At 35.1% G+C, this 72,089-nt stretch overlaps 1 protein-coding gene across 1 annotated transcript; it reads right to left on the bottom strand.

The window, feature by feature from the left end:
* Positions 1–27,941: 27,941 nt before the first annotated feature.
* Positions 27,942–49,978, bottom strand: LOC140152370 (uncharacterized). Its single transcript, XM_072174675.1, is given in 28 exon segments — positions 27,942–28,325; positions 28,327–28,634; positions 28,910–29,008; positions 29,160–29,258; positions 29,410–29,508; positions 29,660–29,758; positions 30,034–30,132; positions 30,284–30,382; positions 30,534–30,632; positions 30,784–30,882; positions 31,034–31,132; positions 31,284–31,382; positions 31,534–31,632; positions 31,784–31,882; positions 32,034–32,132; positions 32,284–32,382; positions 33,276–33,355; positions 34,116–34,260; positions 37,499–37,638; positions 38,445–38,609; positions 39,026–39,239; positions 39,241–39,274; positions 40,515–40,628; positions 42,352–42,415; positions 42,418–42,508; positions 43,067–43,476; positions 44,658–45,265; positions 49,877–49,978. Coding segments are annotated over 27 exon segments (3,879 nt in total). The 5' UTR covers positions 45,235–45,265; positions 49,877–49,978; the 3' UTR covers positions 27,942–28,174.
* Between the last annotated feature and the right edge of the window lie 22,111 nt (positions 49,979–72,089).

Consider the following 72,089-nt stretch of genomic DNA (forward strand, 5'->3'; position numbering starts at 1 on the left):
GGCACGCGAAGAAGAAAAAGTTGGGATTTTGTTTGCAAAACTGATTAAAGCCCAGTAGGCCTTCACGATATCTTTGCAAAACGAATTAATCTGCAAGAAATATTTTGTACATAAACATTATGTAGCCAGAGGTTTCCAGTGATATAAAAATCTCAACTTTTTTTGAGAAAAGTGGGGATGAGGCTGTGGATCACGAAATGCCCCTTTAATACGATTTCGGTCAAATTTTAATTTGGTTATCCTTTGGCAAAATATTATTAGTAACGAGCTCCTTTACCCACATCCAAAGACCCGTCCTTCTTTTTTTCACGCAAAAGGCAAATTTTTGCTCCCAAGACCATTTTGTGGGAAAAGTCCTATATGTTCAGATCTGCAGGCAGCCAAAAGATTTAATGGTGTCTTGCAGTGCATGCAGCATGCGTTTGAACGTACATACATTATTATATATCATCATGCATGGTACTGTATACTTTTAATGTAGGAGTGGGATTTTTGACGCTCTAGGCATATAACGTTTAACAATTAACACCCCTCCACCAGTGGCGTAACCAGTGGAAGGAGGGGCAAGCTGCCCCCGGACACAAAAAACCTGGAAGAAGAGTCAAAAATTGGGAAGGGGAAAAGGGGGAAGGAGAGAAAAGAGGGAAGAAAAAAGGGAAGGAGAAGAGAAAAAGGGGAAAAAGAGGGAAGAAGAGAAAGGGAAAGAAGAAAAGAAAAGAGAGGAAGAAAAAGGGAAGGAGAAGAGAAAGGGGAAGGAGAAGAGAAAGGGAAAGAAAGAGGAAGAAGATATATATACTACTTTCATTGTGAAATTTTGTACTCTGAACACTGGATTTTTGGCTTCTAATATGCCAAAAACCATGAGCTTCAGGGGCTCCGCCCCTTGACCCCCCGCCGGGGCTTTGCCCTGGACCCCACCTGTTTATCGCTTCGCGGCAAGCCGCTCGCGATGCGCACATAAATAATACAACTTTTGGTCAAAAATTGGGAAATTTTTCAATCTTGCCCCCCCGGAAGGTCAGGTCTGGTTACGCCCCTGCCCTCCACACCCTGCCCCGCCCACATGCCCCCCCCCCACACATACTCAAGCTCACCTTCATTCAGCAGTATAAACACACTGAAATTCTAGAAGAATTGAGCGCGGAAATGAAAAATGTCACTTTTGCGCACATAAATCTGAATTCTTTCTCCAATAATTCAAAATGGAAAATCTTTCCCAAATAATTTTGTTTCTTTGCTTGGTTAGCTATTCTCTATACAACCACACCCGGTAAACCCCCCCACACACACCCCCCCCCACCCCCCCACACACCCCACACACACAACACACATCGTCATGATCGGTCACCCATACTCAAACTTGAAATTTGGCGCAGAAATGGAAAATCACTTTGACACTTTGACAAATGTTATTGAAATCTAAAACCAAAGAAAACAACAAGATATTTATTTTAATTTAAGACCAGAGGAAAAAGCTGAACTTCTGGTATGGAAGAATGGAGTTTCCAATATTAGGCCTACTCATGATATTAAATGGTGTCTTCCATGCATGCAGCATGTATTATAGACATTATTATATCTTCATGCATGGTAATGTATCCGGTAATGTATAGGCTACTTTTCATGCAAGAATGGGATTTCTGACGTTGCAGGCATACTAAACCTTTTAAAAACAACTATTTTTATACACCCCTCCACCCCAAGTTACACAACGCACACCTTCATGAACAGTATTGAACAAAATAAAAGAATTGAGCGCGGAATTGGAAAATGTTACTTTTGCGCGCATAAATCCGAATGTGTTTTCTTTCCGCTATAATTCGAAATGGAAAATATTTCCCATTTAATTCTTTTACAACATAATATAGGCTAAAGCCACGATTTCTCCATGTTACGAAATTAAAATTCCGTGTTACAAATTGGACGATTTCCGTGATTTTCCGTTTTCCAATAATTATAAAGCACTGAAAATTGAAAACAAACATGTTTTATAAGTGTATTTTGTATTACCCTTTACTGTAGTAGGCCTAGAATTAATGCTAAAATGGGTTGTTTAATGGTTGATTACTGCCAAATAATCACTTTTCTTTGTTTTATTTTGCAAATCAACACAACAGTTAGACATTTTACACAGTTTTTACAATTTTGTGGCATTTTCAAATTTCCGTGGGCAAACCCCGATTTCCGTGAATTTTTCCGTTTTTCCGTATCACGGAGAAATCGTGGCTTTAATATAGGCCTAATACAATATTTCACACAAGAGATATTCAATTTATTTATTCTCTGAGAACAAACTTTTTCTTCTTCAATTTTGTTTTTACTTTAAAAATGTAAAAAAGGGCGATAGCCTATTTAATGTTTAAAATGTCAAAGCTTACATTGAACTCTGCCAAATTAATTATGTTTTTAAGATATTGGAGCTACCATGGGTAAAAAATCCAATTAATGGAACAATTTTGTGTAACGTGTTTAGGTGCTGTGCAATAATTATGAGCCTGCCCCCCTCTCGGCTCGCCAAAATTCTTTACCCTCCCCCTTGAACATGTCAAATTTTGGGATCCCAAATTGCAAACCTGAAATGGTCTAGATGTATGTTGTGAGCCCAGCGAGCAGGACAATTTGCATTTTTAAGCGTTTCCGTACTGTTTTCCTAAGCCTTTTAGAGCGTTTTATTAAAAAGGCGCCCCATGAATTCGTGCCAAAAATTGCTTGCCCCCCCCCTCTCAGCTTGCCAAAAATTGTGGTCATTGGTATTTCGGGGGCAAAATTGTGATATAAAATTGGATCGATTGAGCCCATTGGTCGAGCATGGTACCAAGATTTTCAAACGCCGCGGCGTTTACTCAGAACAGCAATTTTGCGTATTCGGCACTCTGTCGTGTTCATAACGATATAATCATGATATTCCGGGAATAATTATGCCAGCTTATGTATTAGCGTATGATATAAATCAATAAAATAAGGCCGACATTTGTATTAACATCATCGAGTTAAAACATCCCGCCTTAAAATTGTTGGCATATTGAGAGGATTAGGACACATCGTACAATGTAAGATGTCCCGTGGTGTTTAAATCAATCATAATTAGTCTGTGATTGACAGGCAAGTTGCAGAAATTAAGAACAAAATGAATCATGATAACTAGCTATAACTGTCAATTACAATGTACAATATATCTGAAACATTATAAAATTATGATTATATAATTAAAATAATAGCATTTCAATTAAAGATATATATAATAATAAGTTATTGTAAAGAGTTGTAACGCGCATATCAAGCTATATGAGGATGAATATATAATTATCTGAGACTAATATTTAAAAATTGTTATATCTTTGATTATTTTAGAACATCACAGTTTAGAATGACCAGAAAACTTTCCTGACAGTTGTTACTATAATAATATTTGGCAAAGAATAACCAAATTAAAATTTGACAGAAATCGTATTAATACTGGACTTTAACCAGTTTTGCAAACAAAATCATTGCATTTTTCTTCTTTGTGGCACTACCTCCGGGTCTTATTCAAATTGAGAGCATACTAGGTAGGCTTCGAGAAAAAACGCAATTTTTGATCAAAAATGCGAGATGGCAACTTCAAAATGCGAGAAAAAAGCGAGATTTATGCCCAAAAATTGGCGAAAATCAAAAAAAGGTAAAAAAATTGACTGAGGGCAGTATTCCATTGACTCCATACCCCTGAGTGATACCAAAACAAAGCATGGAAATTGCCGACCGGACTATCAAAAATACACAAATTTTGTCCTCATAAATCAGCTTAAAAGGTCAATATACTGCAAGGTTTGAGTAGTAAATAAAGAATATTACTTGTGTTGTTGCATGAATGTGCCAGAAAATGGACCATTTTTGTACATTCAGGCTGGAAAATCAGGTCAAACTTCAGCTTTTTTAGTTGCAATGGTTGTCGAATTCTGCAACCTTTCGCCACAGAAATAGATTTTCGTGGTAGAAATTAATCTTTTAAAAGCGAGAAAAGCACTAAAAAGCGAGATTCACGGCGAGAAAAGCGATATTGCGTTTTCTCTCTAAGCCTAATACTAGGCCTACTTGTCAAGCAATCGATCGTACATCAGTGTGTAAGGCACACGGCCGCGGGCCCGGGGACTTGTCAAGCAAGGTACGCCGTCGGTGTGTTCTGGCACTTTTGCGTGCTTTGGTCACGGTACCATTGATTGAACCAGGATTGAACACATATCACACCCGGCGTTTTCGCGGAAGTGGCAGCAAATATCCGCCGCTTACACGCGGTGCAAAAAGCGGGCAAAAGTCAGTGCACAGCCCGGGTGCACAGCACGGAACCCACAAAACATCTCAAAGCTGCTGCTGGCGTTTGTTTTGCTAGTTGTACGCAAAATTGCCAAATATATTTTTTTTCAGTCCTTTTAATAGTTTCATTATGTCAAAGAAGATCTTCTCTGATTTAATATGTTTATAGGACTGCAAGTTTTGAAAGTTTTGAACATCTCAAACTTATTTTAACTGAGTTTGAGTCGGTAAAATAAAAATACACAAAACTCGCAAGAGTAAGAGTTTTTTGTTGTTTTTATTTTCTTTTATATAATGTTTTGTTTTGCCATATATTATATAAATTATTACACTGGCGATTTATAAGTAATTTACATCATGTTTAACACTACTAGTACTATGCACGCTACGGCAACGTTATACACGGTGAGTCAATTGGGGCGAACTGGTCGTGGTATGTACGTGTATTGGGGCGAACTGGTCGTGGTATGTAATGTGTATTGGGTGAACTTTTTTGGGGCGAATAGGTTTCGGGGTGAGACGTCTCGCATTCAAATGAGCGCAACGGGTGGTCCCACGATTACCCAAAGTAATTTGGTGGCTTCTGTATTGATATCATTATTATAGTGGTCAGCGCCCATAATGATTTGGCTGGCAAGATGGCGATTTACATTGATGAATATATTTTGTCTAAAGCACCCACATTTTAAGGACGTTGTTGATAAATTACTACACTGTTGTTGTGCCGATATACCAGAACCATCGCACATTTTGCAAAGTATATCGTCAAAGAAGTGCAGTGATTGAACCTTCAGGATCGATTTTTTTTTTAAATTAATTTTTGTTTGCATTAAAACTAATAGTAATTGTAGAGTTTACACTCCCTGGTTTATCGTGCATTAAAAACTATTAGAAATGTAGACTTTCTGCTCCCTAGCTTTGCTTGTTTTAAACCTAATGGTAATGCAGACTTTCCACTCCCCGGATTTACTTGCATCAAAACTATTATAGTAGGCCTATATGAAGAGCTTTGTTTCAAAACCCCTTACATCCACTTTTGGCTGAAATTGAGTTATGGACATGACATTATAGTGTGGGTACAAATACACATTTTGGTGGTTATTTGACCTTCATACCACTTTCCCTTCCGGAGATATGGTATATTTCCCGTTTGGGAAATCTTAGGGAATTTCCGGAAATCTGAACATAAAATGAATATAGAATTGTTTTGTTTTAATTTTTTGATGGATACTAGTAGCATGGAATGTTCTCTACCTATTAAAACCAAAGGGAACTGTTTTTGGGTCACTATTTTTGAAAAAATCATTTTAATTAACAAATGGTGTAGCTTCGGAAATACTCAAAAAATGCCATTTTCCCGAATTTAATTAAAAATTGATAATTAAAAAAGTAAATGAGATATTCCAATTTTTCATTTAGATTTTGAAAGCATTAGTCAAGTTACATAAAGTAGTGTAAACAAATGGGCTCAAATATGATTGCAAAGGTGGTTTCTAGAAAAGGGTAAATTTGTTTTGTTGCAAAAGCCCTTACATCCACAAAAGGCGCGATATAAAAGATATAATAAAATAAATAGGAAGGATTCAAAATTGTACCAAACCTATTCTTTTAGTTTCTATTGATCAACACTTTATCCAAACCCAAATTGAATCAAATCGAACCAGTAATACTTGCACAATTAAAAAAAGCTGTTTTTCTCAAAAAGTCAAAATTGGATGTAAGGGGTTTTGCAACAAAGCTCTTCATATGTAGACGTTTCACTCTCCGGATATACTTGCATTTATCCTAATGATATTGATTGTAGACGTTCCACTCACTGGTTTTACTTGTATTAAACCTAATTATAATGTAGCCTTTCTATTCCATATAATGAAGACTTTCCACTCCCTGAATTTACTTGCATTAAAACTAATATAGTAATGTAGACTTTCCACTCCCTGAATTTACTTGCATTACAACTAATATAGTAATGTAGACTTTCCGATCCCTGGTTTTACTTGCATCAAAACTATTAGTAATGTAGACTTTCCACTCCTTAATTTTACTAGCATTAAAACTAATAGTAATGTAGAGTTTCCAATCCCTGGATTTACTTGCATTAAAACTAAAATAGTAATGTAGACTTTCCAATCCCTGGATTTACTTGCATTAAAACTAATAGTAATGTAGACTTTCCAATCCCTGGTTTTACTTGCATTAAAACTAATAGTAATGTAGACTTTCCAATCCCTGGTTTTACTTGCATTAAAACTAATAGTAATGTAGACTTTCCAATCCCTGGTTTTGCTTGCATTAACACTAATAGTAATGTAGACGTTCCAATCACTGGTTTCACTTACATTAAAACTAATAGTAATGTAGACGTTCCAATCACTGGTTTCACTTACATTAAAACTAATAGTAATGTAGACGTTCCAATCACTGGTTTCACTTACATTAAAACTAATAGTAATGTAGACGTTCCAATCACTGGTTTCACTTACATTAAAACTAATAGTAATGTAGACGTTCCAATCACTGGTTTCACTTACATTAAAACTAATAGTAATGTAGACTTTCCAATTCCTGGTTTTACTTGAATTAAAACTAACAGTAATGTAGACTTTCCAATCACTGGTTTCACTTACATTAAAACTAATAGTAATAGACTTTCCAATCCCTGGTTTCACTTACATTAAAACTAATAGTAATGTAGACTTTCCAATCCCTGGTTTTATTTGCATTAAAACTAATAGTAATGTAGACTTTCCAATCACTGGTTTCACTTACATTAAAACTAATAGTAATGTAGACGTTCCAATCACTGGTTTCACTTACATTAAAACTAACAGTAATGTAGACGTTCCAATCACTGGTTTCACTTACATTAAAACTAACAGTAATGTAGACGTTCCAATCACTGGTTTCACTTACATTAAAACTAACAGTAATGTAGACTTTCCAATCACTGGTTTCACTTACATTAAAACTAATAGTAATAGACTTTCCAATCCCTGGTTTCACTTACATTAAAACTAATAGTAATGTAGACTTTCCAATCCCTGGTTTTATTTGCATTAAAACTAATAGTAATGTAGACGTTCCAATCACTGGTTTCACTTACATTAAAACTAATAGTAATGTAGACTTTCCAATCCCTGGTTTCACTTACATTAAAACTAATAGTAATGTAGACTTTCCAATCACTGGTTTTACTTGCATTAAAACTAATAGTAATGTAGACTTTCCAATCCCTGGTTTCACTTACATTAAAACTAATAGTAATGTAGACTTTCCAATCACTGGTTTTACTTGAATTAAAACTAATAGTAATGTAGACTTTCCATTCCCTGGTTTCACTTACATTAAAACTAATAGTAATGTAGACTTTCCATTCCCTGGTTTCACTTACATTAAAACTAATAGTAATGTAGACTTTCCAATCCCTGGTTTTACTTGAATTAAAACTAATAGTAATGTAGACTTTCCAATCACTGGTTTTACTTGAATTAAAACTAATAGTAATGTAGACTTTCCAATCACTGGTTTTACTTGCATTAAAACTAATAGTAATGTAGACTTTCCAATCACTGGTTTCACTTACATTAAAACTAATAGTAATATAGACTTTCCAATCACTGGTTTTACTTGCATTAAAACTAATAGTAATGTAGACTTTCCAATCCCTGGTTTTGCTTGCATTAAAACTAACAGTAATGTAGACTTTCCAATCCCTGGTTTTGCTTGCATTAAACCTAATGGTAATATAGACTTTCCAATCCCTGGTTTTACTTGCATTAAAACTAACAGTAATGCAGACTTTCCAGTCCCTGATTTTACTTGCATTAAAACTAATAGTAATGTAGACTTTCCAATCCCTGGTTTTACTTGCATTAAAACTAACAGTAATGTAGACTTTCCATTCCCTGGTTTTACTTGCATTAAAACTAACAGTAATGTAGACTTTCCAATCCCTGGTTTTACTTGCATTAAAACTAATAGTAATGTAGACTTTCCAATCCCTGGTTTTGCTTGCATTAAAACTAATAGTAATGTAGACTTTCCAATCCCTGGTTTTGCTTGCATTAACACTAATTAGTAATGTAGACTTTCCAATCCCTGGTTTTACTTGCATTAACACTAATTAGTAATGTAGACTTTCCAATCCCTGGTTTTACTTGCATTAACACTAATTAGTAATGTAGACTTTCCAATCCCTGGTTTTGCTTGCATTAACACTAATTAGTAATGTAGACTTTCCAATCCCTGGTTTTACTTGCATTAAAACTAATAGTAATGTAGACTTTCCAATCACTGGTTTTACTTGCATTAAAACTAATAGTAATGTAGACTTTCCAATCCCTGGTTTGCTTGCATTAACACTAATAGTAATGTAGACTTTCCAATCACTGGTTTTACTTGCATTAACACTAATAGTAATGTAGACGTTCCAAACCCTGGTTTTACTTGCATTAACACTAATAGTATTGTAGACGTTCCAAACCCTGGTTTTACTTGCATTAAAACTAATAGTAATGTAGACTTTCCAATCACTGGTTTTACTTGCATTAAAACTAATAGTAATGTAGACTTTCCAAACCCTGGTTTTACTTGCATTAAAACTAATAGTAATGTAGACTTTCCAATCCCTGGTTTTACTTGCATTAAAACTAATAGTAATGTAGACTTTCCAATCCCTGGTTTTACTTGCATTAAAACTAATAGTAATGTAGACTTTCCAATCACTGGTTTTACTTGCATTAACACTAATAGTAATGTAGACTTTCCAAACCCTGGTTTTACTTGCATTAAAACTAATAGTAATGTAGACTTTCCAATCCCTGGTTTTACTTGCATTAACACTAATAGTAATGTAGACTTTCCAATCACTGGTTTTACTTGCATTAAAACTAATAGTAATGTAGACTTTCCAATCACTGGTTTTACTTGAATTAAAACTAATAGTAATGTAGACTTTCCAATCACTGGTTTTACTTGAATTAAAACTAATAGTAATGTAGACTTTCCAATCACTGGTTTTACTTGCATTAACACTAATAGTAATGTAGACTTTCCAATCACTGGTTTTACTTACATTAAAACTAATAGTAATGTAGACTTTCCAATCACTGGTTTTACTTGCATTAACACTAATAGTAATGTAGACTTTCCAATCCCTAGTTTTACTTGCATTAAAACTAATAGTAATGTAGACTTTCCAATCACTGGTTTTACTTGCATTAAAACTAATAGTAATGTAGACTTTCCAATCACTGGTTTTACTTGCATTAACACTAATAGTAATGTAGACTTTCCAATCACTGGTTTTACTTACATTAAAACTAATAGTAATGTAGACTTTCCAATCACTGGTTTTACTTGCATTAACACTAATAGTAATGTAGACTTTCCAATCACTGGTTTTACTTACATTAAAACTAATAGTAATGTAGACTTTCCAATCACTGGTTTTACTTGCATTAACACTAATAGTAATGTAGACTTTCCAATCCCTAGTTTTACTTGCATTAAAACTAATAGTAATGTAGACTTTCCAATCACTGGTTTTACTTGCATTAAAACTAATAGTAATGTAGACTTTCCAATCACTGTTTTTACTTACATTAAAACTAATAGTAATGTAGACTTTCCAATCCCTGGTTTGCTTGCATTAACACTAATAGTAATGTAGACTTTCCAATCACTGGTTTTACTTACATTAAAACTAATAGTAATGTAGACTTTCCAATCACTGGTTTTACTTGCATTAACACTAATAGTAATGTAGACTTTCCAATCACTGGTTTTACTTACATTAAAACTAATAGTAATGTAGACTTTCCAATCACTGGTTTTACTTGCATTAAAACTAACAGTAATGTAGACTTTCCAGTCCCTGGTTTTGCTTGCATTAAAACTAATAGTAATGTAGACTTTCCAATCCCTGGTTTTGCTTGCATTAACACTAATAGTAATGTAGACTTTCCAATCCCTGGTTTTGCTTGCATTAAAACTAATAGTAATGTAGACTTTCCAATCCCTAGTTTTACTTGCATTAAAACTAATAGTAATGTAGACTTTCCAATCACTGGTTTTACTTGCATTAAAACTAATAGTAATGTAGACTTTCCAATCACTGTTTTTACTTACATTAAAACTAATAGTAATGTAGACTTTCCAATCCCTGGTTTGCTTGCATTAACACTAATAGTAATGTAGACTTTCCAAACCCTGGTTTTACTTGCATTAACACTAATAGTAATGTAGACTTTCCAATCACTGGTTTTACTTGCATTAAAACTAATAGTAATGTAGACTTTCAAATACCTGGTTTTACTTGCATTAAAACTAATAGTAATGTAGACTTTCCAATCACTGGTTTTACTTGCATTAAAACTAATAGTAATGTAGACTTTCCAATCACTGGTTTTACTTGCATTAAAACTAATAGTAATGTAGACTTTCCAAACCCTGGTTTGCTTGCATTAACACTAATAGTAATGTAGACTTTCCAATCCCTGGTTTGCTTGCATTAACACTAATAGTAATGTAGACTTTCCAATCACTGGTTTTACTTGCATTAACACTAATAGTAATGTAGACTTTCCAATCCCTAGTTTTACTTGCATTAAAACTAATAGTAATGTAGACTTTCCAATCACTGGTTTTACTTGCATTAAAACTAATAGTAATGTAGACTTTCCAATCACTGGTTTTACTTGCATTAAAACTAATAGTAATGTAGACTTTCCAATCCCTAGTTTTACTTGCATTAACACTAATAGTAATGTAGACTTTCCAATCACTGGTTTTACTTGCATTAAAACTAATAGTAATGTAGACTTTCCAATCACTGGTTTTACTTACATTAAAACTAATAGTAATGTAGACTTTCCAATCCCTGGTTTGCTTGCATTAACACTAATAGTAATGTAGACTTTCCAATCACTGGTTTTACTTGCATTAAAACTAATAGTAATATAGACTTTCCAATCACTGGTTTTACTTGCATTAAAACTAATAGTAATGTAGACTTTCCAATCACTGGTTTTACTTGTAATTGCATTAAAACTAATAGGAATGTAGACTTTCCAATCCCTGGTTTGCTTGCATTAACACTAATAGTAATGTAGACTTTCCAAATCCCTGGTTTTACTTGCATTAAAACTAATAGTAATGTAGACTTTCCAATCCCTGGTTTTACTTGAATTAAAACTAATAGTAATGTAGACTTTCCAATCACTGGTTTTACTTGCATTAAAACTAATAGTAATGTAGACTTTCCAGTCCCTGATTTTACTTGCATTAAAACTAATAGTAATGTAGACTTTCCAGTCCCTGATTTTACTTGCATTAACACTAATAGTAATGTAGACTTTCAAATACCTGGTTTTGCTTGCATTATAACTAATAGTAATGTAGACTTTCCAATTACTGGTTTTACTTGCATTAAAACTAATAGTAATGTAGACTTTCCAGTCCCTGATTTTACTTGCATTAACACTAATAGTAATGTAGACTTTCCAATCACTGGTTTTACTTGAATTAAAACTAATAGTAATGTAGACTTTCCAATCACTGGTTTTACTTGCATTAAAACTAATAGTAATGTAGACTTTCCAGTCCCTGATTCTACTTGCATTAAAACTAATAGTAATGTAGAGTTTCCAGTCCCTGATTTTACTTGCATTAACACTAATAGTAATGTAGACTTTCAAATACCTGGTTTTGCTTGCATTATAACTAATAGTAATGTAGACTTTCCAATTCCTGGTTTTACTTGCATTAAAACTAATAGTAATGTAGACTTTCCAGTCCCTGATTTTACTTGCATTAACACTAATAGTAATGTAGACTTTCAAATACCTGGTTTTGCTTGCATTATAACTAATAGTAATGTAGACTTTCCAATTCCTGGTTTTACTTGCATTAAAACTAATAGTAATGTAGACTTTCCAGTCCCTGATTTTACTTGCATTAACACTAATAGTAATGTAGACTTTCCAATCCCTGGTGAACTTGCATTAAATCTAATAGTAATGTAGACTTTCCAATCCCTGGATTTACTTGCATTAAAACTAATAGTAATGTAGACTTTCCAATCCCTAGTTTTACTTGCATTAACACTAATAGTAATGTAGACTTTCCAATAACTGGTTTTACTTGCATTAAAACTAATAGTAATGTAGACTTTCCAATCACTGGTTTTACTTGCATTAAAACTAATAGTAATGTAGACTTTCCAATCACTGGTTTTACTTGCATTAACACTAATAGTAATGTAGACTTTCCAATCACTGGTTTTACTTACATTAAAACTAATAGTAATGTAGACTTTCCAATCACTGGTTTTACTTGCATTAACACTAATAGTAATGTAGACTTTCCAATCACTGGTTTTACTTACATTAAAACTAATAGTAATGTAGACTTTCCAATCACTGGTTTTACTTGCATTAACACTAATAGTAATGTAGACTTTCCAATCCCTAGTTTTACTTGCATTAAAACTAATAGTAATGTAGACTTTCCAATCACTGGTTTTACTTGCATTAAAACTAATAGTAATGTAGACTTTCCAATCACTGTTTTTACTTACATTAAAACTAATAGTAATGTAGACTTTCCAATCCCTGGTTTGCTTGCATTAACACTAATAGTAATGTAGACTTTCCAATCACTGGTTTTACTTACATTAAAACTAATAGTAATGTAGACTTTCCAATCACTGGTTTTACTTGCATTAACACTAATAGTAATGTAGACTTTCCAATCACTGGTTTTACTTACATTAAAACTAATAGTAATGTAGACTTTCCAATCACTGGTTTTACTTGCATTAAAACTAACAGTAATGTAGACTTTCCAGTCCCTGGTTTTGCTTGCATTAAAACTAATAGTAATGTAGACTTTCCAATCCCTGGTTTTGCTTGCATTAACACTAATAGTAATGTAGACTTTCCAATCCCTGGTTTTGCTTGCATTAAAACTAATAGTAATGTAGACTTTCCAATCCCTAGTTTTACTTGCATTAAAACTAATAGTAATGTAGACTTTCCAATCACTGGTTTTACTTGCATTAAAACTAATAGTAATGTAGACTTTCCAATCACTGTTTTTACTTACATTAAAACTAATAGTAATGTAGACTTTCCAATCCCTGGTTTGCTTGCATTAACACTAATAGTAATGTAGACTTTCCAAACCCTGGTTTTACTTGCATTAACACTAATAGTAATGTAGACTTTCCAATCACTGGTTTTACTTGCATTAAAACTAATAGTAATGTAGACTTTCAAATACCTGGTTTTACTTGCATTAAAACTAATAGTAATGTAGACTTTCCAATCACTGGTTTTACTTGCATTAAAACTAATAGTAATGTAGACTTTCCAATCACTGGTTTTACTTGCATTAAAACTAATAGTAATGTAGACTTTCCAAACCCTGGTTTGCTTGCATTAACACTAATAGTAATGTAGACTTTCCAATCCCTGGTTTGCTTGCATTAACACTAATAGTAATGTAGACTTTCCAATCACTGGTTTTACTTGCATTAACACTAATAGTAATGTAGACTTTCCAATCCCTAGTTTTACTTGCATTAAAACTAATAGTAATGTAGACTTTCCAATCACTGGTTTTACTTGCATTAAAACTAATAGTAATGTAGACTTTCCAATCACTGGTTTTACTTGCATTAAAACTAATAGTAATGTAGACTTTCCAATCCCTAGTTTTACTTGCATTAACACTAATAGTAATGTAGACTTTCCAATCACTGGTTTTACTTGCATTAAAACTAATAGTAATGTAGACTTTCCAATCACTGGTTTTACTTACATTAAAACTAATAGTAATGTAGACTTTCCAATCCCTGGTTTGCTTGCATTAACACTAATAGTAATGTAGACTTTCCAATCACTGGTTTTACTTGCATTAAAACTAATAGTAATATAGACTTTCCAATCACTGGTTTTACTTGCATTAAAACTAATAGTAATGTAGACTTTCCAATCACTGGTTTTACTTGTAATTGCATTAAAACTAATAGGAATGTAGACTTTCCAATCCCTGGTTTGCTTGCATTAACACTAATAGTAATGTAGACTTTCCAAATCCCTGGTTTTACTTGCATTAAAACTAATAGTAATGTAGACTTTCCAATCCCTGGTTTTACTTGAATTAAAACTAATAGTAATGTAGACTTTCCAATCACTGGTTTTACTTGCATTAAAACTAATAGTAATGTAGACTTTCCAGTCCCTGATTTTACTTGCATTAAAACTAATAGTAATGTAGACTTTCCAGTCCCTGATTTTACTTGCATTAACACTAATAGTAATGTAGACTTTCAAATACCTGGTTTTGCTTGCATTATAACTAATAGTAATGTAGACTTTCCAATTACTGGTTTTACTTGCATTAAAACTAATAGTAATGTAGACTTTCCAGTCCCTGATTTTACTTGCATTAACACTAATAGTAATGTAGACTTTCCAATCACTGGTTTTACTTGAATTAAAACTAATAGTAATGTAGACTTTCCAATCACTGGTTTTACTTGCATTAAAACTAATAGTAATGTAGACTTTCCAGTCCCTGATTCTACTTGCATTAAAACTAATAGTAATGTAGAGTTTCCAGTCCCTGATTTTACTTGCATTAACACTAATAGTAATGTAGACTTTCAAATACCTGGTTTTGCTTGCATTATAACTAATAGTAATGTAGACTTTCCAATTCCTGGTTTTACTTGCATTAAAACTAATAGTAATGTAGACTTTCCAGTCCCTGATTTTACTTGCATTAACACTAATAGTAATGTAGACTTTCAAATACCTGGTTTTGCTTGCATTATAACTAATAGTAATGTAGACTTTCCAATTCCTGGTTTTACTTGCATTAAAACTAATAGTAATGTAGACTTTCCAGTCCCTGATTTTACTTGCATTAACACTAATAGTAATGTAGACTTTCCAATCCCTGGTGAACTTGCATTAAATCTAATAGTAATGTAGACTTTCCAATCCCTGGATTTACTTGCATTAAAACTAATAGTAATGTAGACTTTCCAATCCCTAGTTTTACTTGCATTAACACTAATAGTAATGTAGACTTTCCAATAACTGGTTTTACTTGCATTAAAACTAATAGTAATGTAGACTTTCAAATACCTGGTTTTACTTGCATTAAAACTAATAGTAATGTAGACTTTCCAATCCCTAGTTTTACTTGCATTAACACTAATAGTAATGTAGACTTTCCAATAACTGGTTTTACTTGCATTAAAACTAATAGTAATGTAGACTTTCAAATACCTGGTTTTACTTGCATTAAAACTAATAGTAATATAGACTTTCCAATCCCTAGTTTTACTTGCATTAAAACTAATAGTAATGTAGACTTTCCAATCACTGGTTTTACTTGCATTAAAACTAATAGTAATGTAGACTTTCCAATCCCTAGTTTTACTTGCATTAACACTAATAGTAATGTAGACTTTCCAATAACTGGTTTTACTTGCATTAAAACTAATAGTAATGTAGACTTTCAAATACCTGGTTTTACTTGCATTAAAACTAATAGTAATATAGACTTTCCAATCCCTAGTTTTACTTGCATTAAAACTAATAGTAATGTAGACTGTCCAATCACTGGTTTTACTTGCATTAAAACTAATAGTAATGTAGACTTTCCAATCCCTAGTTTTACTTGCATTAACACTAATAGTAATGTAGACTTTCCAATCACTGGTTTTACTTGCATTAAAACTAATAGTAATGTAGACTTTCCAATCACTGGTTTTACTTGCATTAAAACTAATAGTAATGTAGACTTTCCAATCACTGGTTTGCTTGCATTAACACTAATAGTAATGTAGACTTTCCAATCACTGGTTTTACTTGCATTATAACTAATAGTAATGTAGACTTTCCAAACCCTGGTTTTACTTGCATTAACACTAATAGTAATGTAGACTTTCCAATCACTGGTTTTACTTGCATTAAAACTAATAGTAATGTAGACTTTCCAATTCCTGGTTTTACTTGCATTAAAACTAATAGTAATGTAGACTTTCCAGTCCCTGATTTTACTTGCATTAAAACTAATAGTAATGTAGACTTTCCAATCACTGGTTTTACTTGCATTAAAACTAACAGTAATGTAGACTTTCCAGTCCCTGGTTTGCTGGCATTAACACTAATAGTAATGTAGACTTTCCAATCACTGGTTTTACTTGCATTAACACTAATAGTAATGTAGACTTTCCAGTCCCTGATTTTACTTGCATTAACACTAATAGTAATGTAGACTTTCCAATCCCTAGTTTTACTTGCATTAAACTAATAGTAATGTAGACTTTCCAATCACTGGTTTTACTTGCATTAACAATAATAGTAATGTAGACTTTCCAATCCCTAGTTTTACTTGCATTAAAACTAATAGTAATGTAGACTTTCCAATTACTGGTTTTACTTGCATTAAAACTAACAGTAATGCAGACTTTCCAATCCCTGGTTTTGCTTGCATTAAAACTAATAGTAATGTAGACTTTCCAATCCCTGGTTTTGCTTGCATTAAAACTAATAGTAATGTAGACTTTCCAATCCCTGGTTTTTCTTGCATTAACACTAATAGTAATGTAGACTTTCCAATCCCTGGTTTTACTTGCATTATAACTAATAGTAATGTAGACTTGCATTAAAACTAATAGTAATGTAGACTTTCAAATACACGGTTTTACTTGCATTAAAACTAATAGTAATATAGACTTTCCCATCCCTAGTTTTACTTGCATTAAAACTAATAGTAATGTAGACTTTCCAATCACTGGTTTTACTTGCATTAAAACTAATAGTAATGTAGACTTTCCAATCCCTAGTTTTACTTGCATTAACACTAATAGTAATGTAGACTTTCCAATCACTGGTTTTACTTGCATTAAAACTAATAGTAATGTAGACTTTCCAATCACTGGTTTTACTTGCATTAAAACTAATAGTAATGTAGACTTTCCAATCACTGGTTTGCTTGCATTAACACTAATAGTAATGTAGACTTTCCAATCACTGGTTTTACTTGCATTATAACTAATAGTAATGTAGACTTTCCAAACCCTGGTTTTACTTGCATTAACACTAATAGTAATGTAGACTTTCCAATCACTGGTTTTACTTGCATTAAAACTAATAGTAATGTAGACTTTCCAATCACTGGTTTAACTTGCATTAAAACTAACAGTTATGTAGACTTTCCAGTCCCTGGTTTTGCTTGCATTAAAACTAATAGTAATGTAGACTTTCCAATCCCTGGTTTTGCTTGCATTAAAACTAATAGTAATGTAGACTTTCCAATCCCTGGTTTTGCTTGCATTAAAACTAATAGTAATGTAGACTTTCCCATTCCTGGTTTTACTTGCATTAAAACTAATAGTAATGTAGACTTTCCAGTCCCTGATTTTACTTGCATTAAAACTAATAGTAATGTAGACTTTCCAATCACTGGTTTTACTTGCATTAAAACTAACAGTAATGTAGACTTTCCAGTCCCTGGTTTGCTGGCATTAACACTAATAGTAATGTAGACTTTCCAATCACTGGTTTTACTTGCATTAACACTAATAGTAATGTAGACTTTCCAATTACTGGTTTTACTTGCATTAACACTAATAGTAATGTAGACTTTCCAATCCCTAGTTTTACTTGCATTAAAACTAATAGTAATGTAGACTTTCCAATCACTGGTTTTACTTGCATTAACACTAATAGTAATGTAGACATTAACTTGCATTAAAACTAATAGTAATGTAGACTTTCCAATTACTGGTTTTACTTGCATTAAAACTAACAGTAATGTAGACTTTCCAATCCCTGGTTTTGCTTGCATTAAAACTAATAGTAATGTAGACTTTCCAATCCCTGGTTTTGCTTGCATTAAAACTAATAGTAATGTAGACTTTCCAATCCCTGGTTTTGCTTGCATTAACACTAATAGTAATGTAGACTTTCAAATACCCGGTTTTACTTGCATTAAAACTAATAGTAATATAGACTTTCCAATCCCTAGTTTTACTTGCATTAAAACTAATAGTAATGTAGACTTTCCAATCCCTAGTTTTACTTGCATTAACACTAATAGTAATGTAGACTTTCCAATCACTGGTTTTACTTGCATTAAAACTAATAGTAATGTAGACTTTCCAATCACTGGTTTTACTTGCATTAAAACTAATAGTAATGTAGACTTTCCAATCACTGGTTTGCTTGCATTAACACTAATAGTAATGTAGACTTTCCAATCACTGGTTTTACTTGCATTATAACTAATAGTAATGTAGACTTTCCAAACCCTGGTTTTACTTGCATTAACACTAATAGTAATGTAGACTTTCCAATCACTGGTTTTACTTGCATTAAAACTAATAGTAATGTAGACTTTCCAATCACTGGTTTAACTTGCATTAAAACTAACAGTAATGTAGACTTTCCAGTCCCTGGTTTTGCTTGCATTAAAACTAATAGTAATGTAGACTTTCCAATCCCTGGTTTTGCTTGCATTAAAACTAATAGTAATGTAGACTTTCCAATCCCTGGTTTTGCTTGCATTAAAACTAATAGTAATGTAGACTTTCCCATTCCTGGTTTTACTTGCATTAAAACTAATAGTAATGTAGACTTTCCAGTCCCTGATTTTACTTGCATTAAAACTAATAGTAATGTAGACTTTCCAATCACTGGTTTTACTTGCATTAAAACTAACAGTAATGTAGACTTTCCAGTCCCTGGTTTGCTGGCATTAACACTAATAGTAATGTAGACTTTCCAATCACTGGTTTTACTTGCATTAACACTAATAGTAATGTAGACTTTCCAATCACTGGTTTTACTTACATTAAAACTAATAGTAATGTAGACTTTCCAATCACTGGTTTTACTTGCATTAACACTAATAGTAATGTAGACTTTCCAATCCCTAGTTTTACTTGCATTAACACTAATAGTAATGTAGACTTTCCAATCACTGGTTTTACTTGCATTAAAACTAATAGTAATGTAGACTTTCCAATCACTGGTTTTACTTGCATTAAAACTAATAGTAATGTAGACTTTCCAATCACTGGTTTTACTTGCATTAACACTAATAGTAATGTAGACTTTCCAATCACTGGTTTTACTTGCATTAACACTAATAGTAATGTAGACTTTCCAATCACTGGTTTTACTTACATTAAAACTAATAGTAATGTAGACTTTCCAATCACTGGTTTTACTTGCATTAAAACTAATAGTAATGTAGACTTTCCAATCCCTAGTTTTACTTGCATTAACACTAATAGTAATGTAGACTTTCCAATCACTGGTTTTACTTGCATTAAAACTAATAGTAATGTAGACTTTCCAATCACTGGTTTTACTTGCATTAAAACTAATAGTAATGTAGACTTTCCAATCACTGGTTTGCTTGCATTAACACTAATAGTAATGTAGACTTTCCAATCACTGGTTTTACTTGCATTATAACTAATAGTAATGTAGACTTTCCAAACCCTGGTTTTACTTGCATTAACACTAATAGTAATGTAGACTTTCCAATCCCTAGTTTTACTTGCATTAACACTAATAGTAATGTAGACTTTCCAATCACTGGTTTTACTTGCATTAACACTAATAGTAATGTAGACTTTCCAATCACTGGTTTTACTTACATTAAAACTAATAGTAATGTAGACTTTCCAATCACTGGTTTTACTTGCATTAAAACTAATAGTAATGTAGACTTTCCAATCCCTAGTTTTACTTGCATTAACACTAATAGTAATGTAGACTTTCCAATCACTGGTTTTACTTGCATTAAAACTAATAGTAATGTAGACTTTCCAATCACTGGTTTTACTTGCATTAAAACTAATAGTAATGTAGACTTTCCAATCACTGGTTTGCTTGCATTAACACTAATAGTAATGTAGACTTTCCAATCACTGGTTTTACTTGCATTATAACTAATAGTAATGTAGACTTTCCAAACCCTGGTTTTACTTGCATTAACACTAATAGTAATGTAGACTTTCCAATCACTGGTTTTACTTGCATTAAAACTAATAGTAATGTAGACTTTCCAATCACTGGTTTAACTTGCATTAAAACTAACAGTAATGTAGACTTTCCAGTCCCTGGTTTTGCTTGCATTAAAACTAATAGTAATGTAGACTTTCCAATCCCTGGTTTTGCTTGCATTAAAACTAATAGTAATGTAGACTTTCCAATCCCTGGTTTTGCTTGCATTAAAACTAATAGTAATGTAGACTTTCCCATTCCTGGTTTTACTTGCATTAAAACTAATAGTAATGTAGACTTTCCAGTCCCTGATTTTACTTGCATTAAAACTAATAGTAATGTAGACTTTCCAATCACTGGTTTTACTTGCATTAAAACTAACAGTAATGTAGACTTTCCAGTCCCTGGTTTGCTGGCATTAACACTAATAGTAATGTAGACTTTCCAATCACTGGTTTTACTTGCATTAACACTAATAGTAATGTAGACTTTCCAATCCCTAGTTTTACTTGCATTAAAACTAATAGTAATGTAGACTTTCCAATCACTGGTTTTACTTGCATTAACACTAATAGTAATGTAGACTTTCCAATCCCTAGTTTTACTTGCATTAAAACTAATAGTAATGTAGACTTTCCAATTACTGGTTTTACTTGCATTAAAACTAACAGTAATGTAGACTTTCCAATTACTGGTTTTATCCCTGGTTTTGCTTGCATTAAAACTAATAGTAATGTAGACTTTCCAATCCCTGGTTTTGCTTGCATTAAAACTAATAGTAATGTAGACTTTCCAATCCCTGGTTTTGCTTGCATTAACACTAATAGTAATGTAGACTTTCCAATCACTGGTTTTACTTGCATTAAAACTAACAGTAATGTAGACTTTCCAAACCCTGGTTTTACTTGCATTAAAACTAATAGTAATGTAGACTTTCCAATCACTGGTTTGCTTGCATTAACACTAATAGTAATGTAGACTTTCCAATCACTGGTTTTACTTGCATTATAACTAATAGTAATGTAGACTTTCCAAACCCTGGTTTTACTTGCATTAACACTAATAGTAATGTAGACTTTCCAATCACTGGTTTTACTTGCATTAAAACTAATAGTAATGTAGACTTTCCAATTCCTGGTTTTACTTGCATTAAAACTAATAGTAATGTAGACTTTCCAGTCCCTGATTTTACTTGCATTAAAACTAATAGTAATGTAGACTTTCCAATCACTGGTTTTACTTGCATTAAAACTAACAGTAATGTAGACTTTCCAGTCCCTGGTTTGCTGGCATTAACACTAATAGTAATGTAGACTTTCCAATCACTGGTTTTACTTGCATTAACACTAATAGTAATGTAGACTTTCCAGTCCCTGATTTTACTTGCATTAACACTAATAGTAATGTAGACTTTCCAATCCCTAGTTTTACTTGCATTAAAACTAATAGTAATGTAGACTTTCCAATCACTGGTTTTACTTGCATTAACAATAATAGTAATGTAGACTTTCCAATCCCTAGTTTTACTTGCATTAAAACTAATAGTAATGTAGACTTTCCAATTACTGGTTTTACTTGCATTAAAACTAACAGTAATGCAGACTTTCCAATCCCTGGTTTTGCTTGCATTAAAACTAATAGTAATGTAGACTTTCCAATCCCTGGTTTTGCTTGCATTAAAACTAATAGTAATGTAGACTTTTCCAATCCCTGGTTTTTCTTGCATTAACACTAATAGTAATGTAGACTTTCCAATCCCTGGTTTACTTGCATTAAAACTAATAGTAATGTAGACTTTCCAATCCCTGGTTTTACTTGCATTAAAACTAATAGTAATGTAGACTTTTAAATACACGGTTTTACTTGCATTAAAACTAATAGTAATATAGACTTTCCAATCCCTAGTTTTACTTGCATTAAAACTAATAGTAATGTAGACTTTCCAATCACTGGTTTTACTTGCATTAAAACTAATAGTAATGTAGACTTTCCAATCCCTAGTTTTACTTGCATTAACACTAATAGTAATGTAGACTTTCCAATCACTGGTTTTACTTGCATTAAAACTAATAGTAATGTAGACTTTCCAATCACTGGTTTTACTTGCATTAAAACTAATAGTAATGTAGACTTTCCAATCACTGGTTTGCTTGCATTAACACTAATAGTAATGTAGACTTTCCAATCACTGGTTTTACTTGCATTATAACTAATAGTAATGTAGACTTTCCAAACCCTGGTTTTGCTTGCATTAACACTAATAGTAATGTAGACTTTCCAATCACTGGTTTTACTTGCATTAAAACTAATAGTAATGTAGACTTTCCAATCACTGGTTTAACTTGCATTAAAACTAACAGTAATGTAGACTTTCCAGTCCCTGGTTTTGCTTGCATTAAAACTAATAGTAATGTAGACTTTCCAATCCCTGGTTTTGCTTGCATTAAAACTAATAGTAATGTAGACTTTCCAATCCCTGGTTTTGCTTGCATTAAAACTAATAGTAATGTAGACTTTCCCATTCCTGGTTTTACTTGCATTAAAACTAATAGTAATGTAGACTTTCCAGTCCCTGATTTTACTTGCATTAAAACTAATAGTAATGTAGACTTTCCAATCACTGGTTTTACTTGCATTAAAACTAACAGTAATGTAGACTTTCCAGTCCCTGGTTTGCTGGCATTAACACTAATAGTAATGTAGACTTTCCAATCACTGGTTTTACTTGCATTAACACTAATAGTAATGTAGACTTTCCAGTCCCTGATTTTACTTGCATTAACACTAATAGTAATGTAGACTTTCCAATCCCTAGTTTTACTTGCATTAAAACTAATAGTAATGTAGACTTTCCAATCACTGGTTTTACTTGCATTAACACTAATAGTAATGTAGACTTTCCAATCCCTAGTTTTACTTGCATTAAAACTAATAGTAATGTAGACTTTCCAATTACTGGTTTTACTTGCATTAAAACTAACAGTAATGTAGACTTTCCAATCCCTGGTTTTGCTTGCATTAAAACTAATAGTAATGTAGACTTTCCAATCCCTGGTTTTGCTTGCATTAAAACTAATAGTAATGTAGACTTTCCAATCCCTGGTTTTGCTTGCATTAACACTAATAGTAATGTAGACTTTCCAATCCCTGGTTTACTTGCATTAACACTAATAGTAATGTAGACTTTCCAATCCCCGGTTTTGCTTGCATTAACACTAATAGTAATGTAGACTTTCCATTCCCTGGTGAACTTGCATTAAAACTAATAGTAATGTAGACTTTCCAATCCCTGGTTTTGCTTGCATTAACACTAATAGTAATGTAGACTTTCCAATCCCCGGTTTGCTTGCATTAACACTAATAGTAATGTAGACTTTCCATTCCCTGGTGAACTTGCATTAACACTAATAGTAATGTAGACTTTCCAGTCCCTGATTTTACTTGCATTAACACTAATAGTAATGTAGACTTTCCAATCCCTGGTTTACTTGCATTAACACTAATAGTAATGTAGACTTTCCAATCCCCGGTTTGCTTGCATTAACACTAATAGTAATGTAGACTTTCCATTCCCTGGTGAACTTGCATTAACACTAATAGTAATGTAGACTTTCCAGTCCCTGATTTTACTTGCATTAACACTAATAGTAATGTAGACTTTCCAATCCCTGGTTTGCTTGCATTAAAACTAATAGTAATGTAGACTTTCCATTCCCTGGTGAACTTGCATTAAAACTAATAGTAATGTAGACTTTCCACTCCCTGATTTTACTTGCATTAAAACTAGTAATGTAGACTTTCCAGTCCCTGGATTTACTTGCATTAACACTAATAGTAATGTAGACTTTCCAATCCCTGATTTTACTTGCATTAACACTAATAGTAATGTAGACTTTCCAATCCCTGATTTTACTTGCATTAACACTAATAGTAATGTAGACTTTCCAATCCCTGGTGAACTTGCATTAAATCTAATAGTAATGTAGACTTTCCAATCCCTGGATTTACTTGCATTAAAACTAAAATAGTAATGTAGACTTTCCAATCCCTGGTTTAACTTGCATTAAAACTGACAGTAATGTAGACTTTCCATTCCCTGGTTTAACTTGCATTAAAACTAACAGTAATGTAGACTTTCCATTCCCTGGTTTAACTTGAATTAAAACTAATAGTAATGTAGACTTTCCAATCCCTGGATTTACTTGCATCAAAACTATTAGTAATGTAGACTTTCCACTCCTTGATTTTACTAGCATTTAAACTAATAGTAATGTAGACTTTCCAATCCCTGGATTTACTTACATTAAAACTAAAATAGTAATGTAGACTTTCCGATCCCTGGTTTTACCTGCATTAAGCTAATAATAGTAATGTGCATATGTGTGGAAATTTTATTTACTGTATTTAAAATACTTTATTCACAAAGGAAATATATGTTGTTAATAATGGATTTTTTTACAAAACCCATCACAATGGATAAAGGATTTTTTTTCAGGGCTGCCCTATTTCCCTTTCTTTATTTCTGATGCTTATTGAAACAATGCCTCTTGCATTCGCCAGAATATTAACATCCTATGAGGGAACGAGTTAAAAATTTCACTGTAGTGTTAGCAGATGACTCAACTTGTTTTCTCGATAGTTCGCCCGATTCCTTTAACAACCTTTTTGAGACTTCACAAAAATTTGCGAATTGTTCTGGCTGTAAATCAATCTTGCTAAATCTGAAGCTATTTGGATTGGCTCAAAAAGGGGTTCTGTTAATTGTCCTTTTTAACTAATCAGTAGGTAACCGTAGGTATTAATTTTCCCCTGAATTTTATGACAATGTTTGATCTTGTAGACTTTCCAATCCCTGCATTAAAACTAATACTATAAATAATGTAGACTCTCTCGCTCTCTCTCTCCCACTCATTCACTTTTCTCCCGCTCTATATATATATATTATATATATACTTTTTACCTCACTCTTTCTGATATTGTTATTTCTGTAGTTAAAACCAACAATGAATATGATGCTAATATACTTCTGATTATACAAGGTTTCTTGAATTTGTCAAGAACATGGTAATAACAACCAAAGTAATTGTTGCTGTTATGTCAATTTTGGGTTAGCTAAACACAAATTACTGGGTCAATTTTATAAAAAGACGTGAATATTTATGTTTTCAAAATCGATTCCGTATAGTGGTGTACAGACGTAGTGTTATTTTAACGTTTCCAAGAAGTACACACAAGCTTATAAAAGGTTTTTTCAGTTCTGATCGAATCTGTAGCAAGAATCAAGTATGTGGAAATTGGTCCAAAATTTAATTTGACATGAATGCATACGCATCTAACCGCGCACATGATTGATCTTGACACTAACACCCCACCGCCAAATCCTTTTAAGTTCTACGTAGTTAGCTGATTATAATCATGAATCTTCAAAAGAAATCTTAGAAAGCGCCTTTGTGCAAACGCAATGCTACTATTTTTAAGTCTTTTAATTAAGAAATAAAGGGTAATGCATGATCCTTTACACGAAAATAATGTGTCCGAGGCAGTAAAAACGTAAATAATGGATGAGGCGCAGCCGAACCCATTATTTAAACGCTTTTACTGCCGAGGACACATTATTTGTGTAAAGGATAATGTTGCACCCTTTATTTCTATTCTATTAACACAAAATAGTGTGATTTAAAGAGAAAATATCAAATTTTTTGCCCAAAATTTCAAGTTGTTTACCTCAAGGTGGAGCGCATACGCGTAGCCAAAGCGTATGCACATTCCAATAACACAACCTAACATTCCATTCTCCCCTATAAGCAGGTATGCACATACAATAACACACCCCTGACATTCCATTCTCCCCTACATAAGCAGGTCTGCTGTGCGCTGTGATGATAGAAGAACATAAAGTTCGTTGCCCTTGACACTTTATCGCTAATTAATGGTCTGTCACGTGACGCGTTTCAACAAATCACAGTGCGAGATTTTGAATAATGGGTCGTGGGGGTAATAGAATGCATGATGAAAGACAAGCTTGGCACGAAATTATTACAATATGCATTCAGTGTAACTTATTGTTCTTGATGATCAGTGGCGTGCGCAGCACATTGAAAGTGGGGGGGCAGGTTGTTTAGTTCCCCCGAATGGAGTCTGATTAGGAGCAAATTTTGACGTTTTTAACGTTTTCCCCCGAATTACCAATAAAAGTGGGGGGGGCATGGCCCCTGCCCCCCCCCCTTTGCACATGCCACTGTTGGTGATATCAATTTTTGAGATATTTTCTCAAAATATCAAGAGCTATCTTGCGAACCACTGAACCAATTCTGGGCTTGTTTGTACTCATTTTAATGCATTTTTCATGCTGATTCCAAATATGGTAATGAAAATTTAATATTCCGAAATTTTTGAATTAAAAAAATTGAAACTTGTAGTCTGCAGTTAAAACGGGAGTAGCCTAGCCAATCGTCCAATACTAGTCATGCACCAAGTCATAATGTAATCATTATTTGCGGTGGATGCAAATCATGCAAGAAGCGTGTCTGAAATCTCGTTTGTGGGAATTTTTGCAAGGTTGCTGAATAATTGGTACAATTTACAATGTCATCCACTTTTGCATTCAATCACAATTGCTCATTATGTAAGAAAAGATGCAGTTTTCAAGTTGAAAAATCCATACACCCCCTATGGAAGACATGGCCTTAATCTCCCACATAGGGAGTGTGAATTTCAAATGGAGTCACCTATGTAGGTAAACCCATTTGAAATTCACACTCACTGTGTGGAAGATTAAGGTCATGTCTTCTATAGGGGGCGTATTTCAACTGGAATATTTTGTAAGATATGAATGTACTAAAGTGCAACTTTCAAAACTGCATTTTCCTTATGTAAAGAGCAATATTATTGTGACCAACAGCAACACTGGATGACATTGTAAATTGGACCAGGTAATTATAAAGCATTTTGATTTTGTGAACAACTTTTCAAATTATTTTAGTCTTGGGGGAAAACTTGGGACTTGTTAACCCCTGACAACCTTTTATGATCAAACTAGCTCACTGGTCACACACATTAATGATCACATTGTTTATGAGTCAATCCATCATATCTAAGTAACAGGTAACAAACTTGATGCATAAATGCACAAGTAATTTGTTCTCTATAAAATTGTGTTGTATGTCCATTAAGTATCCTATGCACACACATCGACTGCACAGTGCAAGAACTGGGTAAGTGCAATACCTGCCATGTGTAGCTGCCATGTATAGATGAGTACAACATACTGTGTGTAAATAGCCAAATATTCACAGGGCAGATATTGCACTTACCCACTTCTGGCACTGAGCAATCAATTTACTCAAAGAAAAGATAACAAATTTAGTTTGTTTTAAATTTCAATTACTTTTAATTTGCCCATCATGATCATCATTCATTCATTATAACATCTTCAAATATATGGTAGTAATATCAGTGTGGCAATGCTTCTAGCAATTTTACTATATCATGGAGTAATCAGCTTTCAGCAGTAGATTGCAAAATATGCAGGAAATGATACCTATTATGGTAAATGAAAAATTGTTGAACATCTTGAAATTGGAAAAAAATATATTATAATGCTCATCAGTAAATTGTTTGTTGAAAAAAAGTAGCTATACTCCATGGTATGTTTTCTCCACATTGGATGATTCAACCTGACATTGAGCTTGAAGAAAATACTGCTCTTGAAAAACTGATCTATTCACAAAAAAAGAAAATTTGATTTTTGATGTTTGTGTTTTTCACAAATTACTTGGGAAGTTTTGCCCTAAAATTAATTAATATGGCCATTAGTCTTGCATACCCCCAAGTTTATACAGTCTTTGTTACCTGTTTAATTGTTTCTTACTCTTCTTAGCATTATACTGTTGAGTTTTATTCTTAATCGATTTAACCAACATTGACAACTCCTGATCTTTCTTCTAACTACTCGACTTTTTCTCTCCCCCTCCTAATCTCATTTTTCTGTCCTCCATCTTCAGTTCTTTGCAGTCTCTCTTTCCTAGCACGTCTCTGTTGTTTTTCTTTGACGAGTGCTTCCATGGATTTAGTCTTCTTATACTGAGAGTCCGATGGATCGATGGAGTACAGATGAGATGTATAGATGGCGTTAAAACGAGGGTCCTTTACGTCGATTTGAAAGGTGTCTTCTTGTTTGGTGCCTTCCTGTTCTTGATGTTTTCGTTTGCGTTTCTTGCCGGTTTTCTGTTCGCTCTCCATAATGTCTTTGAGATTGAAATGCTGCTTGTCATCGTCTTCATCCATCATTAGCAACTCCAACTGAGCCTGTATTGTAAGAAAGGCAACCATACAAACAATAAGTAAGTTTTCTGTTCGCTCTCCATGATGTCTTTGAGATTGAAATGCTGCTTGTCATCGTCTTCATCCATCATTAGCAACTCCAACTGAGCCTATATTGTAAGAAAGGCAACCATACAAACAATAAGTAAGTTTTCTGTTCGCTCTCCATGATGTCTTTGAGATTGAAATGCTGCTTGTCATCGCTTCATCCATCATTAGCAACTCCAACTGAGCCTATATTGTAAGAAAGGAAACCATACAAACAATAAGTAAGTTTTCTGTTCGCTCTCCATAATGTCTTTGAGATTGAAATGCTGCTTGTCATCGTCTTCATCCATCATTAGCAACTCCAACTGAGCCTGTATTGTAAGAAAGGAAACCATACAAACAATAAGTAAGATTTCTGTTCGCTCTCCATAATGTCTTTGAGATTGAAATGCTGCTTGTCATCGTCTTCATCCATCATTAGCAACTCCAACTGAGCCTATATTGTAAGAAAGGAAACCATACAAACAATAAGTAAGATTTCTGTTCGCTCTCCATAATGTCTTTGAGATTGAAATGCTGCTTGTCATCGTCTTCATCCATCATTAGCAACTCCAACTGAGCCTGTATTGTAAGAAAGGAAACCATACAAACAATAAGTAAGTTTTCTGTTCGCTCTCCATAATGTCTTTGAGATTGAAATGCTGCTTGTCATCGTCTTCATCCATCATTAGCAACTCCAACTGAGCCTATATTGTAAGAAAGGCAACCATACAAACAATAAGTAAGTTTTCTGTTCGCTCTCCATAATGTCTTTGAGATTGAAATGCTGCTTGTCATCGTCTTCATCCATCATTAGCAACTCCAACTGAGCCTATATTGTAAGAAAGGCAACCATACAAACAATAAGTAAGTTTTCTGTTCGCTCTCCATGATGTCTTTGAGATTGAAATGCTGCTTGTCATCGTCTTCATCCATCATTAGCAACTCCAACTGAGCCTATATTGTAAGAAAGGCAACCATACAAACAATAAGTAAGTTTTCTGTTCGCTCTCCATGATGTCTTTGAGATTGAAATGCTGCTTGTCATCGCCTTCATCCATCATTAGCAACTCCAACTGAGCCTATATTGTAAGAAAGGCAACCATACAAACAATAAGTAAGTTTTCTGTTCGCTCTCCATAATGTCTTTGAGATTGAAATGCTGCTTGTCATCGCTTCATCCATCATTAGCAACTCCAACTGAGCCTATATTGTAAGAAAGGCAACCATACAAACAATAAGTAAGTTTTCTGTTCGCTCTCCATAATGTCTTTGAGATTGAAATGCTGCTTGTCATCGTCTTCATCCATCATTAGCAACTCCAACTGAGCCTATATTGTAAGAAAGGAAACCATACAAACAATAAGTAAGTTTTCTGTTCGCTCTCCATAATGTCTTTGAGATTGAAATGCTGCTTGTCATCGTCTTCATCCATCATTAGCAACTCCAACTGAGCCTATATTGTAAGAAAGGAAACCATACAAACAATAAGTAAGTTTTCTGTTCGCTCTCCATAATGTCTTTGAGATTGAAATGCTGCTTGTCATCGTCTTCATCCATCATTAGCAACTCCAACTGAGCCTATATTGTAAGAAAGGCAACCATACAAACAATAAGTAAGTTTTCTGTTCGCTCTCCATGATGTCTTTGAGATTGAAATGCTGCTTGTCATCGCCTTCATCCATCATTAGCAACTCCAACTGAGCCTGTATTGTAAGAAAGGCAACCATACAAACAATAAGTAAGTTTTCTGTTCGCTCTCCATGATGTCTTTGAGATTGAAATGCTGCTTGTCATCGTCTTCATCCATCATTAGCAACTCCAACTGAGCCTGTATTGTAAGAAAGGCAACCATACAAACAATAAGTAAGTTTTCTGTTCGCTCTCCATGATGTCTTTGAGATTGAAATGCTGCTTGTCATCGTCTTCATCCATCATTAGCAACTCCAACTGAGCCTGTATTGTAAGAAAGGAAACCATACAAACAATAAGTAAGTTTTCTGTTCGCTCTCCATGATGTCTTTGAGATTGAAATGCTGCTTGTCATCGTCTTCATCCATCATTAGCAACTCCAACTGAGCCTGTATTGTAAGAAAGGAAACCATACAAACAATAAGTAAGTTTTCTGTTCGCTCTCCATAATGTCTTTGAGATTGAAATGCTGCTTGTCATCGTCTTCATCCATCATTAGCAACTCCAACTGAGCCTGTATTGTAAGAAAGGCAACCATACAAACAATAAGTAAGTTTTCTGTTCGCTCTCCATGATGTCTTTGAGATTGAAATGCTGCTTGTCATCGTCTTCATCCATCATTAGCAACTCCAACTGAGCCTATATTGTAAGAAAGGAAACCATACAAACAATAAGTAAGATTTCTGTTCGCTCTCCATGATGTCTTTGAGATTGAAATGCTGCTTGTCATCGTCTTCATCCATCATTAGCAACTCCAACTGAGCCTATATTGTAAGAAAGGAAACCATACAAACAATAAGTAAGTTTTCTGTTCGCTCTCCATGATGTCTTTGAGATTGAAATGCTGCTTGTCATCGTCTTCATCCATCATTAGCAACTCCAACTGAGCCTGTATTGTAAGAAAGGCAACCATACAAACAATAAGTAAGTTTTCTGTTCGCTCTCCATAATGTCTTTGAGATTGAAATGCTGCTTGTCATCGTCTTCATCCATCATTAGCAACTCCAACTGAGCCTGTATTGTAAGAAAGGCAACCATACAAACAATAAGTAAGTTTTCTGTTCGCTCTCCATAATGTCTTTGAGATTGAAATGCTGCTTGTCATCGTCTTCATCCATCATTAGCAACTCCAACTGAGCCTATATTGTAAGAAAGGCAACCATACAAACAATAAGTAAGTTTTCTGTTCGCTCTCCATAATGTCTTTGAGATTGAAATGCTGCTTGTCATCGTCTTCATCCATCATTAGCAACTCCAACTGAGCCTATATTGTAAGAAAGGCAACCATACAAACAATAAGTAAGTTTTCTGTTCGCTCTCCATAATGTCTTTGAGATTGAAATGCTGCTTGTCATCGTCTTCATCCATCATTAGCAACTCCAACTGAGCCTATATTGTAAGAAAGGAAACCATACAAACAATAAGTAAGATTTCTGTTCGCTCTCCATAATGTCTTTGAGATTGAAATGCTGCTTGTCATCGTCTTCATCCATCATTAGCAACTCCAACTGAGCCTATATTGTAAGAAAGGAAACCATACAAACAATAAGTAAGTTTTCTGTTCGCTCTCCATGATGTCTTTGAGATTGAAATGCTGCTTGTCATCGTCTTCATCCATCATTAGCAACTCCAACTGAGCCTATATTGTAAGAAAGGAAACCATACAAACAATAAGTAAGTTTTCTGTTCGCTCTCCATGATGTCTTTGAGATTGAAATGCTGCTTGTCATCGTCTTCATCCATCATTAGCAACTCCAACTGAGCCTATATTGTAAGAAAGGAAACCATACAAACAATAAGTAAGTTTTCTGTTCGCTCTCCATGATGTCTTTGAGATTGAAATGCTGCTTGTCATCGCCTTCATCCATCATTAGCAACTCCAACTGAGCCTATATTGTAAGAAAGGAAACCATACAAACAATAAGTAAGTTTTCTGTTCGCTCTCCATGATGTCTTTGAGATTGAAATGCTGCTTGTCATCGTCTTCATCCATCATTAGCAACTCCAACTGAGCCTGTATTGTAAGAAAGGCAACCAGACAAACAATAAGTAAGATTTTATAGAATTTCCATTGGGCAATTCCAGTCCAAATCCATACACCCCCTATGGAAGACACAACTTTAATCTCCCACACAGGGGGTGTGGGTTCACCCATTCAGGTAACCCCATTAGAAATTTACACCCCCTTTGTTGAATATTAATATAGGCCATGTCTATCATAGGGGCGTGTGGATTTCAACTAGAACAGCCCATTGACAGGTGAGACAAAAAGCATCAAATTAAGGGGGTACTACACCCCTGTCCAATTTTGTATGCATATCTTAATTGACGCCAATGCGCTATAATTTTTGAGACAAATTCAAAAATAGGCACAAAATTGGCCAGGGGTGTAGTATCCCCTTAACATGAGGCTAGAATATGATGATGGGTTTACTTTTGTGTAAATCACTTTAAATGATAACAAAATCAGAAGCCATATTTCTTCAATTGTTCTGCATAATGTGATCTCCAGGAGGTCTTCGAAACAATTTGGATGAGGATTTGCTCCATGGACTCTGGAATGCTGACAATCTCTATAGACAATACCTATACCATCAATATAGAAGGCATGAGACTACAGTCTACACATTCATGAAAATGTCTGGAAAAAAGCTGGAAAAGCACACAAAATTGTTCAAAAACACCTGAAAAAGGGCTAAAAGTAAATAAAAATGGATAAATGTGCCAAATTCGTTAATTTTGGGTACACAAGCTTTCGCTAAAACCCACCAAAAATGGTAATATGAGGGGCATCGCTATACCAAAATTGCACCCCAAAACAGGGGAAAAGACCTGTGTATCATCAAACAAGGAGATCTTCCCAATGTGATTGATATTTTTCTTGAATGACCAAAGATAAATTGTTACCTTCTTCTGTTGTTGCACCTCCATTTCTTCTGCTGTCAAAGTCTCCTGCTTCTTTTGTTTGCGTTTCTTCTTGCCATCACCTACAATAAAATTGAAACATACACTTATAATTAGAAACACAGGTTATTATGGCAACATAACCCATTGACCAACAAACAAACAAATAAACAAAAACAATTAAAATGTTACTCTGGGTCAGGCAGTAGAAAAGATCATGCCACATTAATAGTGAAGATGGCCATCTTTGGATTTTGACTACTCTTCTCATCCCATATTACACCAATGTAATTTTACACACTGGCATACAGATATACTATTATCAGCTTGTAGTAGGCGAGAATTATTTGTTTTTTGTTACTGCTTGCGACTCAATAATGTTCTAACTTACTTCATAAAAGAGTGTGTCAGGCACGCAATACACAGTTCGCGCAGGCGCTACGCCCAGCTGTGCATATGCCATTCTATATCAATCCACAATGTTATGAGTCCCGCCTATTACGAGCTGATCAAGAGTATCGGGAATTGATCAATTGAAGCACCTTGCCCAGGTGGAGAGTATAATAGAGCCAGTAGGATTTCGGGATCTTGTGATTATAAATCCAAGTCTGTAGGAGTTATTTGTAACATGGAACATATCCGCGCTGCTCACTGCCAGATGGGTAAGTGCAATAGCTGCCATATATAGCTGCCATGTGTAGATGAGTATCATTTACTGTGCGTAAATTGTCCAATGTTCACAGTGCAGCTATTGCACTTACCCACTGACATGATACAATTTTGACATGGGTCGTGTTTTGAACCCCTGCTCTACAGTGCCTATAATACCATATTTTGCCATACCTTTTGCTCCACCCTCTGTATCCTTGAGTGAGTCTTTGAAGAATGAATCATTGAGGTCAACACCAGCAGGTAGTTCATCATCACTGAATGCTGCTTGCTCCCCCTCATCCTGCTGCTTCTTGTCTAAACCATCAGCTGAACCAATCTAATCAGAATGGTAGTGTAGAAAACAAGAGTCAAAAGATTGCAAACAGCGTAATTATAGTACAATTCGCAATATGAGACGCTGTCATTGGAGTACTCGCTCCAATCAAAATAAGACCATCATATGCTCTGATAAAAAAATTATAGTACGCTCCGCACAGGCACAACGCCTAGACATTGATCCACAAACCTCAGCACACTTTACAGCATGATTTAGACATTGTGTTTCTCACTGAAACATGACTAACACCAACTGACAAAGCCGTAATTGGTGAATTATCATATCACTACCAGGTTATAATTTTCTGACCATCCCCAGAGGTTCCCATACTTTTGGTGGCAGCCTGGGAGTGCTATAGAAAGTACCTCTGAAACTGAAGCTTTTGTCTTCTGATTTTTGTTCTACTAGTTCTACATTTGAACATGCTATTATCGGTGATAAACAAAATAAAGTGATCTATGTGTTGGTTTATAGGCCATACCCATCAACTTCAAATGGCCTGAAGACATCAGAGTTCTTACATGAGTTACGTGTCTTTTTGACATACATCAACTGTTATGATAACAAAATTATTATGCTTGGAAATTTTAATATCCATGTGGGCACCCCAGATAAATCTGACGCCAGCCAATTTCATGTCATCAATTGATGAAGCAGGTTTTTTGTTAACACACGCGTAGGCATACATAATTACGTTGTTTCTTTTGTTTCTAAATCTAAGAGCATTTATTGCGATAAATTAGTTATCTCATCAAAAACTTGGCTGATGTGACTTAGATATATGGACATTAGGCACAGGCATACCAATATTTTTCTTTTTTTTAATGCTGCTCTATTTAAGATTTGCATTAAAAAAATATTTTCTCTCTTGATATTTCGTACTCTATGACGGCATGCAATTTACGATGAGGTCTTAGCTTCAGGATACACTTCGACAAAACACCCAAAATACAGGCATCCACTACAAAGTACCAGTATACATTGGGCCAGTTCCCATTAGGAAGTCTTCACACTCAAGGACTGCATGCATTTTACGATGAGGTTTTTGCTTCAGGATATCTCTTTCACAGGTTTTTAAAAGAATAAATTAAGACACTGTCACAAACTGAACGCCACTTTTTTGCAGACCTTTTAAAATTGTTTTATTTGGGCTGATTCTAAATGACTGTAAGCCTGTAAGGGCCAGCACATGTGTATAATATTTGGTGCATTTTGCCATTGTGGGAAAATATTGTAACGGTTGAATCAGTGACAAATGTTTTCTCTACCCAGACTATGTGAAAGAGAAGATGAAGACACTGACATGGAAGAACCAGGACCATCCGGCGTTGATTTACCACCGAGAGCACCAAAGATGCAGAGCTCAGTCCTGGAATACTTCAAAATGAAGCATGAAACAGATAAGAAGATGAAGGAAGAAGAAATGGCTCTGAAGAGGAAGGTGCTTGAACTAAGAGCTGAAGAGTTGCAACTCAAGAAAGAGTGGTAAAAATACTGTAACAGTTGCAGCAGTGACAAAAGATTTCTCTACTTAGACCATGTGAAAGAGAAAATGACGACTCGGACATGGAAGAACCAGGACCATCAGGTGTTGATTTACCACTGAGAGCACCCAAGAAAAAACGCAAGGATGTGGAGCTTGTTGACTATTTTAAGATGAGGCATGCTACAGACAAGAAGATGAAGGAAGAAGAAATGGCTCTGAAGAGGAAGGAGCTTGAACTGAGAGCTGAAGAGTTGCAAAACACACACAAATGCTGATTGTACCAATACCAACGGTTCCTTCACATGTGAATGTAATATTGGTTACAGAAACACATGTTCCCAAAGTTTGCTGCAGAGATTAGATCATGATTGGCATTAAGTGATCTGTTCAGAAGTAGTTTGAAACATACCTAGATAATAGATCTTTTTTTTAAATATGATGTAAACAGCGGATGTTAAACACATTTGTAGAAAGTTTAAATTCTTAAGACACATTTTTTAAAAGAGTTGTTGTTGCAGCTCCAGAAAGAGCAGTAAAATAACTGTAACAGTTGCAGCAATGACAAAAAGATTTCTTGTTGTGTGCATCAGCTGTGAGACCTTTTAAAATTGTTTTATTTTGGGCTGATTCTAAATGAATGTAATCCTGTAAGGGCCAGCACATGTGTATAATGTTTGGTGCATTTTGCCATTGTGGAAAAATACTGTAACAGTTGCAGCAGTGACAAAAGATTTCTCTACTCAGACCATGTGAAAGAGAAGATGACGACTTGGACATGGAAGAACCAGTACCATCCGGCGTTGATTTACCACTGAGAGCACCAAAACGGAAGGCTAAGAGGAAGGATGCAGAGCTCCTGGAATACTTACCATAATACTGTTAGTGATGTTATTATATCACATCTTGATTATTGTAATGTGTTACTTAATGGTATATCTAAGAAAGATCTAAATCGTTTGCTGAAGTTGCAAAATAAGTGTGCTTGTTTAATATGTCTCAAACCAAAATTTGAGCATGTTACCCCTCTCTTCAGCCAACTTCTTTGGCTCCCTGTCAGTGAGAGGATTGTATACAAGACACTGCTTTATGTGTTTAAATCTCTGAATGGACTCTCTCCCCAGTACACAACTAACTGCCTCACTGCGAGAAGATCATCCCAGAGGGCAATGAAGATCCGCTCGGCAGATAGTATTTCCTTCTTGTTCCAAGAAGGGTGCTGGGGATAAAGCCTTTTTAGTGGTAGCTCTATGTTTGTGGAACACCTTACTGTTTCATATCAAAAATGCTGCTTCTCTTGAATCATTCAAAACTATGCTCAAGACATATCTTTTTCCATAATATTGTTGCCTTTGTTTTCTGTATTTGATCATGTTTGCTGTTCTTTTTTTGTTGTTGTTGTTGCACTTTGTAAAGTAAGTTATATCCTGGCCTTCAGAATACTAATATTAACAAATGCACACACAAGAAAAGAATAACGTAAAGAATCGCCTAATGGTGTACATGGGCTCCTTTGCCTTAGGGAAAATTTCATGTACAAATAGAAAGCTCATTCCTTTAAAAATCCCACAAAGAATTAAGCACGTTTAGGGTCTGTGCCTTTATTTATTGGTGGGATTTTTGCAAGAGGGCACTTTTAATTTGTGCTTAAAATTCTAGTTATGTCAAGGGAGCCCATATGTACTATTAGGCAAATCTTTATGGTATATCTTTCAATTAGTTATTTATGGCATATATATATATATATATACAAACCTCTTTAGAAGATTGCTTCTTCTCCTGTCTCTTCTTCTTTTTCTTATCTTTCTTCTTTTCCAGATATTCCTCCCATGGAGTTAGCTCTGTTGCACCTTCCATTTTCCTTTTTACTAACTCTTCAGTAGTGTCCTTTAAGCCTGAAAAAGAAAAACTAGAAATTACTAAAACTACCAAAATATTTGATTGTTGCCTTGCCAAGTTGCCATAATATTAATATCAGAACTCTTGAATTTGATTTGAAAATGGGTGATTTTATTCTAATATTTTTTCTAATTTTTTTCTAACGATTCAGCACTAAAACATCAATTATATCTACTATGCATGATCAACTAAATAGCAAACACATCTTATGCAATGCATGGAAATACTTCAGTGTATTGCAATCATCAACTATAAATCACTGAGCAAAGAAATGGGCTGTTTGTCCCTACGCGAAAAGGTACAAATCATTTGTTTAGCAAGAGCAGTAGATCAACTGTATTTCAAGTACATCTGGTTTTGACCAAGAAAACAATACTCTCTCAAAATAATTGTTGCTTATTCCAAATAATATTTAACAGAAACATGAAGCAATGTCTGGATAGAAAGGTCATTATAACAGGTTCAGTAAATCTGATCGATTTTTACTTACTAAAGTTTTATGATTATAGATGGTACTTCAGTCACCCACCCATGGCAAGTGAACATCTACTACTGTACAAGTGGAAAATTTTTCGCACATTTTTGTGCTTTGCAAATTTAAAACTATTTCACTAGTTTTTAGATTTGTGATTCTAAGCTTCTGTACATTGCACTATACACACAAAAGGAATATATTTGTGCGTTTTTATTTTCTTCTCAGCAGCTTGGAACGTGAAAAGCACAAAAATAAACAAAGCACAAAAATGTCCACTTTTACAGTAACATACATTGTACTCCCTTCATTACAACCTCTATGACTCACCAGGTTCCCAAGAGATTTCCAGTCCTTCCTCTCTGTCTTCCTTTTCATTCTCATCAATTCCCTGTAACAGAGCTTTGTACTTTGAAATCTGTTTCTCATCATCATCATCATCAAATGCCTCTCCAAAATCATCCTCTTCTATTTCAAAAGCTGGTCCGGCAGTGTCTATAAATACGAAATGTTACACCAGTCAGAGCTGAAGATAGGCTTTGATAAAGCAGAAAGGGATTTTTATACATATGCAATGAAACAAAATTAGCACATTTAGGAAATATTTTAATTCCTGCAGGTCTGGTACTCATACATGATGTGAGTGTTTACTTTTTATGAGTTCGAGTTCGAGTTTGAGTTAAATCGAACTCTAAAATGTAACTCTAACTCTAAAGTGCAACTCTAACTCTAAATCGAACTCTAAAATGCAACTCTAACTCTAAATTGAACTCTAAATGTAACTCTAACTCTAACTCCAACTCGAACTCCAACTCATAAAAAGTAAACACTCACATCATGTATGAGTACCAGACCTGGCAGGAATTAAAATATGGACAATCAAACAATTTTTTTTCTGGCCTTATCCTTACCATCCTCTTCTCCACTCGAAGAAGCCAAATATGCTCGTACATCTGCATCGTCCAATTCCTTCTTGCCAAACACCTCCATCGTTTTCTTCTGCCTCAGATGGTCCGTCTCATCCCAAGTCAACTCCACCTTAGACTGATGGAGTGCAGTGGTGCGGAATTCAACAGGCGTGTATAAGGCAGCATCTGGCATGTCTGTTGCTCTGTCTTTTTGCTTCCTGCTCATCAAAGATCATATCTTCTGGGATAAACCTTGGGTCATAAAAGGCATTATACAAGAATTTGCCAATTCCGTTGTTATTTACCCAGTTCAATTCAGAAAGAATTTTGCATATATAATAATAATGTGCTTCATATTTACCCAATGTCCAATCTAATAAACAAAGCTGCAGCATGAATTTGTACTATTTGCACTATTATTAAAGTACTTTGGTCTCTTTGTTCTTATTTGAATGTAACTTGAACATAAGTTTTCATGGATACTGGATATATTACAAAAGTGTCACCTTATGTGATCCTGCAATATCAAGATTCTTAAGGGGGTACTTCACCCCTGGCCAATTTTGTGCCTATTTTTGCATTTTTCTCAAAAATTATAGCGCATTGGGGACAAGTAAGATATGTATATTATAGGGGCAAGGACTACAACTACTGCACTGGAAATTTTATTTCAGCACAGACAACAGTTGTGGAGTTACAGTCAAATATGAGGGAAAACCAATATTTAATCAATAAATCAATAACTACTTGCATTGAGTTGCTGAATTTTCAGTACAGTAATTGTAGTCCTTGCCCCTATAATATGCATATCTTACTTGTCATTAATGTGCTATAATTTTTGAGAAAAATGCAAAAATAGGCACAAAATTGGCCAGGGATGTAGTACTCCCTTAAGGATTTAAAGACGTGCAATATAAACACTTGTGTATTTGTTCTCAAAACCTTGCCATTCAAATTCCAAGATCTAACCTTGTTAGTTATTACAGGTCTATCATTCCACCTACAGCCCGCACATGGAATGCACTCCTGCCTCACATCCCAGGAATTGTGAAACAAGCCAGCTTCAAAAAGGAGGTGAACCGCTATCTAGACACCAACCTGTCAGCTAATAAGGCCTAAAATAAATTGTTTGATTGGCGTAACCTGACCGATCCTAAAAATAGGCCCGACCCTAGACTTTTTTTCTTATTTTTTTGCAAAAATTGAATAAAAAAATCAAAAAAAGATTAAAATTAAAAAAAAAAAATTGTGATTTTCAGCTTAAAATGCGTGTAAATTTTTTTTTTTTTTTTTTTTTTAATTGCTGACCGACCTACCCTAATTTTTTTTCATGTTACGCCAATCAAACAATTTTTTAGGCCTAATAGCTCTTAATACCTTGACATAAAAAAGGAACACCCAAGGTAATATTATCAGATCAGATAGGCTGCACAAGCAATACTCATGCTACATATAAAAACTACATTAAACCCAAATTATATGATTCTCCTACCTTAGATCTATGACTGTGGAGCTGCTTTGGTATTCCATCCCATCACACTGCTCATAGAGAGTACCAGCTGTAGACTTGGAGTCACATTCAACAACAGCAAAATAATACTTCAACCTGCATAATAAAGAAAATAAATATAAAATTTGACTCAGAAACTGTTTCTTTTATTTTTCAACACCTGTCTGCTTTTTACAGCACTTCATGTTCAAGATTTGTTTCTAAATCTTATTCCGCTTTTAGTTTATCCATCCAAGCCCAGTGGTGGTGTCAGGGGATAGTGGAGAAATGTTCCATCTTAGGCATGTTATATCATAATGCATAAAGCAGCATGACACTTGCACTTTCAGTGCTGATGCTAATGAGGTGCTGCGAGTATATAAATGTCAAGTTCTGATATTACAATTCCTTTGTTCTTTCCACATCAAATGGATGTTATCCCATTACCCCATATGTGGTGCGATCAAGCCAAATGAGTCTGATATCCATCAAAATCAAGTTTTCAATTTCATTACATAAAGCACTTTTAGAGCTTTATTCTCCTGAAACCCTGCCATAATTAGACATAATTACAATTCTAGAGATATAAAAATGGTCATTTTTTAGTGTTGCTCAGAACAATTCACCTTTTCTGTAAATCCCATTTTTGCGAGTACACCTAAGACCTCGTTATTTGACGTCACGCCGATGCGCACATCGTTTATCGAACATTGTTAGTGCGCATTGCAAGTCAGCGTGACGTCAAATGACGAATTCTCAGGTGAACTCGCAAAGGCTTATGGGATTTACCGAAAAGGTGAATTAAACACACAGGAAGTTGAATACCATTATTGGCTATATTTCAAAATAAATATTTTCAACATCCGACTTGTTTGGCTTGATCACATCACATATGGACTGCTCAGTGCTATGGACTGCTCAGTGCCAGAAGTGGGTAGGTGCAATAGCTGCCATATGTAGCTGCTAGGTGTAGATGAGTACAATATACTGTGTGTAAATTGCCAAATTTTCACAGGGCAGCTATTGCACCTACCCACTTCTGGCACTGAACAGTTGAATTATTCCCCGTATGATCCAAGCAGACCACCTGTAAAATATGCATGTACATGTAATAAACTACAGTCCAACCTCTTTTATCCGGCCATGATGGGACCAAGCACTATCCGGATAAGTGAAAAATCCGGATAAGTGAATTACATGTAATTCTGCATTGACTGTCCCAAATACTGAAATTGTGACAACAAAAGATTGTTTTAACATGGGGTAATAAACACTATAAGATGGCTTTATGCTTTATGCAACATAGACATGTCATTCTAAACATTCAGAGCATGGAGTAAAGGTGTAAAAATAATCAAAAACATGTTTTCCTGTGAAGATTTCACAGCCGGATAACAGAGAGATCCATAAGCTTAAAAAGTTACCTTTTCAGAGTCTGAGTTGAGCAAAGGCGTAGCTTGCGACACCATCCGGCGTCTTCATTCAGCGTAGTGATTACACTCCTCCGTCACCTGACCACCCGGTGGGTGGTCAAGTGGCAGCAGATCGTCATAGAATCACTATGCTGAATGAAGACGCCGTGATGGTGTTGCAAGCTACGTCTTTGCTCAACTCAGACTCTGAAAAGGTAAGTTTTTAAGCTTATGTCAATATGACAGAGTCCAATATCAGTCTACATGCTGCTAGAGAGATCCATATAAAAAAGGTCCGGATAAGAGAGGTTGGACTGTATACCTAAACCTATACCTGTCCCAGCCTGATACCCCACGTGTTCAGCATCCCACGAATCAGGACCAAGACTCTTGTTGCATAACAATATCATCTCAGCTTCATCACTTACCTCTGTAGCTGATATTTTCTGAGTCTTTCTCTGTGATACTGATCACCATCTTCCGTGTCCTTTTTTCCTCATCCTCCGCTCCGTGCTCAAGCATTTCCAATGGACCTTTTGCATCTTCCTCCTTCATCCGCTTTTTGCCAAATTCTGATGGATATATCTACAGAGCCAAACAAATCTATTATAAATGCTTGTTCATTAAATCCCCATTGGGTGTATTGACCACCATAATGTACAAATGATTTCCGTTCATGTGAGTAAATGGGCAATTCCAAGCAGAATCTTTGCTTTGGTTGTCCTCAGGACCACATCCATTTGTTATTTTGGACAGTGGTGCAGAACAGATTCTTACATGTATATTGAACCTCTTTACCAGGGGTAGCATTAAGGCCCGAAAGTCGGGAGTTGTTTTCCCGTGTTTTTCACTCCCAAGCTTGCAGAAAATCCAAATACATGGGGTGAAAATTAAATCTCGGGGGTGAAAAATATTTTCCAGTGTAGTCAGGGATAGGAGTAAGGTCCAAAAGTAGAGGGTCAGAGTTCACCCCCGAGCTTGCACATTCCCAATATATGGAGGGTGAAAAATTAATATTTTTAAATTTAGGGGGTAATTCACCCTTGATCGGGGGTTAACGCTACTCCTGCTCTTTACTCTATATATACGGCCCACATGCCAGAAAGTATATTTGGAACACTTTTAGGACACATTGCTACTTACCGTCACAGATTTGATAGAAGCACCAGTTGGTTTGAAAGAATTCAACAAAACCAAAACATCCTGTGCCTTAGCTCTATCCCAATCCATATTACACACAGCCAGACGTGACGTCACCGTGTCATCTCTGGGTGCATCCTTATCTAATTCTCCCCACTCGTGTTCTAGTTCCTCCTCCTCCTCCTCCTCCTCTTCCTCACCATCTGAATCTGAGGAGTCATCTGAGGAAGAGCTACTCTCTATATTTCCTTCTCCTCTAATCAGATCTGGTCCAGGTATGGATACAGTGGTAGATTCATCATAGCCAGATTCACTGTCACTTGATGATGATGATGATGATGATGACTGGTCTGCTTCCCCATCTTGTTCCTCTTCAAGACTCTCATCTGAGCTGGATACATGTACATGTTTTTCTGAAAATCACAGTTGGTTTACACTCTTATTTTAGGCATAAATGATTGAATCATAAACTTGCAATATAGACAACACAACCTGTCAGGTGCTACAGTCCATTTGGCTTCCTCGAAACAGTAGTGTCCGTGTGCAATACACAAGCAATCAAAGGCGTGGATCTGTAGGATGCGGTACAAGGTGACTGTACTATGTGCCCTACAGATACATTGCTTTTAATCACGGGTGTATCACACGCAGACGCTACCGTCTCAAGGAAGCAGTGTACCACAAAATGAGAGGAAAGTTGCTAATTTTTTACCTGAGTTTATGTCTCATTCATTATTCTCTGGATCATAAGCTTTAAAATGATATGTACACTTGTAGCTTATCAGGGTTGCTCAAAAGTCAATATTTCAATGAAGAATTCTTTTGTTTTCTGACATGTACAATCGTACATGTACAATGAAAGATATCTCCTTTTCTTCCCTGGTCACTAGCCTCTCAAGTCTCCACTCATTTTGTGAGACCAGGTCTCATATTGTATTGTGTGACATTCAGGGGGTACTATACCCCTGGCCAATTTTGTGCCAATTTTTGCATTTTTCTCAAAAAATATAGCGCATTGGTGACAAGTAAGATATGTATATTATAGGGGCAAGGACTACAACTACTGCAGAGCGTTCGAAATAGGGCCGGTCAGCCAGCCATTGGCCTGTAACTTTTTCTGACTGGCATCTAGTTGCCGGCCCGGCTGGCCGGTAACTTCCTAAGGTCAAGCCCGGCTGGCCTGTAACTTTTTGAGGCATATTTCGAACACTGCTACTGCACTGGAAATTTTATTTCAACACAGACAACAGTTGTTAATATACATATCTTACTTGTCACCAATGCGCTATAATTTTTGTGAAAAATGCAAAAATATGCACAAAATTGGCCAGGGGTGTAGTACCACCTTAAACTAGACCTCATTTTGCAATAGACGGTCACACTTTCAATCCAAAGGAACAAGGACACCACTTCATGTGTGCTTATATATGTACATGAATAGGTGATCATGGCAATTGGGAAGAACTCAAAAATAAAAGTGTTCTTTAAAGGTTCATTCATACACTTGTTACGATGCATGAATCACTAAAGCACTCTCTTCTGACTGAACTTTCCCACCCAATTTGTTCTGAATTGAGAGAAAATATGTTCTTACCATCAGATATTTCTCCATCTGAAGAATCTGAAGATTCAGCTGGGGAATGCCTCTGCTTCTTCTTACTCAACTTTGACTTCTTTCCCGAGTTCTCTTCCACTACTTTCCTACCAAGCTTTATCTGTGCAGGTGTCGACTTTAAGTTTGACATTTTAATGTCACTTTTGGAAGTTCTTTTGTCTTTTACTACAACAATGTCATCACTTCTTTCTGTTTTATTTGATGATTTTGGTTTTTCTGACTTGGCTTTTGATTTTTGTTCCTTCTTTGTGGACTTCTTTTCTGCACTGTGTGTTTCTCCTTTCTTCTTAGGTTTTTTCTTTTTCCTTTGTGCTTCTGTCATGTCACCATCTTCATCATCTGAATCGGACTCGGACATTTCATAAAACCTGCGTAAATTATCATTTGTTGTGGCACTCAAAGGACGTCCTCGTTTGTCGACAGAGTATTTAAGTTTGAATCTTTTGTCTTTGAACATGCCCTCAAAGCGACGATCGATCTTGACTTTCCTCTCGGCCTTGGGCATCTGTCGAAACCGAGGATCTTGACCGATGACATTGAATCTATCGTCCGTCATATTGTTGGTTTGGTACAGAATATCTTGCTTCCTAAATTAAAAGAGAAAAGTAAGACATGAAGCTATTAACTATACTTTTCAAACTATAAGTAGACTTCAAATGAAACTCAAGGTACATGATCAAGGCTAATACATACATGTAAAGTTGATTACAAGTTTTCTGTCACCCGCCCACATCACTTTTTAATTTTGGTCAAAACTTTCATTTAATCTTGCTGAAAAAGTAAATTATTTGAAAATGGATTGAAATAAATCAATATTTAAACCCTCAAAATGCATCACTTTCCAAAGGGGGGGGGGGGTATCAATGTACAAGTTGGTATGGCTGTGTCACCATTGGAACATGTAATCATCAAATCTTCACAAACAATTCTAAATGTGTTAGCTGGTATCAAAGCAAAATTATGTTATTCTAAAAACAGTTGGGGCACGACAAAGTACCCAACTCCTAACAGTCTATTTTGAACAGGCTTGTCTGCCTTGTGGTTTCGGAAGCCTTGTACATGTACAATGTACGTCACACAGCCTATACGGTCTGTTTCCAAATGCACTAACATACAATGTATGATCCCCAATATGCACTACGGTATGTCAAAACAATAATGCTTAAGATCATCCTTACAGTAATTTTGCAACAGATTGAGAAAAGATTTTTAATAGTTTGCTTTTATTTGTTCAAAATATTCCCACGCAAAACTGCCGTTCTGTGTTGGAACCAGACCTCCAATTGCACAAGTATGTTTCCACCATTGCACTTGTTTGCAATACTTGTTAAATATTCTTTTGATGTTCAAATTTGGATGATACGTTGTTTTGATGAGTCAGCTGTATCTTTTAGAGCAAAGTTGCATATTTTGAACATTCTAAAAATAAGTTCAGTGCAAATTTTAACATTTTTGATGCGATTGCCTGTTGTGATCGGCTGTGTTTACTTCCGAACTTCCATTACTTTACACGGTGTCATGCTTCATCGATTTCTACTAGATTTCGAATGCGAAACAAGTGAGCAAATTCATGTCCAGCATGCTGCGATAGGCCTACAGTTGTAGTAACTACAAATTTCAAACATTTGAGGACTTGTTCTCAAGTTGTAGGAAGTGCCATAATTGTCTCCAGTGTAAACTGTTATGTCGCAAAATATTAATGTTGATAATAATTGTTAAGGGGTACTACACCTCGATAAATTTAGTGTCTATTTTTGCATTTTCTCAAAACTAATAACACAGTGGTAACAAAAGTTATGTATATTATAGGGCAAGGAATCCAATTACTACACTGGAATTTCAGTGACCCAAGACAAGTGGTTTGTTATTTATGATAAGAAATAAGGTACCACTAGCATGTACCTCATTTTCTATCATATATACTGAACCGCTTGTCTTGAGTCACTGAAATTTCAGTGTAGTAATTGGATTCCTTGCCCCAATAATATACATAATTTTAGTACCAGTGTGTTATTATTTTTGAGAAAATGCAAAACTAGTCACAAATTTACCACAGGGGTGTAGTACCCCCTTAAAGAAATGTTCTTATTTAGGTATTTTTCAATCCCAAACCCTGTAAATTTTTTGGCACAATGTATATCCATTTAAACTTTACAGATTTGCAATCCTGAAGGTTCGTTCATACTACCACCGCATTTGCGATGCGTTGCTTTGCGATGCCGATATATCGATTACTTTTGCCGCAACTCAACGCAAAATCGTCGCATTTCCAAGTTGAAATGTATTTAACTTTATTGCGATATCGCAATGCAGTAGTTTGCAGTATGATGCAGTGCGACAACGCACCGCATCGCAGAGCAACGCATCGCAAATGCGGTGGTAGTATGAACGGACCTTAAGTGATTACATTGAAAAATACCTAAAAAATAACATTTCTTTACCACTCCAATATTTCTAATTGGAAAGTAAACTTGATATTTGGAATGTACACAATTAGTACTTTCATAAAATATAAAGTTTGCACTATATTTGTTAAACCCATTGTGTTATACACAGGGTGTGTGAAGTAAAAAAAAAGTCATATTTTAAATTGTTTAATTTAATGTAAAATTTCATTCCATTTTTCATGCAAGCAAAATTTTAAGCCCATTAGATATTGCATGACACACATTCCACTGCATTAATTAAAAACTTGTTAAATCGTTAATTACTCAAATTTATTAAGATTAACTATTAGTATTAGGCAATTATAGTTAGAAAGTTAAAAAATAAGATTAACATTTTGCAAATGCATTTTTACTTAGGCACTTCTAGGCACCAAAGTACCAGTACATGTATACATTTTATTCATACACTCTTAGAACCACATAGCCAATCAGAAAAGCCATTAGAAAAATACGCTTAGTGCATTAATATAGTATAATTGCACGGTCGCGCACTTCACATACTACGCGCAGTGCTTCGGAATGTGTTCGCATCGTGTAGGATTGATTCATTTTCCTTGCGGGTTGATGCATATATTACATTTGCTTGTATTTTCCAACATTTTTAGTGACAATTTTGTTTAAAAATTAGCAAAATTAGCAAGCTTTTTATCTTGTGTATGAAATAGGTTAATAAATGTGTATTACTTGTTGCTCGAGAAATTGTACAAATTAATGCACTTGTACTGAGATGTTGTTGTATCTAATGCACTCGCCCCTTCGGGGCTTGTGCACTAGACGCATCAACATCTCAGTACGTGTGCATTATTTTGTACAATTTCACTCTCAACAAGTAAGACGCATTCATTAAACTATAATTAACGAACACCAACTTCCCATTGGAATTACACAGAGCTCTTCCGCTTCCGGCTCCACCCCTGACTAATTACATGTAACTTAATTAAGCTGTTGTAATTAATAATACATTTGTTCAACCGTATTTGTTATTATTTCATTAAATTATTATTTTCTCTTCAAAATAAGACCAAAACCATGTGTTCATGTTGGATTTTAGCAAAAATATAGGACAAAGAGGAGAATTTTTTTTTTGAAAATGTGACAGCTCCACCTTTTTTGGGTGCCCACCTCAAAAAACATAACCATGTGAGCTGAGACTGCGTGAAAGTTCATAATCAAGGCTACGTCTTACGAACGACGGCCGAAAGAGAGCAAACTTTGTCCTTCAAGAAAAGACACTCGCCTGTCGACATCTCTTCTGGGACGAACATTTGCACTGGGTTTCAGAGAAGAACCGCAGTCCCTTGCTCACATTGACACGAGCGCCCTGTTAAGCTGAATTTATACTCGATCACTTTTGCAGAAAAGTGATTCTCACACATGCTCAGTGTTTACTTCATTTCCTGAGCGTCAAGCCGATCAATCGATTCAAATCGCTGAGGCAAAAACAATGTCGCTTTTGCAAGTTGAAGAAATCTCAACTTCCCAGTGATATCGCTTGACACATGAATATGTCAACCATTCATATACATGTACAACCAACTGGATCTATTATTTTGCTAATTAATTTACCTTTCTCGATTATTAACTTTTGGTAATGAATTAATCCAAAGCAATAATTATTGACAGCAACTGATGTTTTAAAAATGTATTTTGTGGCATTTAGAATATTTTAATATCGTCTGCAATCGCTATCGCGGTGATAAAGTATAAATTGCAAAAGCAACGGGCGATGCATCGCAGAATTCAGTGATTGCTCATCGCTTTCCAAAAGCATTTCATCGCAATCGCTCTGTGATCGAGTATAAATTCGGCTTTAATGAGTGACATACGCAGAGCTTTGTGTTAACTTCAAAGGCGCAAATCTGCGCCGACCAACAATTTGACGCACAATCGGCCAATCAATCAGATTATCCATGTTAATATCGGTCTGTTGTTATGATAGTCGGACAATTGATTCAGCCTATCAGAACCTAGTTCACCACGTAAACTTGTTGTATGGCTCAAAATTCGGACCGCTCGCCATTAAGTTTACTGCTTTCTGTGTTTTGAAATTTGTTGATGTTTTAACGATCCCCGATCGATTATTTTAGCTGTGTCACGTCACATGCATGACGCTGGTGGGTACCAACCAAACTTCAGAGAAAAAAAACCTCGATCGCCGATAACGATGCGATATGGGACTTACATAGGATTACACAGAGATATTTCTTGCCAAAATTTGACCATTTCTAGCTAGGCAAGTTGGCCCTACTTTGTCTGCGTTATGTGAAAAAGGACAGTCTTAAGTACATGAGTAAGTATAAGTGCAACGCTTTTGATGTTTTGATGTTTCGGGAGACTGGGAGGGATCATAATAAAAAAATGATGGAGCCTATTCTTGACTGTGTAATATTCCTTCACCACATTGCCGTACGGTAACAGTCTTATACGATGGACAGATAGTATCAGTTTGTTAATGAGGACATCGTATTTACGTATAAGTTCCTTGTACTAATCAGAACCCCACTTCCGTGTACATACATACGCTCTGCACTCTCAAAATGTAAACAAATGCCATTCTTCTATGACAAAAACTTTAAACAAACAAAACCGAGGTAAGCTTACACTTTAATCATGTTAATAAAATTGGGCCAAACGTTCCAAATTCGACAACCTTGCCGATATTAAAATTATAAGCTTGAAAAAAAAGAGCTAAAACAAAATAAGCATACGTCAATTTTATCTACAGTTAGTATACCTTGTACCTATACTCACAAAATATTCTGCTAATAAAATTGTTGATTATTGGATAGGTGAAAAAACGGCGAAATTTTATCGTATTCAACTTCTTCGGTAAACACGCACACATGCAACCGCTTATATTCCAACAGGAAGTATTTGATGACGATGTTTTTTAAATTATGAATATTAAACAGCAAACGTCATAAAGCGTGCCGAAAGGCCGAAAGAAAGACAGAAAGAAAGAAAGAAAGAAAGAAAATAAGAAAGAAAGAAAGAAAGAAAGAAAGAAAGAAAGAAAGAGGGGGGGAGAGAGAGAGAGAGAGAGAGGGAGGGGGAAGAAAGGAAAAAACAAAATCATAAGCTTTTTATTCAGTTTCAAATAGGCCTAGGCCTAATTATGCAAAAAGAGATTTATATTACAATAGGCCAAAGCAACATTGTTTCGAGGAGAAATCATTCAATAATTATGTCAAAACGATTTCCACAAGCAACATATGCCTCCCAGCAAACACAAAAACGTTTTTAAAACGTAATATTTTGGCTTTTGGTTCAGGTAAAAACGTTTTAATAACATTAAAATGTCGGGTTATATAGGCCTAAAGGTCATGATAACGTTTTAAAACGTTTTGTATGAAAACACACTACAACAATATTATGTTTTCAAAAAATGTTATTGAAAACTATTTTTGCAAACATTTTTGCCAAATATTGTGTCAATACTTAAATAACATTATGTTAAAATATTTGAACCCAGCAAACACAGAAATGTTCTTAAAATGTTTTTTCAAAACCTTTTAATAACATTTAAATGTCGGGTTATATAAAGGTCATGAAAACGTTTTTAAAACGTTATTGAAAATATTTTGGGCAAACATTTTTCGCAAAAATATTTTTTCAACCCCAAAATAACATTCTGTTTAGAATGTTTTGTATAAAGTTTTCAAGAATGTTTTTGGAATGTTATTAAAACGTTTTTGTACCCTTTATATAACCCGACATTTAGGCCTAAACGTTTTCTGTAAAACATTTTTGTTTGCTGAGCAGTAGATTATCAAAAATGTTTTTAAGGTTATGAAAACGTTTTATACTCTTAATATACCCTTTATATAACCCGACATTTAAACGTTTTCTGACAACCTTTTATAACCTTTTGCGAATGATGTCGAAAACGTTTTATGTTTGCTGGGCTACTAGTAAAAAAACTCATAAGAATATGCCTATTTCAAAAGTAGCTTGGAAAAAATAAAGGAAAGGGGGAAAACGAAAAAAGAGGGGGGGGGGGCAAACAAGTAAAAATATTCTAACATTTATAAAAAAGCAAATTATGAAATATTATATTAATGAAATAGTTTGTTCGTATTTAATATTGTTTGAATAGGTTTTACATAGACCTTGGCCTATTGAATGATCTCTTATAAAAACAAGTTTGCTTATTGAAAAACTCTTTTTGCATAGGCCTAATTTAGGCCTTACATTGAAAGAAAAATCTGATTAAGATAATATATTTTTGTGTGTTGAATTAATTTCTGCTCATTGAAATTAATTTTTGATCTCTCATTCAATGTTGTATTTTGAAAATGAACTCATTGTTGGCGTTTATAAAATTTGAGAATAAGCCTAAGCCGATTACAAAGTTGCATTACACGTCACACAAACATGACAAAGGGTCGAATCAATGTGTAGGCCTATTAAAAGTAGGGGAGGACTATATGCGGACGCCTTGACAAATTTTGCCCATTTGGTCCTCCACCAGCTTCCACCCCTCTCCATCCACATCTGTTTACGTCCCATTCATAGCTGTGGTGGCTCTATTTATTTGCGTCTCCCTCCATGAGCTGTTTCTTTGCGTCTCCTTCCATCCATAGCTGTTTCTTTGCGTCTCCCTCCATCCATATCTGTTTCTTTGTGTCTCCCTCCATCCATAGTTGTTTCTTTGCGTCTCCCTCCATCCATAGCTGTTTCTTTGTGTCTCCCTCCATCCATAGCTGTTTCTTTGTGTCTCCCTCCATCCATGAGCTGTTTCTTTGTTTCTTAGCGTCTCCCTCCATCCATAGCTGTTTTTTGCGTTTCCCTCCATCCATAGTTGTTTCTTAGCGTCTCCCTCAACCCATAGTTGTTTCTTTGCCTCTCCCTCCATCCATAGCTGTTTCTTTGCGTCTCCCTCCATCCATAGCAGTTCCTTTGCGTCTCCCTCCATCCATAGTTGTTTCTTAGTGTCTCATCCAGGTGTTACTTTGCGTCTCCATCCATCCATCCATCCATAGCTGTTTCTATGCGTCTCTCACCATCCATAGCTGTTTCTTTGCGTCTCCCACCATTCATGTTTCTTTGCATCTCCCTCCATCCATAGCTGTTCTTTGCGTCTCCCACCATACATAGCTGTTTATGTGCGTCTCCCTCCATCCATAGCTGTTTCTTTGCCTCCCCCTCCATCCATAGCTGTTTCTTTGTGTCTCCCTCCATCCATAGCTGTTTCTTTGTGTCTCCCTCCATCCATAGCTGGTTTTTGTGTCTCCCTCCATCCATAGTTGTTTCTTTGCCTCTCCCTCCATCCATAGCTGTTTCTTTGCGTCTCCCTCCCTCCATAGCAGTTCCTTTGTGTCTCCCTCCATCCATAGTTGTTTCTTAGTGTCTCATCCATGTGTTACTTTGCGTCTCCATCCATCCATCCATAGCTGTTTCTTTGCGTCTCCCTCCATCCATAGTTGTTTCTTTGCGTCTCCCTCCATCCATAGATGTTTCTTTGTGTCTCCCTCCATCCATAGTTGTTTCTTTTGCGTCTCCCTCCATCCATAGCTGTTTCTTTGTGTCTCCCTCCATCCATAGCTGTTTCTTTGCGTCTCCTTCCATCCATAGTTGTTTCTTTGCGTCTCCCTCCATCCATAGTTGTTTCTTTGCGTCTCCCTCCATCCATAGCTGTTTCTTTGTGTCTCCCTCCATCCATAGCTGTTTCTTTGTGTCTCCCTCCATCCATAGTTGTTTCTTTGCGTCTCCCTCCATCCATAGCTGTTTATGTGTGTCTCCCTCCACCCATAGCTGTTTCTTTGCGTCTCCCTCCATCCATAGCTGTTTCTTTGCGTCTCCCTCCATCCATAGCTGTTTCTTTGTGTCTCCCTCCATCCATAGCTGTTTCTTTGTGTCTCCCTCCATCCATAGCTGTTTATGTGTGTCTCCCTCCATCCATAGCTGTTTCTTTGCGTCTCCCTCCATCCATAGTTGTTTCTTTGCGTCTCCCTCCATCCATAGCTGTTTCTTTGCGTCTCCCTCCATCCATAGCTGTTTCTTAGTGTCTCCCTCCATCCATAGATGTTTCTTTGCGTCTCCCTCCATCCATAGCTGTTTCTTTGCGTCTCCCTCCATCCATAGCTGTTTCTTTGTGTCTCCCTCCACCCATAGCTGTTTCTTTGCGTCTCCCTCCATCCATAGCTGTTTCTTTGTGTCTCCCTCCATCCATAGCTGTTTCTTTGTGTCTTTCACCATCCATAGCTGTTTCTTTGTGTCTCCCTCCATCCATGAGCTGTTTCTTTGTGTCTCCCTCCATCCATAGCTGTTTCTTTGCGTCTCCCTCCATCCATAGCTGTTTCTTTGCGTCTCCCTCCATCCATAGCTGTTTCTTTGCGTCTCCCTCCATCCATAGCTGTTTCTTTGTGTCTCCCTCCATCCATAGCTGTTTCTTTGTGTCTCCCTCCATCCATAGCTGTTTCTTTGTGTCTCCCTCCATCCATAGCTGTTTCTTTGTGTCTCCCTCCATCCATAGCTGTTTCTTTGTGTCTGCCCTCCACCCATAGCTGTTTCTTTGCGTCTCCCTCCATCCATAGCTGTTTCTTTGTGTCTCCCTCCATCCATAGCTGTTTCTTTGTGTCTTTCACCATCCATAGCTGTTTCTTTGTGTCTCCCTCCATCCATGAGCTGTTTCTTTGTGTCTCCCTCCATCCATAGCTGTTTCTTTGCGTCTCCCTCCATCCATAGCTGTTTCTTTGCGTCTCCCACCATCCATAGCTGTTTCTTTGTGTCTCCCCCATCCATAGCTGTTTCTTTGCGTCTCCCTCCATCCATAGCTGTTTCTTTGTGTCTCCCTCCATCCATAGCTGTTTCTTTGTGTCTCCCATAGCTGTTTCTTTGTGTCTCCCACCATCCATAGCTGTTTCTTTGTGTCTCCCTCCATCCATAGCTGTTTCTTTGTGTCTCCCTCCATCCATAGCTGTTTCTTTGTGTCTCCCACCATCCATAGTTGTTTCTTTGCGTCTCCCTCCATCCATAGCTGTTTCTTTGCGTCTCCCTCCATCCATAGCTGTTTCTTTGCGTCTCCCACCATCCATAGCTGTTTCTTTGTGTCTCCCTCCATCCATAGCTGTTTCTTTGTGTCTCCCTCCATCCATAGCTGTTTCTTTGCGTCTCCCTCCATCCATAGCTGTTTCTTTGCGTCTCCCTCCATCCATATCTGTTTCTTTGCCTCTCCCTCCATCCATAGCTGTAATTCTTTGTGTCTCCCCCATCCATAGTTGTTTCTTAGTGTCTCCCTCCATCCATAGCTGTTTCTTTGTGTCTCCCTCCATCCATAGCTGTTTCTTTGTGTCTCCCATCATCCATAGCTGTTTCTTTGCCTCTCCCTCCATCCATAGCTCTTTCTTTGCGTCTCCCTCCATCCATAGCTGTTTCTTTGCGTCTCCCACCATCCATAGCTGTTTCTTTGTGTCTCCCTCCATCCATAGCTGTTTCTTTGCGTCTCCCTCCATCCATAGCTGTTTCTTTGCGTCTCCCTCCATCCATAGCTGTTTCTTTGTGTCTCCCTCCATCCATATCTGTTTCTTTGCGTCAGTCCGCCAGCCATCCATATTTTGCGTCTCAAATTGGTATTACACTGGGTACTAATACTGGCTGCACCAGTTTTTCTTGGGATGGGGGACTGGACTGATGGACATTATTTGATAATATTTGATATAGGCCTAATTTGAACAGTATATGCAATAGGCCTTCGATCCAGGCCCGATACCATTCCAAAAACCATTTGCGCCCTCGCTTGAATTTAAAAAAAATCACCTTTTGAATTCGGTCCCTTGCATAAACAAATACATCTTGACGGCGCTAGAGTAACTGCAGGCTTAACCGTTGCAGATCATAACTTGTTGCAGAAGGCTACATGTAAGGGGTGGTGCAATAATTATGTGTACCCCCTGGGTGGTGAATTATAGGGGGGTGACAAAGATTTTATAGCAAGCCAAAGGGGGAGGGGCAAGCATTTTTTGGCAGGTAGAAGGTGGGTGGGGGTCAAGCGATTTTTGGCAGGTCGAAGGGGGGGCAAGCGATTTTTGACACATATATTTTGGGCACCGTTTCTATATTACGCCCTAAAAAGGTGTAGGAAAACATTATAGGAACACGTTCAAATATGCAAAATTTCCTGCTCGCATTATATGATCAGATAATTTAAGGTTTTAAATTCGGGTTCCCAAAATCTTAGTGTGTAAAGGGGGGGCAGTGATTTTAGGCACGATAAAAGAGGGGAAAGAATTTTTGGTACGGCCAAAGGGTGGGGGAAGCGATTTTTTGCACTGACCACTTTGAGAATTCACCACCCGGGGGGGGGCACGTAAATATTGCACAGCCCCTAACCCTCTCACTTCCTCCCTCCAGGCTCCCTCTAACGTAAGTTTGGTATGTTAAAAATTCCAGCTCGAAAGATTTTTGTTTTAACTAGTATTTTACGAACGTAATCGAACTTTTTTACCCCCTCTTCTCCACTTTCGAACGTTATTTTGTTGCCTTATGCTGTCAGTCGTTTGGTCTGGACACATAAGCCTGCTCACGTTTTAACCGAGTTTTCTCCTCCGTAAGTGCCATTAAATCATGCACTTCACACACATAAAACCAGTGATGTCGTTCGAGTACAGACTCGGACTCGAATTTGTCGGAATAGTGTGCTTTGACGCGGACACAAAATGGCTCGGCTCAGCCCTGACAAAAAGGACTTGGTCCAAGTCCAGTCCAGTCCAAATAAATCCCTGTAAAAAATTACGATATAATTTATCTAAAATTTCAATCAAATGTCAAAAAAGTCTGCAGCCAACACTCACACGGCCACACCCACCCGGCTCACCAGTAAAATGCAAAAGAGTGAGAACTCATTTGGACCACTCCGAAAACAGGACATTTTACGGCTTCACAAGAATAAAACTCTACTCTCAAAAATTTTGAAATTTTAAATCTGTACAATTTTAAAATTATCAATCTGTACATGTACTAAAATGACGGCAATTTTCAATATGGAATTGACTCATTTTCTCTTTTTGGCGAGTGGTCCCTAGCTCATATCACTAAACATTCACTCTTTAGTTTACACATCCACTTCTTCCAGGCCACACACACCCCACAAAGGCACAAACACACCCCTCCTCACCCCCTGCACAGAGCGGTGGTATGCAAAACATAATGTATTACAGGTTTGAAATTCCTGTGTGCCCCATACATTGCATAGTTTTGGTTTTAAGCAGAAGTCGGTAATGTGCGTTGAATCCAATCTTTACGCACCTTGGTTTTATTTTCGACTGAGCGGAAAGAACACATATCCGCGGATTTACAGCTTCTACATTCAAGTCTCCATGGCCATGCATGGCAGTATAATAGAAGTACGGGTGCCTACTTAATTTTGCCTAAAATTCCAAGAAAAAAAACCCTACCCAACAAAACAAACAACGCGATTTTAATGGTTTGTTTTCAGCTTTCTCAATTATTAAGTAACCTTTATTTCAACTAGTTAACAATATCATCTGGTGCTGTGGGTTTGTTTTTTTTTATCTTACCATCAAACACAAAACGTTTTCGACATTATTCGCAAAAGGTTACAAACGATTGCCAGAAAATTCAAAAACATTTCTTGAAAACTTACTACTTAAAAGGGCATTTCGTGATCCACAGCATCATCCCCCCACTTTTCTCCAAAAAGTTAAGATTTTTATATCACTGGAAACCTCTGGCTACAATAATGTTTATGTACAAAACTTAATACGTTTAGCAAAAATATCGTGAAATTTGAAGTTCGTTCTGGTATATACCAGAACGAAATTACAACACATTGTCTACAGAGCAGTGTAATACACATAAATCACGCATAACATTAAGCAAACGCAAAATCGGAATCAACTGAAATTTTGGGAATAAGCTTTTTTCGTGCATATCTACTGAAAAATGTCATAAAAAGAGGATGCTAGGATCTCGAAATACTCCTTTTTACGGTTACATAAGTTCAAATGTTTGTAAAAATATTTTACAATAACATTTTGACAGTTGCCAGAACACGTTTAAAGTTCGGGTTATATAAAGGGTATAAAACGTTTCAAAACATTCAAAAACATTTCTTGAAAACTTACTATACCTACTTATTCTACCAAAAAGCTTGAATGTTTGCAATATATATTTTACAATAACATTTTGACAACATTTACAAAATGTTTTTTAGGGCGTAATATCAGAAAGGTGCCTAGGGGAAAACAAATTTAGATCAAAATTGAACAAGCATCCTTTGTTTCAGTTCAAAAGGATTATTTTCATTGACGGCACTATAAAAGGGGGCAAGGGGCATTTGTCCCGCCATATTTTTCTTGTCCCCTCCAGTAAAAACCCAAACTACGAAAATGTCCACTTTTTGCGCCGGGCAATTTTGGTTGATTACTCCAGGAAATTCACCTCCCCCACTCCGACACCTCCCCCACCCCACCCCCGAAAAAATCCTGGCGCCGCCACTGATTCCTACATTGTTTCTACGTTGTACCAAGAATGTGGTATCCGCGAAGCATCGAGTTGGTGCACGGTAGCCGATCATCCAGGACTGAATCATATCATCTTTATTTGTGATATTTATATCAAACGTTGCAAGGGTGATTGAATATCTACCCAGAAAGCATTGCACAAATAGAACAAGAAAAACTTTTCAACCATACAACCCCGTCCGGCAAGCGTAATTTCTTTCTGCAACCATAATGGGCCGCAATGCGATAACATATAGTACATACATGTAATTATAGGCCTATAAGGCTAGATATAACACGAGTTTATTACCATTATTATTTCCTCTTACTTAATAAAATAGAAAGAAATCGATAGAATTAAAATTCTACAACGGTTTACCTGGGGTTCGAACCCACAATCTATGTATCCATAGTCTAATGCCTACACGACTTTGCTATGATTCGTTGTGCCAGAAAGGTGTTTGTTTATGATACTTATTGATTACGGAATAAAGTGCATACACACAATATACTATTACTAGTATATTAGTACTAATAAATACGAATATAATCCTAACCCTAACCCTAATCCCTAACCCTAACCCTAACCCTAACCCTAACCCTAACCCTAACCCTAACCCTAACCCTAACCCTAACCCTAACCCTAACCCTAAACCCTAAACCCTAAACCCTAAACCCTAACCTAACCCTAACCCTAACCCTAACCCTAACCCTAACCCTAACCCTAACCCTAACCCTAACCCTAACCCTAACCCTAACCCTAACTCTAACCCTAACCCTAACTAACCCTAACCCTAACCCTAACCATAAGACCCTAACCCTAACCCTGACAATAATGAACCTTGCCTCGGACGATGCGGTTAGTGATATATTGCGGCCCATTATGGTTGCAGAAAGAAATTAAGCGTCCGGCAACTAAACTTGTATTACAAAGCTGTTAATTAGACTAACGACAAATTAATGAGATACACTTATACCAGATATAGCGTTATAACAAGTAAAATAATACTTAGTCATTTGTCCAAAATTGGTTCACATTGGTTAATTCGTTCAAGGGTGCTACAAGGGTTCACATATTTGGTTGAGCTCAGGGACCACCTTTAAAAGTTCTTCCAAAGAACCATATGTTCTCCAAAGGGTTCTAAAGGGGTCTTTAAAACCATATTGGGTCTAAAAGGAGCCTTTTTGGGGTTCCGGAACATATAAAGAACCTTTCGAGAACCCTTATTTTCTGCGAGTGCTACCTGCGTGACAAAAGGGTTCTAAGTTGCACCTTTTTTTTCCAAGTAGCGCGAATCTCCAATAATATGAGAATCAGTAACGCCGGGCAGTAACGTACGTAAAAAGCCAGACCTTTTTGAGTTCTTTAACATTATAAAGAACCCTTGGAGAACCCTTATTTTCTGAAGGTGCTACCTGCGTGACAAAAACGTTATAATTTGCACCTTTCTTTTCCATAAAGTAGCCTATAAAAAGTTAAAAGGGCGGATATCCAATAAAGTACATAAAAAGCCAGAACTTTTTGAGTTCTGGAATATATAAAGAACCCTCATTTTCTGAGGGTGTTACCTGCGGGACAAAAAGGTTCTAAGAAAGGCTAACTTAAAGAGCGGATCTCCAATACACGAGTAACGTATCACTAACTTGATCGCTTGACTTGTACAGGAACCACTTTAGCGAAATATTGTGATGCATTGTGGGTAAGAATTCATTTTTTTCCTGTCAAATGTTCAAGTTGAAAGACGTTACAATTTCAACCACGTGGATGCTACGGCGCCACTGTCTCTCTTAATTGCCGAGATGGCCCTCAGAGATGCTGGTAACGAACTCCCCTTCGAGATCTGCTCCTTACAAAATGGGCCATTCCAGTTGGGATCCTTACACCCCCTGTAGAAAACATGACCCTAATGTCCCACACAGGGGGTGTAAGTTTCAAATGGAGTCACCCATTCAGGTAACCCCATTTAAAATTCACACTCCCTGCGTGGGATATTAAGGACATGACTTTAATAGGGGGTGGATGGATATGAACTAGAACAGCCCAATGATGCTGACCGGGGTGTTTACAACGTACGTAAGACACAGAGAAAAAACTTTTCGATCATTACAGCAAGATAGTTATTGTAAGACAGAGATCAAAGACTAATCACCAGATATCAGTAATGACATAATAAATACTATATTCTGTTATCTATTAAAGACTCGTCATCGTTAAAGCCAATAAGATTCCATCGTTTAAGGATAATATAGTGCGTAATAGAGCAGTCCAGTAGTCAGTTTTCCTGGATTCCATTGCTAGGTATTCCATATCTCTATGTGGGGTTTATGGTGCATGCAGGGAGTAATGAGTATAATTTTCAGATAAAATGTTTTTCATTAAATAGAATTTGAGGTTATCGGTCAGTGACTGCGACCTATATTCGTACAAAGTTCATGTTATTGCAATGTTTTACATGGGTTGTCTGTTATTCTATTTTCCTTTAAAACGCCAAAATTTATGCGATATAGGCATTTGCGTAAAAATGAAATTAATATTAGCCAAAGCCTAATCATGTACGATCTTTTTAGATTTCATTAGGAAACTAATTTGGAGAAAACCTTCTGTTAATAAAATACTATGCTGAGCCACCAGCCTGGGTGGTTCACGCTCCAGTAATTTCAGATGATTGAGCTCAGTAATACATCAAAGAATGTCTTCCAATTCATGAAAACAAATAGATAATCAGCTTATCGGATTAAAAGCTTAGAGGGAAGGTCTTGCTGCTCAGCGAGTGTTTGTAATTATCAGAAGGTTTTCTCCAAATTCATTCTCTAATGTAGTTTTTAAATCCGAAAGTAGGCAATTTTTATGTTTACATGCACGTGGCACAACTTATACTTAATTGGAATCAGTCAAACATGTTGCGTTTGCAGGACAACATAGCAATTTTGAATTAATGCAGTAATTAAGACATTAAACCCCCAAAGAGCTTCACGTAAGCGGCCAAGTTAGTTAGCACGGTAAGTGGGTTTTCGTTCGATTTACCTCATATTTCGGACAGTTCAAGTGTGATACTAATATTATTTCATCATTTTTTGGCATAGATAATAAGAAAATTGAAAATTTACCGTATATTATTATGACTTTTAATTGAAAAATCTGATCTTTCGTAGGGCTTCCTGCAGGGTTCGCAGGTTTTTGCCGCAGGCGGAAAAAACCGCGGTTTTAACCACTCGGCAAGAACAGTTTTTGCCAGTTTTTGCCGGCAAAAACGGCAAAAACTAAAAAGTGATTTATAGTTCATTTTTTTCATCTCAAAACCAATTATTAAGTTACAAAAATAAGTTCCCGAGTGTAACAAGGTCAGATTTCGTAATTATAAGCAATATATTAAAGGCATGCGTTTTCATTGCTCAAGTGTATTTAACCGAAATTTGGCATGTATCAAATTCAAAACTTTTTAATTTTAAGGACTTGATGAGACAAAAAAAATATGTTGAATGATTCATTAAAAGTTGTGTTACTGTTTATGAGCTTTCTGTATCACTTTTTAATATTTGAGTGGCAATATGTGAGTTTTTGCCATTTTTGCCGCTTTAAACCAGGCAAAAACTGGCAAAAACTGGTTTTTGCCACTTTGCCGGCAAAAACCCGGCAAAAACCGAACCCTGGCTTCCTGTGGGTCCGTTCGACAAAATCATAACTTCCATTCAGATCGGAAAAAAGGTCTTGATCGACCCAATAATACACAATCGCTGGGTTTTATAGTTTGTTTTACTAAATATGTACAAAGAACATTTTTTTCTCTTTCAATAAAAAATAGTTGAATCCAGAAGCACAACCGAACGCAGAAGATGTTTTAACTCTCTCTCCGTACGCGGGTGTCGACTGCAGACGACAAGTTTCAATTTAAAACAATTCAGAATTGTAAATTTATAACCACATTTGGAATCAGCATGACAAATGCATTAAAATGAGTACAAACAAGCCTATTATTGGTTCAGTGGTTCTTAAGATAGCTCTTGATATTTTGAGAAAATATCTCAAAACTTGCACTTTTTATGTTGAAGCCTATAGTATTTATCGTTTAGGTATACGTAACATCAATTCATCTCAACCAAATGACGTTGAACTCTATGTGAACTTGAGATGAGTCTTGCCATTTACCATTTTTAACCTAATTTACGGGTAATAGCTAAAGGCGTTCACTACTCATAGTCAGTGAGCTGCTATCTCTGTAATGTATTCGTATAATATACGGCAGATAAAGTTTCTACTTTGGAGACCATACGTCAAAAGTACAATGGCCTGAAGCTAGCATAAGGCACTTCGTTTTCAAGTTCAAAACATTATCATCAACATGTATTTCTGCACTTGTTTTAAATGTTTGAAACTCAGGTTCCAAATAAACTCTTTATTTATATAAATTACACCATACATTGCGTTGCGAGTTAAAATCTACAATGTGTTTTTTAAAATTAAATATAATTGTATGCTGTTGTTTCTTGCTGTTGTTTCTTGCTGAAATTTTCAGAATCAGTGCAGTGATATATATATTTTCAAGATGCGGAGTATTTGATCATAGCAAAAGCATAATTGGGAACCACGTAAAATTTTATACAGGGTTTTTAAAAACAAAGGATATCGGAACTGACAAACAGTGGAATACACGATCATTACCAAAAACAAAATGTCGGTCGGTGAAAACGTGTACCATTTTTCCAGACTTTGACCCCAAAACCTCTTATATACCATAATAAAAGTTTAACAACAACAACAATAAAACTACAATAACACTACAACAAATAATAATTAAAATAATAACACTAATAATAACACTAATAATAGTGTTAATAATAATAATAATAATAATAATAATAATAATAATAATAATAATAATAATAATAATAATAATAATACTAACAATAATAATAATAATAATAATAACTTTACTTTTTGTTGCTACTTCGTTAATAAGTCAGTACATGTACTTCCATTTTGATAAGGAATTTGAGCTTTGAGCGGGAAAAAATTCAGAAGGTAATATTTTGTCTAAACTTACTGCAATGTAGAAATAATAATATTACATATCTTATAGAAATTCTTAATAATTATTATAATATATAATAAAGTATTATCAAACTGTGTGAATTATTTCCCTTCTTACCTAGAGCACAAAAACAATAAATACTAGCCCCCTACATATGTTTTCCGTTATTTCCTAACATTTTTGAGGTGCTAAGTTATTAACAAGATTTGACTGGTAATGTTACCGATGTTATGATAGGGGACCAATGCAACCAACATTCAAACAAACTAACAATTGGGTGGTTTTACAAACCTGAAAAAGTGTGAAGCTAACGTTTGGACAACAACAGGGAGTCGAGTATATGTTACACCAAAGATATTATACTTGAGTATTAAAAAATCTCAAATAAAACAAATGTGATTTTTTTTGTGGCAGGAATTAAAGTTCATCTTGCGTAGGATCTCAATCCCGGTACAAAGGGTCTTCAGACATTTGACAGATGTGAGTAAACCGCTGAAATACCTATAATGTGGGTATGGCATTCTTCACAGAATCCTCCTTGCAACACCTTTACATCCACCTCTAATCGCCTCAGGCATTTCTAGTGAATGATAGTCAGCTCAAGTTCATTGTGTATTAGTTATATACGATATAATGCTTATATCTTCTTTACCTCTCAGAGACGTTGCGTTCCATCTCTTCGTAAGTATCAGAAGCAAAAAGTTTGTCAAAATCACCAAATGTTTTGCCATAATGTGAAATAATAAACTGGAAAATATCATCAATGTTCTGTTACAATGACCAACTTCTTGGGGGACTCTTTATAAAGAAAATGGGCTATGTAGTATGTATACCATTAAATGCCCATTGTTGTAACGCTCGATTAGGCACCATTTTAGTGCCCATTGCCGTACCGTTCATTTGATAGGAACCATTAAACCCGGCCATTAAATACCCATTGTTGTACCGTTTACTTAATTATGAACCATTTCAGTGCCCAATACTGTACTGTTTACTTGAGTAGGTACCGTAAGTTCCCATTAATGTACTGCTTACCTGATATGTACCACTCCAGTGCCCATTGCTGTACCGTTTACTTGATTAGGCACCATTTTAATGCCCATTTCTGTACTGCTTACTTGTTATGGACCATTTCAGTGTCCAATACTGTACTGTTTACTTGATTAGGCACCATTGTAATGCCCATTTCTGTACTACTTTACTTGTTATGAACCATTTCAGTGCCCAGTACTGTACTGTTTACTTGATAAGGTACCATTTTAATGCCCATTTCTGTACTGCTTTACTTGTTATGGACCATTTCAGTGCCCATACTGTACTGTTTACTTGATTAGGCACCATTTTAATGCCCATTTCTGTACTGCTTACTTGTTATGGACCACTTCAGTGCCCAATACTGTACTGTTTACTTATTAGGTACCGTAAGTGCCCATTAATGTACTGCTTACCTGATATGTAATAATAATAATAATAAACAGACACTTAATATAGCGCATTATTACGAAGAGCCTCAATGCGCTTTACAACAAAATAAACAAGCAAACATTAAAAGAACCAACAAAATACAGTCAGAAGGAGAGCAGAAACAAGGGGAAAAGATTGAAACTCAAACGTGTTGATATTGCATGCAAGCAATAAATAGTACATTACAAGTACAGAAACATAAAATATATGCAAGCAATAGAACAAGATATATGAATGGTAAAATACAAAAATACCAGAGCAAAAATATTAGATAAAACATTTCAAAACATGCAGCAAGAATTAATAAGAGAGTATGGACATGATGGATGACCGGCATCCACGCCCTCGGCAATAAAAGAACATGGAAAACAAATCATGTTAAGCATACATTGGAACAAAATATTAAATATCAATAAAAGCATACTTTTCAACAAAATAGTGCATATCAATAGAGCATACATTTGAACAAAATATTGCAATATCATTAAAAGCATACATTTGAATAAAATATTGCATATCATTAAAGCATATACATTTAAACAAAATAATGCATAACACTAAATCATACATATGAGCAAAATAGTACATGTCATATCAATATAAGCAAAATTTCAGCAAAATAATGCATATCATTAAAGCATACATTTGAACAAAAAACACATATACATTTTAACACTTCAGTGCCCGTTACTGTACCGCTTACTTGTTAAGTACAATTTCGGTGCACATTACTGTACTGTTTACTTGCTTAGGTACCATTTTAATGCCCATTATTTGCTGTACCGCTTACTTGATAAGGTACAATTTCAGTGCCCATTGCTATACCGTTCACTTCATTAGGTACCATTTGAATGCCCATTGTTGTACCGTTTACTTGTTCATGTTGTTTGCATACTTCTCACATATTCTGTTGCTTTATGTTACCCCCATTCCAACGTCTCACAACGCAAAAATATATATAGTATATTAGTAGATTTATCGAATGCCAAGGTCATGCATAGTGCTTTTTCGATAGCTTTCGATTTGAAAGTTGAAAAGTCATTGTCTATCCCGACTTCTACCTAACCTAAATACCTAATTAACCTTTTCTGACAAGAATCAGATACCTGCCGTACAAATGGCATATTATCCTAAAAAAAGGAGCAATTGAAAAGAATGTTCCCATCCGTCTATCTTGCTTTAAGCGAAGTTCATCAAGAATCCTTAACAAAAGTTGAATAAACAAAATTATTCTAAATCTCTATTACCTGGATTTGAGCTTACTAAAATATATGAAAACAATTGATTCTTTTGAGCAAAATTGATAAACTTAACAGTTTCATGCGCACTCAATTGTATCTCAAGAACCGATGTCGCAAAATAGTATAATTAGATTTAGATATCTACCAGTCTACTCTCTATTCGATTTTGTCGAAAGAGGAAAGTTGACATTTTGTATAGTTCATAATATGTGAATAAGCATAAACATCTTGAATACATGAAAAATATAGTTGATCAGTGTTTAGACATTTGTGAAGATCATTTTGCCGTAAGGGATCATTCCATTGTGGCATTGTGGAACATGCCACAAATATGCTATAAAACTACCACAACTAGGTATATCATTGGCGATTCCAAGTGCTACCAACGCCGCGAGGTAAAATAGATCCTGGGGATGAAACCGTGTCAAATTCAAATACCTCGCAAAAATAAAGCATATAATTGTATGAAAGATATTGACAGATGTCATAATATGTTTTGAATAATAAACAAGTGTATTTATTTAAAATTTGAGTCTTAATGATAACACCACAAGGAAAGTGAATTGTCAAAGTATGTGTCATTCTTATAACAATTATTGACAGCGTCATTGAGATTATTAGGATATCAATCTTAGGGGCAGCTGAGAGCATTTATTTATTTATTTATTTATTTATTTATTTATTTATTTATTTATTTATTTATTTACAACATTATATTCATAGTTAGACTACCTTTTGAGTGCTTAATCCCAAGAAGGAGAGCGTATAAAAATCTAGAATAGAAGTCGGTTTAGAGTTTCAGAGTAACGGCTTCTATTCTAGAAGGTCTAAACTTTGAATATTTGTTCATTTATTCATTTATTTATTTATTTATTTATTTATTTATTTATTTATTTATTTATTTCTTTATTTATTTATTTATTTATTTATTTATTTAAATTTTTTTTATTTACAACATTATATTCATAGTTAGACTACCTTTTGAGTGCTTAATCCCAAGAAGGGAGAGCGTATAAAAGTCTAGAATAGAAGTCGTTTTAGAGTAACGACTTCTATTCTAGAAGGTCTAAACTTTGAATATTTGTTCATTTATTTATTTATTTATTTATTTATTTATTTATTTATTTATTTATTTATTTATTTATTTACAACATTATATTCATAGTTAGACTACCTTTTGAGTGCTTAATCCCAAGAACGGAGAGTATAAAAATCTAGAATAGAAGTCGTTTTAGAGTAACGACTTCTATTCTAGAAAGTCTAAACTTTGAATATTTGTTCATTTATTCATTTATTTATTTATTTATTTATTTATTTATTTATTTATTTATTTATTTATTTATTTATTTATTTACTTATATTTATTTATTTATTTATTTATTTATTTATTTATTTATTTATTTATTTATTTATTTATTTATTTATTTAAATTTTTTTTAATTTACAACATTATATTCATAGTTAGACTACCTTTTGAGTGCTTAATCCCAAGAAGGGAGAGCGTATAAAAATCTAGAATAGAAGTCGGTTAGAGTTTCAGAGTAACGACTTCTATTCTAGAAGGTCTAAACTTTGAATATTTGTTTATTTATTTATTTATTTATTTATTTATTTATTTACTTATTTATTTATTTATTTACTTATTTATTTATTTATTTATTTATTTATTTATTTATTTATTTATTTATTTACAACATTATATTCATAGTTAGACTACCTTTTGAGTGCTTAATCCCAAGAAGGGAGAGCGTATAAAAATCTAGAATAGAAGTCGGTTTAGAGTTTCAGAGTAACGACTTCTATTCTAGAAGGTCTAAACTTTGAATATTTGTTCATTTATTCATTTATTTATTTATTTATTTATTTATTTATTTATTTATTTATTTATTTATTTATTTATTTACTTATTTATTTATTTATTTATTTATTTATTTATTTATTTATTTATTTAAATATGTATTTACTTATTTATTTATTTATTTATTTATTTATTTATTTACTTATTTATTTATTTATTTATTTATTTATTTATTTATTTATTTATTTATTTATTTATTTATTCTTTATTTATGTCTTCGTCTTATTTTCCTGATGCTGCAAACTGAATGTATAGACTTCTTCGTAGTCCACTTGCCCATTTAATCATAAACATGTACAATCAAATAATACATTTTTATACAGTCATCGTACTCCCTCCATTTATAATTATGCCAAGATATTGTTACATTCAATAACATACGGTATACACTTTACTTTTACTGTCTCTACAAACTTTTCTATTATCATTTATTGAATACTTTAATTGTGATAAACATCAGTATAATTTCGAGTTCATTATGATTAATAACATTTTTATATTTTTTTAAAGTCGACTAATGTGTGCAGCAAAACCTCTACGGAGTATACTTCAAATCTGTGCACAACATGCAAAGTAACATTGTTGATAATTATAAGAATATTGTTTTCTAAATTCGCTAAATGATTCGGTAAGTGAATTCTATTAGACATGTTAGACAACAGAACGTCTAATTGTCCACGCTATGACTAAGAGTAGGACTATTCCACACTTTAAAGCATTTATTTCTAGGCTATTTTCTGTATGTATACCTTTTAGATATATAGTTGGTACAAAGGTAGTTTTATTGAATTCAACTTGCATAACTGAAAGCATAAGTTGTATGGCTAGCCTGGCACTTCTATATCAGAAATTGGGTAGAAGTTATTCTCTACCGATAACATTCCCAGACTTACTGGTACGTGGACATTGCGGCGCTGCAGCAATCACTTTCAAACATTTTAGTCGACATCTTAAAATGTATAATGGCCTGTTGCTTAATGTACAATAACATGTTTCCTTTTCCCCCCCTTTTACAGTACATTGGATTTATTTTCCTAGGATTTACCCACACATATAAGTTTCCAACGACGTCAAATGAGTCATTTCCTGAATTTGTTGGCGCATGCGTAATTTTGCTCGGCTTTGAACATTTTGATTGGACAGAAGTTACTTTCCATTGTGAAGAATGAAATTCAGTATCTAATACCGAGAGGAGCGATACACTGTAACTCTGACACTTCTAAATCCTGTATGATATGTAGTTGCATATCTAGGTTGTTTAGCTCGTGTTGACGTCGTACTTGTAATTTTGTTTTTGCATGCTTGGTTTTGATTTAAGAATTTGCAATTATATATGTTCTTAAGATTGTTGTTAATGTACTCTGTATAAATACTTGGTCGGTCAATAAGTTCGTAGAACAAGGTACTTGAAAGAGTACTAGCTTAAATATTTCTATCTCACTTTTCAACATGGTCACTGACTGCATACGTCAATCCACCCGTCGCAATTTTTCTTGAAACCTTCTATGTCATCTATGTCAACAAAATGGAAGTCTTCCGATTGCTCCATGAGCCACTCTTCAGTGAAGGCTCAACTGCATTGATCATCAGCAAACCTGATATTATGAAGGAAGGACTTAAAATTCCAAAATAGGTTTTACTCACTGGAGGCCATGCCTAGACCACAATATGGTTGCTTTAGTGAACTGACCCATCTGTCGTGAATTAATGACAGCTTGACAAACTGAGAACAATGTACAAGACACGATCCGAGAACATTCCCATACTTACCACCAGCCTTCTTCTCTTGATGCCTTGCTTCAATTTTACTATCAACATTGTGTGGTATCATGCCAATGATTGTACTTTCATTCGGCAAATTATTTGCCACCAAGACTCTCCCTGAATCTCAGAAACAGCGATGAAGACCTTTTACTATGGTGACTAAGAGATGATCTTCTTAGGGGTGAGAAATCCAGGTGCTTCCACTGAATGGGCTCATAATTTCAGTGATAAATGTATGTCTCACCACCTTAACCTTTAGCCAAATATACACACTTAAAAATAGGTCGTCAAAAATGACCCTAAAGTAGTAATTTTTGACCCCATGGCAGGGTCAACTATGCACCGAACCCATTGAAGTCATTTTTGACCCGGAGATGAAGTCAAATGATTTGACCCAAATTGTAGTTAAAAATGACTACATTTAGGGTCAAAAATGATTTGACCCCCAACAGAGTCAGTTGAAAAATAACCCTATTAGTGTCAAAAAATGACTGGGTCATAATTAGAAAATGACCCCTAACATAGTTGAAATGACTACATTCAGGGGTCCCGGTTTGAAAATGACCCCGGAACGTGGGTCAACAAATTACTATATTTGGGGTCATTTAAATATGACCCTTTTAGGGGTCAATTTAATATGATGTCAACAACTGAAAATGACCCCTATGGTAGTCAAATTTGACTTCATCAGGGTTATTTCAAATTGACCCCCTAAATTAGTCAAAATTTTGACTACCTATTTTTAAGTGTGTAGGTGAAACTTGTCTCAGTCCTCATTCTAAGTGTATAGAAGGTGTGGACCTGGTTATGTCAACTGGTATCAATTTTTTGCATGAAGATTCTGGGACCCCATCTAGAAGACACCCTGGAATACCCAAACGTCAATGGATTTATGTTAAAAACACTTTTATCGGATTTGTCATATTTTGTACCCTTTTTTGTTTGGTTTTGGATACCACCACGTATATCATTAGTGGTGATGTCAGCAAGTCTTTTGGATCTAGGAATGATCTTCAAGGACGCTCATTCCATCCTTCATCCATCTAAGGACCATTTAGTTGCTGTTGAATATCAAAGACTTCATCACCATTTACAGCAACTAAAACAACCAGGTATATCATTGGCGATTCCAAGTGCTATCAACGCCGCGAGGTAAAACAGATCCTGGGGATGAAACCGTGTCAAATTCAAATACCTCGCAAAAATAAAGCATATGATTGTATGAGAGATATTGACAGATGTCATAATATGTTTTGAATAATAAACAAGTGTATTTATTTAAAATTTGAGTTTTAATGATAACACCACAAGTGAATTGTCAAAGTATGTGTCATTCTTATAACAATTATTGACAGCGTCATTGAGATTAGGATATTAATCTTAGGGGCAGCTGAGAAGACGAACTTTAATAGGCTATATCATGAATTTTTTATTTTATTAAAAAATAGATAAATAAATAAATAAATAAACAAACAAATAACAAAATAAATAAATACTTATTTATTTATTTTCAAATTTTTTGATTTGTTTATTTATTTATATATTTATTTACTCCTATTTTATCAATTTTTCGATTTGTTTATTTATTTATTTATTTATTTATTTATTTATTTATTTATTTATTTATTTATTTATTTGTTTATTTATTTATTTATTTATTTATTTGTTTGTTTGTTTATTTATCTAACATAATTCTAGTCCTTGTATATATTTGGCAAGACTATATAAGAATATATTACACTGAGAGGTTTAGTAATCCAGTAAACACAGTCGATATGTCTTTATCGTATTTTCCTGCTGCTGAAAAATACTGACTGTATGTAGCATATATCAACCACGGAGTACTTCAAATCTGTGCACAACATGCAAAGTAATATTGTTGATAATTATAAGAATATTGTTTTCTAAATTCCCAATTCGATATCTCTTACCGAATCATTTAATACTATTAGGCATGTTAGACAACAGAACGTCTAATTGTCCAACGCTATGACAAGTACTATTCCACAATTTATTCCAAGCATTTATTTCTAGGCTATTTTCTGTATGTATACCTTCTAGATATATAGTTGGTACAAAGGTAGTTTTGTTGAATTCAACTTGCATAACTGAAAGCATAAGTTGTATGGCTAGCCTGGCACTTCTATATCAGAAATTGGGTAGAAGTTATTCTCTACCGATAACATTCCCAGACTTACTGGTACGTGGACATTGTGGCGCTGCAACAATCACTTTCAGACATTTTCGTCGACATTTTAAAATCTATAATGGCCTGTTGCTTAATGTACAATAACATGTTTCCTTTTCCCCCTTTTACAGTACATTAGATTTATTTTCGTAGGATTTACTCACTAAGGCATCCATACTTCTTGCTAGGTATAAGTTTCCAACGACGTCAAATGAGTCATTTCCTGAAATTGTTGGCGCATGCGTAATTTAGCTCGGCTTTGATTGGACAGAAGTTTCTTTCCATTGTGAAGAATGAAATTCAGTATTTGATACTGACTAGAGGAGCAATACACTGTATGATGTGTGGTCTCATTTCATTTCATTTCATTTCATTTCATTTCATTTCATTTCATTTCATTTCATTTCATTTCATTTCATTTCATTTCATTTCATTTCATTTCATTTCATTTCATTTCATATTCAACACCTCAAGTTCCATTAAACTTAAAGATATCAACAAGAATACGAGCACAGCAACTTGCCATTGATAATACGTGCAATGAAGAGTCCGTTATATAAGAGGGTGTTGCTCTTCGCGTGCTTGTCTAATAGGAAGAAAGTGAAATGACCCCTACCTTGTTAAATGAGCACAAGTTGTTAGAAATACTCACTTGAGGCCTGAAATCGATATTAGCGACATATGAACGCCGGAACTTATGTGTGGTAAAAAAATCCACACACTTATTGTTGGAAGAGGTAAAACAAAAATTATACTTTGAGGAAGATCCTAATTTGTAATGTAATGTCAATATCATATTATTATTTCTAATTATGCACACATTTGGTAATAATATCATAAAGTTATGTCGAGGAACAGCTAGCGGCCTCAGATTAGGAATGCAATTGCTATTTCATCTTGTTAATAACGTTATCTATAAAACAACTGTTGCGTTTATGATGCTCTTATCAACTGTC

The sequence above is a fragment of the Amphiura filiformis genome, chromosome 5 (genome assembly GCF_039555335.1).
Source record: "Amphiura filiformis chromosome 5, Afil_fr2py, whole genome shotgun sequence".
Taxonomy (NCBI): domain Eukaryota; kingdom Metazoa; phylum Echinodermata; class Ophiuroidea; order Amphilepidida; family Amphiuridae; genus Amphiura; species Amphiura filiformis.